The sequence below is a fragment of the Necator americanus genome, chromosome I, assembly GCF_031761385.1.
Source record: "Necator americanus strain Aroian chromosome I, whole genome shotgun sequence".
Taxonomy (NCBI): domain Eukaryota; kingdom Metazoa; phylum Nematoda; class Chromadorea; order Rhabditida; family Ancylostomatidae; genus Necator; species Necator americanus.
The window spans coordinates 31,333,210-31,404,382 of record NC_087371.1 but is presented as its reverse complement, the minus strand read 5'-3'; the positions used below and the strand labels follow the sequence as shown (position 1 = coordinate 31,404,382).

The 71,173-nt window shown below is 39.2% G+C and overlaps 7 protein-coding genes across 12 annotated transcripts; 4 read left to right on the top strand and 3 right to left on the bottom strand.

The window, feature by feature from the left end:
- Positions 1–8,804: 8,804 nt before the first annotated feature.
- Positions 8,805–30,161, top strand: RB195_007415 (uncharacterized protein; the record flags this gene model as incomplete). 2 transcript variants are annotated; one of them, XM_064181021.1, is made up of 21 exons in its annotated part: positions 8,805–8,854; positions 8,911–9,077; positions 14,086–14,197; positions 15,291–15,407; positions 20,253–20,349; positions 20,692–20,770; positions 21,905–21,999; positions 22,070–22,223; positions 23,206–23,350; positions 23,648–23,792; positions 23,851–24,000; positions 24,077–24,160; positions 25,536–25,656; positions 26,183–26,247; positions 27,320–27,390; positions 27,450–27,563; positions 27,617–27,758; positions 28,718–28,786; positions 29,055–29,192; positions 29,467–29,608; positions 30,073–30,161. In XM_064181021.1, 21 exons carry the CDS (start codon positions 8,805–8,807, stop codon positions 30,159–30,161), a joined length of 2,346 nt encoding a protein of 781 aa, XP_064037845.1. The 2 variants fall into 2 exon arrangements, with proteins under 2 accessions (XP_064037845.1, XP_064037846.1); XM_064181022.1 differs by lacking the exons at positions 8,805–8,854; positions 8,911–9,077 and having other exon boundaries at positions 14,076–14,197.
- Positions 30,162–36,313: 6,152 nt separating this feature from the next.
- On the bottom strand, positions 36,314–43,077 carry RB195_007414 (uncharacterized protein; the record flags this gene model as incomplete). Of its 2 annotated transcripts, XM_064181020.1 has the most annotated exons (24): positions 36,314–36,504; positions 36,559–36,612; positions 36,662–36,718; positions 37,134–37,245; positions 37,305–37,430; positions 37,616–37,749; positions 37,819–37,942; positions 38,028–38,199; positions 38,344–38,498; positions 38,577–38,676; positions 38,732–38,814; positions 38,870–38,992; positions 39,082–39,261; positions 39,405–39,501; positions 39,650–39,771; positions 39,839–40,001; positions 40,502–40,579; positions 40,656–40,834; positions 40,913–40,982; positions 41,761–41,867; positions 41,967–42,038; positions 42,103–42,198; positions 42,320–42,415; positions 42,940–43,077. In XM_064181020.1, 24 exons carry the CDS (start codon positions 43,075–43,077, stop codon positions 36,314–36,316), a joined length of 2,829 nt encoding a protein of 942 aa, XP_064037844.1. The 2 variants fall into 2 exon arrangements, with proteins under 2 accessions (XP_064037844.1, XP_013291648.2); XM_013436194.2 differs by having other exon boundaries at positions 36,314–36,612.
- Positions 43,078–46,464: 3,387 nt separating this feature from the next.
- RB195_007413 (uncharacterized protein) lies at positions 46,465–54,402 on the bottom strand (the record flags this gene model as incomplete). Its single annotated transcript, XM_064181019.1, has 26 exons — positions 46,465–46,546; positions 46,905–47,040; positions 47,098–47,230; positions 47,286–47,399; positions 47,460–47,570; positions 47,807–47,923; positions 48,000–48,064; positions 48,148–48,286; positions 48,348–48,435; positions 49,020–49,123; positions 49,173–49,319; positions 49,871–49,921; positions 49,997–50,110; positions 50,169–50,258; positions 50,315–50,429; positions 50,481–50,643; positions 50,792–50,904; positions 50,983–51,061; positions 51,186–51,243; positions 51,347–51,433; positions 51,491–51,588; positions 51,642–51,741; positions 51,805–51,998; positions 52,054–52,154; positions 53,430–53,541; positions 54,276–54,402. The coding sequence occupies 26 exons, from the start codon at positions 54,400–54,402 to the stop codon at positions 46,465–46,467; spliced, it is 2,838 nt and encodes a 945-aa protein (XP_064037843.1).
- Positions 54,403–56,886: 2,484 nt separating this feature from the next.
- Positions 56,887–61,614, top strand: RB195_007412 (uncharacterized protein; the record flags this gene model as incomplete). Of its 3 annotated transcripts, XM_064181017.1 has the most annotated exons (13): positions 56,887–57,047; positions 57,228–57,257; positions 57,324–57,335; positions 57,393–57,432; positions 57,550–57,663; positions 57,725–57,878; positions 59,292–59,407; positions 59,509–59,667; positions 59,788–59,941; positions 60,005–60,093; positions 60,167–60,319; positions 61,293–61,418; positions 61,483–61,614. In XM_064181017.1, the coding sequence occupies 13 exons, from the start codon at positions 56,887–56,889 to the stop codon at positions 61,612–61,614; spliced, it is 1,440 nt and encodes a 479-aa protein (XP_064037841.1). The 3 variants fall into 3 exon arrangements, with proteins under 3 accessions (XP_064037841.1, XP_064037842.1, XP_013291646.2); XM_013436192.2 differs by lacking the exons at positions 56,887–57,047; positions 57,228–57,257 and having other exon boundaries at positions 57,313–57,335; XM_064181018.1 differs by lacking the exons at positions 59,788–59,941; positions 60,005–60,093; positions 60,167–60,319; positions 61,293–61,418; positions 61,483–61,614 and having other exon boundaries at positions 59,292–59,378; positions 59,509–59,516.
- A 2,892-nt stretch (positions 61,615–64,506) lies between these two features.
- On the top strand, positions 64,507–69,056 carry RB195_007410 (uncharacterized protein; the record flags this gene model as incomplete). Of its 2 annotated transcripts, XM_064181013.1 has the most annotated exons (3): positions 64,750–64,900; positions 67,669–67,689; positions 68,578–69,056. In XM_064181013.1, the coding sequence occupies 3 exons, from the start codon at positions 64,750–64,752 to the stop codon at positions 69,054–69,056; spliced, it is 651 nt and encodes a 216-aa protein (XP_064037837.1). The 2 variants fall into 2 exon arrangements, with proteins under 2 accessions (XP_064037840.1, XP_064037837.1); XM_064181012.1 differs by lacking the exons at positions 67,669–67,689; positions 68,578–69,056 and having other exon boundaries at positions 64,507–65,025.
- RB195_007411 (uncharacterized protein) lies at positions 65,840–66,294 on the bottom strand (the record flags this gene model as incomplete). The annotated part of the gene is made up of 2 exons (XM_064181016.1): positions 65,840–65,940; positions 66,159–66,294. The coding sequence occupies 2 exons, from the start codon at positions 66,292–66,294 to the stop codon at positions 65,840–65,842; spliced, it is 237 nt and encodes a 78-aa protein (XP_064037839.1).
- RB195_007409 (uncharacterized protein) lies at positions 68,583–69,056 on the top strand (the record flags this gene model as incomplete). The annotated part of the gene is made up of 1 exon (XM_064181011.1): positions 68,583–69,056. One exon carries the CDS (start codon positions 68,583–68,585, stop codon positions 69,054–69,056), a length of 474 nt encoding a protein of 157 aa, XP_064037838.1.
- Positions 69,057–71,173: the final 2,117 nt, after the last annotated feature.

Here is a 71,173-nt window from a genome sequence, read left to right as displayed (position 1 = left end):
TAGCGACAAGTTGCCTATTTTACTGGTTTTTTTTTCTCTGAAAAAATCAGCACTGTTTCATCTACACGATTTGAAAATTCACAATAATTCATAGGAGAAAAGTTGTTTGTAGAAACTGAAAGAATCAAGAAGCTGATGATCGAGAACCTCCTATAATAGTGGGCTACGGTAGCCTCTGTTTTGTGTACTTGCACAAAATGCCTGCCAAAAAATGGATGTGAGGAAACTGTGGAAATTTCTGCAATCACCTCGAAATGACTATAAGGTTATATCAATCAGAAACCCATCTCTATATTTATTTATCTAAAAATTAACAGATTTTAAATAATCATGAAAAATCAAAAAAGAAAAACTATATTGTAGAGTAAAAATAACTTTCTTTCTTTTCCAACTCTCTTTCAAATAAATAAATATTAATAATCGAATATTCAAAATAATTGAATATTCAAATTCAAACTTTCTAACTCTCTTTCAAATAACGTGTCACAGCTAGCGCTAAGCGCTCCTTTTTTTGTTGTGCGCTAATTTTAAATTGAAAACAATTTCATTACTCATACCCAAACATAATATATAGAATTTTTTCCTACTTTTTTCTTTTTTCTAATTTTCCATTTTTCCTAGACTGAAATGAAATGACTGAAATTCCTAGACTGAACTTATGCATGTGAAAATAGTTGCAGGTCTTGGGCGGAAAAACTTTTGATAAATACACCGATCGGAAAAAGCGACAAGAACAATTCCCAAGTCTTTTTTTTTTCCTTGAAATTTCAGCATTGTGAAGTACCGTACTTACTTTTTTGTTCTGTCAATGAGTGAACTTTTGGTGAAATTTAATATTAGTGGCATGACGTTTCCACAAGAAATAAAAAAACCCAAACAAAAACCTCAAAACATTTTCAGGGTTTTAATAAAAGTCGTCAGAAACGTCAGGCTTTCAACCCTTTGATACTGACTACCGTACCCGCTACTAAACGTCAAGCCACACTAATAAAGTTCTTCATCAAAACTTCATTGCCACAACAGCGGCAGAAAAAAAAAACACAAATTCATTTATCAAAATCAAATTAAAAATTCAAATTGATGGATTATCAAGAGCCAACAAAATCCCCATATTCATTTTGAAGGCCATAAAAACCGCTCCAAAAACATTTCCATCGGATCAAAAGGACTTAAAACGGCCATATCGAAATTAGCGTGGATTCGCTTTTCGACACGCGCATATCTCTTCCTGGCTCGGCCACGTCCCTGAAACCAACCAACCCCCAAGCTGTTGCCGTGTGCGCTTCGTTCGTTCTTCGTTATCAAGTACTGCTCTTAGAGATTGCGCTAAAATGTTTCCCGGAAAAACGTCTCGTTCGAACAGAACGTTCCAGAACAAGTCTAAGTTAGCGGCGTTATGCCGGCGCCAATTCTGCACTCAACTTCTTCTAAAATTCCTATCCTTCCACATGGTTAATTCAACCTTTTAGCGCTGTGTGTTGAATTGGAATCGAAAAAAAAAACAGCTCGAGATACCAGTTTTAAACCGGCGAATTCTTCACATTCTTTCCGCACTTGTCAGACGAATAAAAATCACTTACAGGTCCACTTTCAAGGCAATATTTGCTGAAATTTCAGATGTTTATAAGAATTCTTTGTTTTTATCTGTTTATTTTATTTTTTAATGTTTGGTTCTACAGGTCCGCTTTCGAGGCAATCTTTGCTGAAATTTTAGATGTTTATAAATTTTTTGTTTTTATCAGTTTATTTTATTTTATTTTTTTAAATGTTTAGCTCCATCCAGATACTAGACGTAAGTTTCAGAATGAAATTTGCACATATAATGACTAAAGCGTAAGATTCTCTCTAGGGAAATATAGAAAACAGATGGAGCAGCACCGCATGAGAAGTTAGTTCACCTGACGGTGCTACTCTTTACACCTTTTTGAGTGATTGGAAACTATAAAACGCAAGTCAAGGATGAAATACCCCAACAAAGGGACTCTTCAACCTCCTTTCGTCACATTTACACCTCTTTGTGAGTAAAGAAATCGACTTTACAATTTTTGGGTCCCATCGATTCCCTGGAAGTGAAGAATTGCCTTCATTAACTGCTCACTATTATGATAATATTAATATTTATAATGATATGATAATATGGTAACTAAATATGATAGAACACATAAAATAAACAGGAAGATAAAATTAAATAATAATAAATAAACAACAATAAATGAAATAATTAATATAAGATTATATGATTCAAATATTATATATATATATATATATATATATATATATATATATATATATATTACAAACTGACTGTTTCCTCATCTGTTTTCGGTATTTGCAGAAATATGAAAAAAAATCCTCGTTATATTTGTAAACCACATCACGAAAAGTACCTAATAGAAGAAAAAAACCTAGTATGATAGGATATGGATTTAAGTTTTAGGAGAATTATTAAATTAAAAGTTTAAAAAAATAGATTTAGAATTATTATTTTATTATTTTATGACAAACTTTGCGTGGAAAAAAACTTAGTTTGATAAATTTAAACTATATTATTATTAAATTATTATAAATTTTAGCGGTCACTTCATATATGGCTGGATTATGATTGGATAGAAATTTATTTTTATTCGTTCTCCCTCCAAAAGAATAAAACTGGAAACATCACGAGGACGTGGACGAGCCTAAATGAACTCGATTACCTCAGAAATGGTCCCCTATTCCAGTTGGAACTGCTCAGATGCAGCAACCGCTTCATTTTCGCCCATCAAATCACTGTGCTCCTGATTTTGGTCTCTTTTAAAACATTTTTTCTCATCAAGTTTCTACTTTATTCTATTTTACCAGATTCCGGAAAAGAAAAAATTTTATTTGCAAGTAAAACTATTTCATTTAGAATTCTATGCGAAGGTTTGTAAAATTCATAAAGTACCGTTACTGTATTTACTTTGAACTTCTAACTTTTGACTTTTGAAGCCACAAGAGAAATTTTTGAAGTTTGTGAGGTTGCTCCTCGTTGAATAATGCACGATTTTCTTGGGGTTTAAGCAAAATTTCTCTTCTATTGGTGAATATTTCAAAGATCCTTCATTTTCTTATATTTGTGTAAGTATTCATCCCGAAATTTTGAGCCGCGACAATTTTCTGATGTCTTGAGTTTCCATTGTAGACAGGATAAACACCTGTTGAATGTTTTTATTCTGATAATTCTGGATTATTATTTTATGACAAACTTTCGCGAAAAAAAAGAACTTATTTTGATGAATTTCGGCAAATGGTGACTTTAATTTTGACTACACAATATTTGATGACGTATGCCCACTGATGTGAGCAAATAGATATTTTTCAGGATCCAATTAGATCTAGGAGGTTTTTGAACCAACGATGGTGGAGTCGTAGGCGATCCTCCCACTCGAACTGCGCTATATTTCGTATATATCTGTATTATTATTACTTTTATTATTATTATTATTATTATTATTTAGCATATTATTAGCATTTAGATTATTGCGTTTCTGTTACGTGCCCCTTCTTGATATCCATCCTTGGACACTCCTTGTACTAAAATAACGATATTCTCGCCCACAATTTTCGTTGTAGGAGTCCAAGTGTTTCAGTTTTTCCCCTAACATTCTTTTCCATCAAGCTCAAGTATAAGTTGTACCTGTTATCACCACAAAAAAAGCCTAAATGAAACCGAAACGAAAAAAGAGAAGCAAATGTAGGAGTGAAGAAGAGGAACATGGCAGAAAGTTAATAATATTATTTTACAAGTAGTACGATGTAATACAGAACCGTACTAGGTGTAGCGCAGTTGGTAAGAGGATCAGCTATGACTAGTCACGATCGATCAGGTTCAAAACTCGCCTAGGTCAACAAAACATTTCATCTCTCATCGGGGTCCATAAATTCTCGCCAGACTTGTCTGGGAGGATAAAAACATTGACGTGATAGATCAAGGGTTGTCATCGCAAATTATTTAATCGGCTAGATTTCTTTTCTTTATTCCCAAATATTAGAGGAGTTAAGATTAAAATTTAAAATTGAATTCATTTAAATTAAAATTTAAATTGAATTTTGAACGCATTAGTGCATTTTCAGCAATTTCTTTAAACACCAATCTCTTATCTCTTTGTCCTCTATTATCCAAAGTGGTTATGCAACCACAAAATTAGCGATCTCGATCATTTTTGTTTATTTTTATTTTTGTTTAGTTAATCTAATATAATTAATTCGAATAACTTTTTTTTCGGGGTCGAACAACTTTGGAACTGGAGAACATTCTGCAAAAAAAGAAATTATTGATTAGGAGCGATTCGCCTAATTTGCTCATTTCATCGCCAAATGCTCTCTTCCATAAGTTCTTTTTCTTCGTTCGCTCAACCCGATGCGAATCCAGTTGATTTTCTCCAGAAATTTATTTGTTATTCCTTTAATGGTGATAGGGGCAAGACATGTATTAGGTTGATGCATTAATAAATGTGTTTTTTTTTCTTTAAAATCAGATTCGAACATAGAAAAAAAAAGAATTTAGCGTTGTGTAGCGCCTTATTTAAGGTATACTTCTTTCTATACACGATTCTGTCCCTTGTTATTTATGCTGATGTAATTTCTAGCAATTTTTAGATCAATAAATGTTATAGTCGGTTCGATAAGGAACCACTATCCAGATTTTAGTCGCTGTCAATCATTATATTTTTTAACTTAGTGTTATTATTAATTAATATTCCACACAATTCGTTCTTAAATCATTTTAATTTTTTCCCCGAATTGTGCATCGATGTAGAAGTCGAAATAAAAAATAAATAAATAAAATCTAAATCTAAAATAAGATCTAAAATTCCAATGAAATCTCTACATAATCTGACGTTTTGCTGTGAATAAGTAACCTTAGGCGGTGTTTACTTGTTTCGCCGCCTATGTTCGCCTCTATTCAAGAGATCCTCAAGATAACGGAGCAATAGATCAAAGTTGCTTCGGTTACTTCCTCCATTTTTTGGATGTTATGGAGTAGAGTTATCTTTTATTGCGAACAAACGTTTGTAACTAATAGCTTCATTTTTTCTTTAAAGCTCTAAATCGCTAGCTCTACGACTCTACTGTCTTTTTATTATTTTCCTGAAATTTGGATTTTTTGGTGTTTTTTTTGAAAATTAAAACTATAACTCAAGTAAAACTAAATAGCTAGAGCTATCGCGATTGAGGATGGGTTCGCCGCTCTTGTGTAGAATCTTTAACACGTTGAACCCAATAATTCTGAGATTTTGCCCTAAACATCTCTATTTATTTATTTATTACTTATTTTTGAGTTCAGTTTTTTTTATTATTTTATTATTCGTTTTTAATTATTTTTATTTTTATTTATTTATATTTTCATAAAAGAACTTTTAATTACGGTCCTAGTCCTATTTATTCCCTATTAAAGCAAAAAAGCAAGAAATACTACCGAAAACAAAAAAAAACTAGCACAGAATCAATCCTAATGCAACCTACAAAAAAAGCAAAATTGTTGTCTTGAAGGAAATTTAAAAAATAAAAAAATACCAACATAAAAACTTAAAAAATAACACCTACGAACAGGTCGTATTTGAGCGTTCACAACTAACCCTCTGGCCATATATCCCATGAAAAATTTGAACGCGAATGTTTGATTAGGAATTAGAAATATATAAAAAAATATAATATATATAAAATAAAAAATACATATAAATATAATTAGAAATTACAAATTTTTCGGGATTCTTTTCGCTTTTCTACCGTTTTTCCCATTAGGTGCGGGTAGTTGCTTTATCAAATGGATCAGCGGTACTAGAAGAGCACAGCTCATCTGATTAGTCTGATCCAACTTGTTTCTGGATCTTTAGGGGTGTCTTGTGTGTTCTTGTTTTCAAACTACATATGACAGTAACAAAAACAGTAACTAACAGTAACAGTAACAAAAACTAATATAACACAGCTCGAAATAATAATTATTATAGCATTAATAATAGCAATTATAACAAACAGCTAATTTCTCTCATTAGTAAGTGGGCCGAATCGAAAATATCTTGAGTCACTGTTTTTAGTTCCAGATTTCTGATGGTATCAGAACCTTTCTTCTTTTTTTTTTCTTGATCATGGTCATCCTTCTTTGGTTCTTTCATCCACAACCGCTACTGGATAAACAGCATCGGTTGAGATAATCGAATGTGTGTGGTTTCCGCTCGTTCCGTCATCATCCAGTCCACTGTTCATTTTGTCTAAGAAACTGGTTCTCTCTGCGTAAGCGCTCACAGAGTTATTGCTTGATCAACTTGTGTAAATAAATCGTGGATAATAGTGCCAGAAATAGTGCTTTATATTTCCCGCCCCTCCCGCCTATAGTTAGGATAATATTTCGATACCGTAGCTGCTCATTTTCTAAAAGTCTAAAAGTCTAAAAGTCTGTAGGGAACTGGAAAGGGTTCTTTTTTAAATGGAACGGTCACACACACATAAACCATTGCAAACAATTGGAAAGATTAATTTGGTGATGATTTTGAGAAAATTTTGTTAGTTCCGAAGCCGCTCCTGGAAACAACCGGTAACAAACCGTTAAAATTGTTGTTTTTTAAAGTGTTCAAGCTTTGAACACACACACACACCACCCGCTAAGAAATCCACTTTCCCTTTCACAGATAAAAATTTAAGGACCAGATGTTGAACGTTTCTCACAGTTTAATAAAAAGATGTCACCTATAATGAGACTGGTTCTGCTGCTGCTGGTGGTGCTGGGAAGGTTTTTCATGGTTGTTTTCTTGATGCTCTCCTGAAACTCTTCAACTCGATTCAATTCGGGACCGCTTATTTCTTTCCGACACATAGAACCAGTGTTGCAAGAAAAAGTAACCGTTGAGCTCTTCACGTCAAATAAATGTGGACAGTTGTGTGTGTGTCGCGGCGACACTTCCACATTCTACTCGTTTACGCCGCGAACTCTAAACGTTACTGCTTTAGTTTGGAGTTTTGGAGTTTTCTGGAGTTTTGAAGACAGTATTTTTTTCGTAAATAGAAGATCTTTAACTCCTGTTAGCCTTGATAAACACCCCTAGTACATAATCTGTTCTATTTTCAAATTTTCACCATTCGTTTTTTTTCAATTTTCAAACATCAATTTTCATTCTTTTTTTTCTAATTTTCCCGACCTCACAACAATATCACCTTGATCACCTTGACTCCCGTTGATCTTCTTCGAACTGGTTGAGTGGGCGCCAGTAATTCTTCCTTTTGTCCCGATCGCGTGCCAGAGTCGTCCAGTGGTTCCTCCTTTCACGTGGGACACGAAGAGCATCATATTTTTCTTTGAAGGACTTCGTGAAGAAATCTGATCATCAGGTCGGCGGTCTTCCTGTAGTGCGCTTAATATCGCGGGGAACCCAGTCGCTCCCGGCTCTGGTCCAACGGTTGTCGTTAAAGCGCATCATTTCGTTTCAATTTGAAATTTTTTTGATCTACTTCCCAAACTTTGAACGCAGAAAAAAATCCGAAAATTCTTTCTTGAACATTTCCGTGCACAAACTCTGCTTTATTCTACGCCATTATTCAAAACTTAAGAAGAACGATATAGGTAAAGTAACACATAACATCGCATTAAAATTTAATTGAGATATTAAAGGCATCACCCCACGAATCTGAGGTGGTGCAGATTTCAGGTGGAGTATTCGTATACAGGATGGGAAACTACGGAGAGGGGGTTGATTCCGTCCATTTCTTCCTAATTGCCGTAAAAAACGGCCCGGAAGATACGGCTTCATTCGTTTTGGCGCACCATTTTGTACAAGAGGTTCGATTGGAGCGCGCCAGTCATGTGCGGCGCCGCATCTTCCGGGTCGTTTTTTACGGCAATTAGCAAGAAATGGACGGAATCACCTCCCTCTCCGTAGTCTCCCATCCCGTATACGAATACTCCACCTAAAATCTGCACCACCTCAGATTCGTGGGGTGATGCCTTTAATGAAGAAATGAGTGAAAGTACGTGAGTATGTTACCAGAGATCTTCCAGTCGTGCACAGAAACGTGCGACGTCACAGGCGTGAAGTCAGCGTGACTGTAGCGCAACTGTAGACTATAACGTAACTGTAGATTATAGAGCCTTACCCCGAGACCTCATTACCAACCCCGTGACCAGCACGGGACCACGGGGAAATTGCAGAGCACGTTCTGCGGCACGTGATGACCGTGACACCCTATTAAGAACCGTGTCCCGCCTTTTGTATAATCTCCATGGGACCGTCGTAAATCGTAGTGACTTTACTGTAATTATTTTCCGTGGATAAAAGTGTCATTCCTGTTCGTATCATTGCGTATCCCTCTCAGTTACCTTCTGTACTATACTGTAACAGTGCTTTCTATGTATGGTACAAGTTCCAGTTCGAGTTACGTCACTTGGTAGCGACATATCGGGCGAAAGCTACTTTTGCCCTCAAATTTTGCATATCAGTGTACAACTCGGCCAGAAAACTATAAATTTGTGGGGTATCCTCGCTAGTTTCCTTGTCTTCGTAGCGCATTCCTATATTTCTCCAAATTTCTCATCCCATCATTATGGAGGGCATTTTCTGAGAAAGGTCAGAGCTGAGAATGTACTGTCCCGGAGTGTTGTAAACTTTTTAGCGTTTATACTCGCCCTTACAGTGGTAACACTAGCCAGGCGGTTCCAAATTCGCAAGTTATATTGCACACGATTATTCCCAGACAAAAATTGAATACTGTAAAGAGGTTCGAATGTTCTATTGTCTTGAAACCTCGGCATATTCTGTCCATGTTTTGTGATAGTGTGATTTTCAATGTAGATGGTTTCTGTTTCCACTATCCTGAACGGTTATCGAAACACTGACCCACGGTAGTGTGGCACTTGACGGGATAAACGTAGCATTGCTCCAGTCATCCTCTATTTAGGCCTCCGAAGACGGCGAAAAAGCCGAAACGTCAGGCAAATAAAAAGGTTCCATCTAAAAACCTCGCAGGCACAGTATCACAAAACATAGACTGTATAGAGAATAACAGTATTATCGTTCAATACCGAAGAATTTGTACGACGAAGATTCTTGAAGCTAGCGAGAGTGGTGAGGGTTTCCTCCTCCTACAGTCCTCGCGAGGTATGTATAGTCTTGTATACAACACAAGAAGGCATTGAGAAATGTCCGCAGCGCGGAATGTTATCATTTTCCTGGAATCCCTGCAGGTCGGATCCCTGGTGAAATGTCAACAAAAACTACTGGCGGGAAAGAAGTCTTATTTTGAAGGCATCACCCCACCAATCTGAGATGGTACGGATTTCAGGTGGAGAATTCGTATACGGGATCGTAGATTATGAAGAGGTGAGTGATTCCGTCCATTTCTTCCCAATTGCCGTAGAAAACGGCCAGGAAGATACGGCTTCGAGCGTTCCGGCGCGCTACTCTCTACAACGAGTTCGATTGGAGCGCGCCAGCCTTGCGCGGCGCCGAATCTTTCGAGCCGTTTTCTACGGCAATTAGGAAGAAATGGACGGAATCATCCCCTCTCCATAATCTACTATTCCGTATAGGAACTCTCCACCTGAAATCCGTACCACCTGCGATTCCTGGGGTGATGCCTTTAACCATTTTAGATTGGAGTTATTGTCTTTTCGCTGCGATGAAACGTCGATATTTTTAGAGTGAGCGTTGCCCGTTAGTAAAACTTCACGAAAATAATAAATATGTTATTTTCGTATAAAATTCGTTCGTTAAAAATAATGTAAATATATATAACGTGAAAATTCTGAGTTTTTGAGCGTGATGTGACATCAGTTGATTTTTCAGATACAGATGCACTGCGATCTACCTAAATACAACATTTCCAAAAATCCTTAGTCTTTAAAACGGATCAAACCAATAAGAATCCATTAATCCGCTTCGATTTCACTTCTATGCGCATTCACAAACGAATTTAACGTTTTGTGTGCAAATTTCAAATACATCGATAGAAACACGACGTTTGCGCATTCCTCTTCGTACAAAAAGATCATCTCCAACGAAAACAGCGAGATTTTATTGTGATGTCAATAGTGTTTCGTGAAAGTACCCAGCTAAGTACAATACGGCCGGTTATTCTTCTCAGCTGGATCACTTCCGACCTCGCATCGATGCATTCTTTGCCTAGCAGCATTTTTCTTGCAAGTCTCAAATTCTTCAGCAGATTTCTATCTTGGAACTGGAAGGAATTTTCTTTCAAACTGAGTTCTCTTCATGTACGGCTCACCTCGGCATGATGATCATTCACTACTGGTGTTCTTAAGTTGATTCGGACACGAAGTTGTTATAATCCTTTATTCCTTGCTAACGTTTCGTCGAGTTCGTCCTCTTCAGAACCTCAAAAGGATGAAATCGAACATGACTCAGCTAATCCAGCGCCTCCATATTCACCCAGCAGCAAAGAAAATCCTTAGTCTACTTTTGGATCTCATAGCTGGAACAAGTGGAAGTGTAGATCGTACTTCAGGATTGAAGGACTTCCATACTGCTGCTACTGCTGGATACCCGTAGTGAGGTAGTGGCAAGCACAATAAAATAGCAACCTCAATATAGGGGCGAGTTAATACAGAGGCATTCCTCTTTGCAATTAGTTCGAGAGCTCTTGTAGGGAACTCGTCCGGCCTTGACTATGCATAATTTTCGAAACGAACGACATGGCTTTTGGCTTCATATTGTACTGTAGCGATGCTTCTCAAACTACCATCCAAATCCAAACCCGCTTCCAGAACGTTGCGCGCCGCAATACGTGGTTCTCGCGCCAATATCGTGATCTTAACTTTAAAATCTTCTCCATTTATTGTTATTATTTATATTTATTATTCATTTACCATTCATATCCATGACACTGTACCCTATGACCACTCCAAATCACCCTGAGAACGAATGCTAAGCTGTGTACGTTCCTTAAAGACAGAGTTTGCAAAAATTAGTGAATTTGGTTTCTTCCCACTGATAAATGAAGTTCGGAAAGTACTAGTTTCCAAATAAAAGCGGAAACAGCGGAAGTGGAAAACTTGACAAATTCTGGATTCGGAGGCGTCTGCAACATCGGTGGGATTGATTTTATCTAAAGTGGCAACTCTTTGCACCCAAGTAAAACCAGAATTAAACTCATAAAATAAATTCCTAGCGGAATTTCATGACTGGCTAACCCCGTGCATCCGTAAGACTAGCAAAATCCACTTGAGTGAGGTTCGCTTTGCCAAACCTATGGATGTAAAGAGTTGCGTCGTTGGTTAGACTGAAATCTTTGAATTCTGGATTTATAGGCTTTTTTTGTGTTTTTGCTGTGACAATTGCAAATTACTCTACAGCCCTATCTACCATCCAAGAAAACTTATGTAAAGATAAAACAACATCGAACATTTTCCCCAAAGCTGCCTCTAAGGATCAAATCAATCCTCTTTTTATGTAATGCACAGGATTGGGACAGCAAATTAGAACACAGTTTAGATTTTATTAAGGTCAGCAACTTCTGAGAAAACTCCAAATAGTAAGGTTACTGTATATGCTGCCCTTTGGTTGATCATTGACTCGTGTTAGGAACCATTCGATTCCTCTAACTAAGATCCATACCTCGGCATATGAGGCAAGGTATCACGAAACTGACGATGTTGCAGTTCCTCTGTGCGAATATAGAGTTCAGAGTGTAGATTACGGGTATGCGCCTGGTCCCGCTCATCCCCCCCCCCTCTTTCGCTCTGTAACTTCCTGAATTACGGGTATGCGCTTGTTCCTACGAAGTATGTGTCGAAACGCGCCAACCTTGTGCACGCGCCGCTCCCACAAGCGAACGGTGGAAAATCAATGAGGTCTCAGTAACGGCCCATTCTGTGTAAAATTTCAACGCATAGGCTGCTGAGAGAAACAGGGAAAAATGTAAAAAATGTAAAAAATGTGTAGAATGTCGGCGTGTTCTAGCGTATCTCGTCGGAACTAATCCGGTTCCCACACCGTTTTTCAGAACGAGACAACGGGGAATTTGGGCGTGAACGCGCTCATACTCGTAATCCACACCCCGACGTTTATTAGTTCTCCCCAGGTTTCCCAACGACGTCAGTTTCGTCTTACGCTGATTTTATCGTCATTTCCGCAATTTCGCGGAAACTCTGTAGTATTCCGTGCCGATGCGTTGATGCGAAAATTGTTTCGTACTTGTTTGTAACAGAAATAACTTCGATAATACCTGCATCGCAAATTCGAGCACTTCTCACATCCATCATATTTTGACAAATAACAAAATGACAACGACATGTAACCGTTGAAAAATCGCAAAAATCTCCGTGCTTTCCAAGATATCCTTCGAGAAATTGTATCCAGAAAAATTCGTTATACAAATGCAAGAAAAAAAAATGCAAAAATGAGGCAAAGAACAGAATTTCGAGCACCCGATGAGTGTGTTAACGTTACGCATTTCTGAGATTTTCTCCGAGAAAAATTCTTTGGATAAATGCAAAAAAAAAGTTCAAAAATGAGGCGTAGAACAGCATTTCGAGCACTCTACGAGTGCTAATGCTAACCCACTCCTGAAACCGTGGATTAAGGCTAGGTGAGGCGAAAGATCAGATTTTTTCTGACGTTTGCTCTACTTATTTTTAATCACTGTTGTGATGTTCAGCTCACGCGCAACTAGTTGTTATCGGAAGAGATCTGCACTGATGTTTTGTCGTGTCTAACCCTGAGTGTGCGGGAATGAATGACAAATACCGTAGAAGTGGAACGAAAATCGACAAATCTCTTCCTCCTCGCATCATTTTAACGATAAAGATTGTTTTTAAATTGTTGAGAATAGGGAAATCCTGAACGGGAATTGTATTCAGAAGAAAAAAAACTCTCTGGATAAATGCAAAAAAAAGTGAAAAAATGAGGCGCAGAACAGAATTTCGACCTCCTTCATAGAAATTGTACTCAGAAAAAAAAACTTTGAATAAATGCAAAAAAAAGTGCAAAAATGAGACGCAAAACCATTCGATGACTGATTCGATTTCGACCATTCGATGAGTGCTAGCGTCAACGTTGTGCTCTCCAAAAATCGTGGATTTAAGCTAGCTGAAGTGGTAGATTAGATTTTTTTGACGTTCGGTCTACTTATTTTTATATTTTATTACTACCACATACTCTAGTATGTACTATATTTTATCTACTTACTTTTTTTTTATTTTTTGACTGACAGAAACCTTCTCACAAAGCCATATGAATTTATGACTTCAAAAAAGGGGGAAGTGGAACCATTTGAGAAAACTCGCTCTGAAAAAAACGTCTACGCTTATTTTGAAAGCTGAAAAATGAAAGCTCAATTTTTTTAGTAGTAAAAATAAATAGATAGAAATAGAAATAAAAATAAATAAATAATGAAATCACGAAAAAGAAACGAAAAGAAAATATTTTAACAAATATTTAACAACAATATTTTAACATTAATATTATTATAACATAATATATAACATTATATATTATAACGAAAATATTTTAACAAATAAAACAAATATTTTAAAAATTTTATTCAACAAATCCATATCTACGGATATGCGGTGGCATGGATATGCGGTAGTAGTGGCAATACACGTCACACAATACCATATCCTCAAAGAAGTGAACACAATTTCTCTATTTTTTAATGTTTTTCTTTTAATTCAATTTTTTCTATTTTTACATTTATCTTTTGATTATTAAAATTATTATTATCACTACTTATTGCAACTTACTCATTGTACCTTCTATTCTGGATTTTTATCCCTCATTTTCTCTTCCTCCGTCGTCGTGTCCCTCGTGTTTTTCATGAGTTCCGGTGAGCGATCGCCGTCTCTCTCTGGCGAGGGACTGTATCCTGTAAGATCAACGTCTTCTCAATGGATCATAAAGTGTTCTTTTAATTCGAACGAATCATAAGCAGAAATCTTTTGTGAACCTGTTCACGTGATCAAAAAAAAAAAAAGAAAGAAGAAGAACTGATTGCGCCCAAATGAGTTTATCGAATAAATTCCCCCCCTAGTCGCAATGATGCCATCATTTCGATACAAATCCCAATGTTTGTCAAATTTCCTCGTCCTCTCCCTCTCATTCGCAATGATTTTAGAGAACTCAGAACAACGTGAACCAATTCTCCCACAACGTAGCACCTCAGCCACTAAACGATATCGAAAATCAAAAATGGCGAAGGAGGATGGCCTCATCTCAAACCTTAAATCGTTGGTTTATTTTCGTTTCTGCTCTTTTTTTTATTTTCTTTGACTCAATTAGCAAAAAAGAGTGTTTTGCTTTGTTATGCAGTGATGTCACTTTTTTTCAAAATTTGTTGGAGGTGAAGAAAGCTGCCTCCCTCGATAATCGACTAATTTATTCAAAAAGTAAAGCGAGCGCTGAAATGACGATACGAACTTAGAACATTAAGGAGCTATTCCTACCAAATTAAGGGGAAATGACTCGCATAAAGGAGAACTAGGAGTTAGGGAATTTCTCGAAAATTTTCACATTTTTAAAACCTTCTAGTTTAAAATTAAAATCGAAAATTTTGAAAAATATCAAATTTCTCTTGCGCTTGATTCAATTTCGGTTCTCTGCATCAGTTAGACTAGCATTCCTGGGTTTTTCCTAGATTTAAGCAAAAAAAATTCTTAGTCGCTATAGTGTTTAAATTTGTCGATTCATCACGATCATCGTCATCAAAAAATACTAGAATTCTGAATCCGAACAAAAAAAAATCCAAGATCGGGACTACTGAACTCTGATCGCATGGTTTTTTTAAGTTAACTTCTTCATCGAATCGTTTGGATTTGTGCAGACGCTAGCACAGCGAAGTTGGAGTTATCCTTGTAATCAATTGATTGTCCTTCTGTGGAAATCCTAAAGGAAAAATGATTTTCCCTGGAAATCAAAAACCATTAGTGATAAAAAGAAAGGAAAAAGACGTCTGGAAACAACACTTCAGTGAATCCTTTTTTTTTTCTTCTTTTTTTACGAAAATTTCCTGCCATTTTTGTTGGGGCTACCAGAAAATAACGTGTCGATTCCACATCTACTTCCAATTTAATTTTTTTTTATCACACCAAAAATCACTTTCCTACAGATCTAAAAATGGAAATTTGCACAGCAGATAGTTTAAAAAAAGCAAATTGTATCGGTGACCGAGTGGAAATGTATTCTCGACAGATTTTTCCAATTTTACGAAAAAAAAAGACATTATTTTCCAGTATCAGTGCTGACAACATCGTTAATCTTCACAAAAAAATTATTGCCTGGACCAGTATCTTTCATATTTTCGAGATAATTCCTATGTTCTAGCTACCCTCCAGCCGTATTTCTTATGCTCGGGAATGAGTTCTGCGAGCGTTTCTCGTTCTATGGGATGAAGGCGATTCTCACGCTCTATTTCATCTACGAACACGGTTACACCGACAGGTATGTAGGATCAGTTGAATTTCGACTATATACGGAGATTGATTCAATCGATAATGGAAGAAGTAGTGAGAAAATAAAGAGTTATCCGGGAAAAAAATAAGAACACTAACATATTTAGTACGTTCCCTGAGGAAATGAGGAGAATAATGAACAAGTAAGTAAATAAATAAATAATAAAAACAATAAATAAAAAATAAAATAAGTATAAAAAAATAAATAAATATAAACGATATAGGTAATAAGAATGATATGACAGTTTTGGAATTGATAAAGAGTTATCCGGAAAAATAGGAACACTAACATAGTACATTCCCCGGCCTCCTACAGGCTACATACATGTTCATAGACGAATTGAACAATTCTGAATTGAAATCGAAGGCGTTGTCAATAAATTTCATGCGGACTGATCAATTTCAAACATTTTATCTATATCACCCCTTCCCCCCTCCCCCCCCCAAAAAAAAAACACTTTTCTGGAACGCCAGCGCGATGCACCACTGGAAATGATTACAGTGAAGATAAGAAAGAATATAGTCGTTTTGTAGCAGATTCAGGAGGAATTTCCTTCGTAAAGCAATAGGGATAGAAATGAGTTTAAAATCGGATTTGCAGCCCAACCACTTTTTCCATCAAATTTCGGAAGGATTACCCGAATTTCTTCATCACTACGGAGTAAATTTTCGCAATAATTTCCCATAATTTTAATTCATTTCATAGTCATTTTATTATCTTATAATTTCGCTCAATTTGTTGAGATTAACTGTTTTTTTTTTGTTTATGTTTTATTAGAACCTTTTATTAGAAGTTTTCTTAAAAAAAAAACATAGTTTTTAAATTGTCTAAATTCTAAGAAAAAAAACGAAAAAAAAAAGAAAAGGATGGTGAAATATGGAGGTTACAAAGATTCTTGCCAGAGATTTGGTAAGTGCACAAAACGAGCAACTACTCATTTTATTCTTATTACTATAGGTGTTTTTGGGCTATTTTTCTTTTAAAAAAACAAAAAAGAGTAATTCACAAAATTTCCCAAGCAGTAATTCAGAAAAAAAAAGCTCTACGTTTGGGCAACTAGTTAGTTTTGAAGCCATTCGTTTTTCTAGGGGCAAAAAATTCAGAATTGTAGTTAGGAGAATCCTCAAATCATGAAGATTTTCAGTCATGTGTCCAAATATTTTTAGATTACTTTCTGAATGCTACTAAATTTTCTTGATTGGTATTTTCTTCAGCAAACACTTAAGGTAATTCATTCTTAAGTCGTCAAACTTTTTCAGTTATTCAGTTTTTTTTTCTCAGTTTTTCTTTGCAATTTTTTTTTCCAAATTGAACATTGATTAATCGCATCAGGCAGCGATAGCGCTAGCTTCGGGACGATTTGGTAACCGGCCGGTCAGCAATGTGTGCGTGTGTGTGTGACTTGCCTTGTTTTAGAACATAACGCAAAAACACACACGAAATGCGACAAATGTTTTACGATTCGATCACGACTTCGATCATTCACTCACTCCTAAGTGCAAATATTTAGCGTGAATGAGATTCCAGTCAAACGAATGAGAAAAAGAATGTCTGGTCATTGAACGAAATAAGAGTTCCTTTTAAAGGCATCACTCCACGAATCTTCAGGTGGTACGGATTTCAGATGGAGTATTCGTATACGGGATCGTAGATTATGGACAGGAGGGTGATTCCGTCCATTTCTTCCTAATTGCCGTAAAAACGCCCCGGAAGATACGGCTTCGGGCGTTTTGGTGCACTATTTTCTACGAGTTCGATTGGAGCGCGCCACTCTTGCGCACACGACGCATCTTCCGGGCCGTTTTTTACGGCATTTAGAAAGTAATGGATGGAATCATCCCCCTCTCTATAGTCTCCCATCCCGTATACGAATATTCCACCTGAAATCCGTACCACCTCAGATTCGTGGGGTGATGCCTTTAACCTAAAATGTTTAGTTTATTTCAAATTCAGCTACGGAAAATCCTTAAAAATAGAGAATATGTAAAATCTTCTACAAGAAGAAGAAATCTATTAGGTTCTCTGAAAAAGCATTACGTGTTTTTTCTATGTTTTTCATTTATTCATATGATAAACTAAGGATCAATGAATTTTCCGTTTTGTTCCATAATCTTTTGCTTATCTCTGAGTGAGCTTCAGGATTCCTTATTCAGAAGATATTTATTATTTAGAAGAATTGTTTTTTATTTAGAGGGATCTGTTCTTATCGCCTAAAAACTGAATTAGATACTGAATTACATATAGCCATACATTTAAATTAAATGTTGCACCACGTAAAGAGTTTTGAAGAGAAAATCTGATGGCACAATCAATCAATCAGATCACCTCCCGCTTATTACAGGAACACTTCCAGTCCAATGCTAAAATGAGAGTGGAAATGTATTTTCCTTTGTGTGATGTGTTTGTCCGCGCACAACTTTTTACTGGATACAGCAATGTATCCCACACTAAGGCACGTACGAACGCATCACGCAGCGCAGAAATACGTTTCCACTCATATCAGCATTTAGGAAATGTCACTTCGCAACAAACGGCTATGTCCTGTAGCGAAATGCTGTTGAACAGCCTTAATTAAAACTGGATAGCACCATTAAAGGATAAGAAAGGACAAAGTGTCTGGCGGTAATCAATCCGCTTAGGATCCGCCACCACGTTCACTTCAATTCAGGATCGCCTGAGGTTTACGAACGTGTAACTGGCCTATACAGTAACTTGCGGGGGGTAGCCGGCGGGTCAAGTCAGTATTTTTATCCTCCCCGACGAATCTGTTTTATCGAAGGGATGGAAGGCTTGGTGAGCAATAGGGCGGATTCGAACCTCTGATCGATCTTGCAAGCAGCGGAGCTCCTAACCGACCACGCTACAGCAGCCGCAAAACTCTACAGATAGCGGATAATATGACTGAAGAAGAAATCACTAATGGTTTCATTTCCATCATATTTATCCTCCTAAGGACACATATTCGGATAAGTGCAGACTAAACTTACAACAGGTGTATATTTTTGCTGTCAGATCTGGTTATACGAAAGCTTCCCGAACCCACCCAAAAAGAAAGTCACTAAAATACAATTTTATGGAACAGGTAGGGCGAGTGTAGTGTAGCGGTTAGAGGTTCCGCTTCCAGCACGATCGATCGGAGGTTCGAATCTGCCCTAGTGCTCACCAAGCCTTTCATCGATATCCTGGGTCTGTAAATTGGTACCAGACTTGTCTCGGAGGAAAAACACTGACTTGACGCATCGGCAACGTTGTTGCGCATCCCAAGCGGATTGATCAACGCCGGACACTTTTTCCTTTAACTTATGGAACAGGTGGTGAAATGTGACTTAGAACAATCTACGCCATATCTTACACAGATAAGAATATTTCTTGTTGGCACAACCACCCCTTTTTTAGCTGCATAGTAAATTATTCCCAATTAGCCGCGCAGAATGCGACCTACATATTTTCCCAGACCACACCAAGGCTCCCACAGAATTGTTTTTGCGCAACAAGTGACACGTTTACAAGTGTTTCTGTTCGATGTCCTTGACGTCGAATCATCCAGGAAGCGAAAATAACGGCGAACATATGTTAACAACAGATTATGTGTGCTTAGAAAATCTTTAGAACCGGAAATCTGAGTGTTCACTGTTCGCTCTGCTGTGTAACGATGTACAACAACGTAAACACATTGTTTACGTCCGAAATTTGTTCACAACATGTAAACCATGAATCCTAGAACTTACAAGGATACATAAGAATAAAATTCGTTCTTTACCCGAATTATCTAGAAATGAGAATGGAACACACGCAATACCGCTACTAACCTGTGTACCAAAATCCGTCAACGGCGGATTATTCCGACGCAACCCGTCCTTATCCTTAGATCCTTAAAAATCTCTTAGGGGAATCCATAGAAATGGGCAAAATTAACGTATGAAAATATCAATCAAAAATAAATGAATCGCTGATTTCAAATATACTTCCGGAATTTCGTTTCGACAAAGCTACAACTTGAGAACAGGCAAAGCTTCCCCAACCTAAGCCAATTACTTTCACACCTCCGCGATTCTGCCATTGCCCCATATCTCGGCGGACACACGTCCAGGGAAGAAAATGGTGTTCTCAAGATTCCCGCTGATTTCTCAAAGTTAGAGAAAATGTTTAAAACATTCGCAACCAGGAGGTTATTCAGAATATTTTGGTACCGCAAATTATATGTGAGTTCAAAAATTTTAATTGCCTTCCAAAATTGACGAAAGGGCTCAACTGGATGTTAACAAGAAGGTAAAGTAGTAAAAGTATAGTTGTAAGTGCAACAAAGCTCTGACAAAATAAATAAATTGAAAAAATGCTAAAAAAAAAAAGAAATAAAACAAAAGTTAGGTCAATCGTAAGAACAAAAGGTAAAGGTTGTAATAACCACTCACCGATCTCTCCAATGACATTCGGTCCCCGTAAAATTTAATGCTAGAGATTCGACCAAACTGTCTAGTTCTTATTTTTTCAAAAAAAAAACAACAACAACATGCAATGCTTATCTCTCAGTCAGTGATGATTTAATAAAAAATCGTTTCCATAGGGTAATTGAAAATATTGAAGGGTAGAATGCAAATTTCAGCAGCATTTGATTGTTGAAAGAGTGAAAAAAGAGAGCACGTTTGTTTATCTTTTTTTTTTATTTTTCTTCTTTATTTATTTATTTTTTTACTTTTTAACTTTTACTTTTTTACTTTTTACTTTTACTATTTTTACTTTTTTATTTTTTCTTTATTTTTTTAACTTACTTGTATGTCTATTTGAGTGCATTCGAAGATTGTACTAGATTAACACAACCTTTGTACATTTCAGTTTCGCCACTTTGATTTACCATGCGTTCACCTGCCTCGCCTATTTGTCACCGTTAGCCGGATCTGTACTCGCCGACTCGTACCTAGGAAGATTTAAGGTTACGAATTCTTAGCAGCGTATGACATTTATTTGATTTTGAAAATTAGTCCTACTCATTTTAAATCAATATTGATGTTTTGAGAATTGATCGAAAGACTTGACAGACTAAAATTAAAATTAGTAGTCATATTGTACTAGTTGAGCCACAGAAATACTAGGAAACGTGAAGAAATTTGTCTTTTAGTGAGTTCCGTTTAGCATCTTTCGTATTCCACGTCAATTGTTCCAATATAACAGATGTTGTATATCGTATATTTACTTATATTTATTTATACCTGTACTTGTTTTGTATATTTACTATCTAACTAACCTGTGTGTCTATTAAATAATTTCTATTCAGGTTATTCTGTACGGTTCATCCATCTACGTGCTTGGCCATGTGTTGCTATCATTTGGTGCGGTGCCCAGTCTCGGTTTAGGTAAGAACGGTACAAAAGATCTACAGTAGCCATAGAAACACTTCAAAGGCGGCACATCCCGAAACTGACGATGTTGTGGCCTCTGTGGTTTCTGTGGGCAAATATAGAGTTCGGAGCGTAGATTACAAGTATGAGTGTGGCCACGCTCAATTCCCCCTAATCGTCCCGAAAAACTGCGTGTGAAACGGCTTTAGTTCCGACGAGGTACGTTAGAACGCGCCACCATTGCGTGCACGAGCTGACGGTCAAAAATCAGTGGGGTCTCTCCACAAGCCTATTCAATTAAATCCAATGAAAAGGCTGCTGAGGGAACCCGGACGTGCGCAAGAGTGGCGCGTTCGAAGGTTCCTCGTAGGAACAAACGTCTTTCATGTCGCTTTTCGAGGCGATTAGGAGGAATCGAGTGGGACCACGCTCATACTCTCAATTTACACTTCGAACTCTATATTTGCCCACAGAAACCCGTTAAACATCGTTAGTTTTGTGATAAGACGCCTTTAAATAATTTTTTATTTTAAAATTGATCTGTGGCAATTCTACAGATAACCAAAACATCCCGCTCTCCTGCACATGCTCTAGAGTCCAGAATCTTTGTATTTTAGAGTGATCGGTAGGGAAAGGGGTAGGGGTTTCGATGTTGAACTCTCTTCAGTAGTCGATAGAGGTGGAAACGTAGTTTGCAACAATCACAACTAAAATACCAAACAAACTCTTTCAAGCCCATGAATCAGAGACATTGGTAGCACCCGAGACGTGCGTAATTTTACACAACGAAGCAACTCTTTGCACCCATACAATCAACGAAATAACGCTAAGTGAAGTGAATTCCACTTTATTGTACGAGTATAAACAGTTGGTTTACAAGGCAATTTTATCACCAATACATTTTAAGAGGTTTAAGTCATTTAGTTCTAATAAAGGGTTCCTCAATCTTATGGGTTCCGAAAGTTCTTGTCTCGGATGCCGTGGATAACACTGATTTCTTGACTTACAAGTGTTTTTTTTTCGCATTTTCGCTGTCATTTTCGGAAAATCCGTCCAGAATTCTATCGGGAAATATTTTATTCAATTTAAAATTTAATTTATCGGGGAAATAGTGAGAATTTCTGAGGAAAATCCAATCTCCTATTGTAGCGTTGAGATCGGTGTTCGATTTCGGTGGACTGTTTGTGATCGCTCTCGCCACTGGCGCAATTAAACCGTGTGTTTCTGCTTTTGCTGCTGATCAGGTCGGTGGTTCTCTTCCAGAAGTCCCAAATCTTGAATATACGTATGAAAGTACCCTTCATTCCATTTCAGTTCTCTGAAGAACAACAAGATCTTCGCGCTCAGTTCTTCTCGTTTTTTTACTTCGCGATTAATGGCGGTTCTCTGTTCGCCATCATTCTTACGCCTATACTAAGAGGACGAGTGAGCTGCTTTGACTCACAGTACTGCTTTCCGCTAGCATTTGGTGAGTTCATGCCGACTTAGTTCAAAAAGATTGAAGTAGCTAGATAGACCTGGTTTTTTTCTTCTAATTCCACCGATGTTTTCACATTCCGAATTCTCGCTCCGAATCCAATGCTTGTGGCAAGTAATTAATAACAAGCTATTAATTGTAGTTGACATTTTTAAAGTTACAATGTCAACGATATCGTTCTCTCCTGCAATTTACAACGCCAAAGTTGGCAAAAAAGTTCAAAATCCTCCTAGAACAAAATACTTTTCTAAACAGGAAAATTACAATACAATTACAATACAATTTTAGATTTTGTCGAGGATAGTTCACCAAAATAAATTCTGGACAAATTTTCTATCTTTATACCAACTTTCAATGTGCCAATTCTATCAGTTTGTAAACTTAGAAGTCTCAAAACTCTAAATGAGTGAGGTAAATAAATAGTCGTGTTGACCTCCTGGTTAGGTAAAAGATTGCGCTCAGTTTCGAGAAAAAAATATGAATAGTTTTACTGCTTTCACGCTCCACGAAAACCATGTATCCATGCGATACAAGGAAACAATTTGCGAAAGTAATTCTCGTAGATTGCCGAAACATCCCTGCTCGTCTATAGGCAATTTCAAACTTTAAATGCATATTTTGAAATCAGCAAATAATCTCTTCATGCTAAAGACGGGGGTGCAGCGCAGTCGGTAAGAGGTTCCGCCGTGGATGCACAATCGATCGGAAGTTCGAATCCGCCTCAGTGCTCACCAAGACCTCCATCCCTCCGGGGTCAATAAATTGGTGCCGGACTTGTCTGAAAGGATAAAAACACTTACTTTTCACAAATCTATTTACTTACACTTACTTTCGGCTAGACCCAGGAAGTCACTGTGTAGGCCAGTTACACGTTCGTAAACCTCAAACGATTCTGAACTGAAGTGAACGTTGTGGCGCATCCCAGGTGGATTAACCAACACCAGACACTTTATCCTTATTCTTTATGCTGCAGGTGTTCCTGGTGTGTTGATGGTGGTGGCGTTGCTGTTCTTCTTGGCTGGCTGGAAATGGTACAAAAAGTGTCCACCAAGCCGTGAAAATGTGGCAGGAGCGGTGATTAGTTGTATGTGGACAGCAGGGAAACGAACACTATTCGGGTAAGCAAACATGGTCAGCATTTGATGTGCAGACTCATCTAACTATCTCCTCTACTAGTTTTTTTTTGGGAAAATAATTGAAAATGAATAGAAAATGAATAAAAATAAAAAACAGAAACAAAAATTAACACTTTGCCTTTGATTCAAGTCCTTTTGCTTCACTGATACACACTCTTAATTAGTTCTAATTGAAGTTTAATATCAATTAATATGTTAGTAATAATTAATTTTAATGTTAGTTTAGTTGAATTATTTTTTCTTTCATCCATTTTTTTTTTTTTACTTTACATATCACAGGCGCTCCACTAAACCAGTAGCGCATTGGTTGGATCGTGCTGCACCGGAACACAGCCCAGAGATGATCCAAGCCGTAAAATCCTTCGTTAACGTGGCCGTCATCTTTGGACCATTGGTGTTCTTTTGGGCGCTTTTCGATCAACAAGTAAGTTTTCATGAAGCTTCGTTAGAAAAAAAAAATCCACCAATTTGTTCTTGTGTAGGGTTCCACATGGGTACTTCAAGCACGTCGATTGAATGGACGAGTTGGTTGGATCACTTTCCTCCCGGAACAGATCAATATCCTCAATCCGCTTATCGTAATCATAATGGTGCCGGTTTTTGAAGGAATCATATATCCAACGGCTAGAAAGGTTCGTTCATAGAGACCCAGGCGTTCATCAGACCCAGAAATTCTGTACTGTGATGCTCGTGATCCGGATTTTTTAGTTCTTCCACGTGACTCCACTTCGTAAAATGGCGTTAGGTGGTCTGCTCACCGCTACCGCCTTCATTATGGCTGGTCTCCTCCAGGTTAGCTCAGTTTGTCACTATTTTCCTTAAAGACATCACTCTATCCGGAATCTGGAGTGATGCAGGTTTCAGGTGGGTTATGGCTATACAGGGTCTGGAGTGATGTAGATTGTGGGGAAAAGAGTGATTCCGTCCATTTCTTCCTATTTACCGTAAAAAACGGCCCGGAAGATGCAGTGTGTGACAAGACTGGCGCGCTCCAATCAAACTCGTTGTGGAAAATAGCGCCCCGAAACGCTCGAAGCCGTATCTTCCGGTCCGTTCTTTACGGCGATTAGGAAGAAATGAGCGGGATCCCACCTGTTTCTGCAGCCTACGATCCCGTATAGTCTTTGACCGTCAAAAATCCATATCATGTCAGATTCGCAGGGTGATCCCCTTAAATACTAATAATCAATAGAGCAAAAGAATCGACTAATCCCTTCTCATTCTTCTTCCATTCTTTTTTCCGTATTATCCGCATTAATTTCTATTCATCCCCGTCACATCCTCTTGGCACGCCATTGAGCGTAATAAATAAGTAAATAAATAAATAAATAAATACGTACAACACTTAGTATTTCCGTAGGAAAAGTAAATTATTCGTCAACTCTCAAGTATTTCTCCTTTAAGAAATAGTGGAATTAGGACAGGCAATAGTTACATTAAAATCTAATACAGCAATCTAGAATCTTTTATAACTGAGAGTAGATATAATTTGAGTATTGGAATGCAAAACTAAGATTTTTTCGAATACACTCAACCTATTAAAGTAACCAAAAGTATATAATATTATAAATATCAAATAATAATATAGAGTAATAAATTAATAATATAGATGAGATTAAAATTAAAATTTCTTGAGAATTCATTAGGATACAGTTTGAAAAACTTTTTTATTTTTTGTAGTTAACTACACACACTTTAAAGAGAAGTAAAAAAATCAATTTAAAAAAAAGAAAACGAGCTGGCATCCGCATTGGAGAACACTTTCCAGTAGGAGATTTACAGTGAACAATCTATTCCATCTATAGAAATCTATAGAAAATATTGTGCAAGCAAGTATCAAACTTCTATTATTAATAATAATTATTACTATACTACTACAATATAATACAATACTATAATTTAATTACTACTTAAATATGAAGCAAATTCAAGTACAAAATTCTCTGGTTTTTTAAATCACCTGCTTGGTACTAGGCTCTAATCCATCTTTGACACTATCTGCACTGTCCCCAACTCTTGCCCTTTAAAAAAAAACAACTGTGAAAATCTCTTAGATATCCTCTCCTTCAGTAGAAAGCTGTTCCAGAAAGAAATTCCAGAATTAACTTTTCAAATAACCTTCACTGTGCACTTCGAAACTTCAATTGTAGCTTTGAAAAAAGTTTAGTTGGAAGTAAACAATACGATCGAGACGCCACCAGCGGCTGGACGGGTCTACCTACAACGAATTGGTAACGCCAGTCACGTGCACTCATTCCAGCGCATAGATGATGTTGCTACTATCATAGGTAAGCTGATTCTCCCTTTAAAGGCAACACGTCACAAAACCGAAGATGTCGCGACTTCTCCAGGAAAAGATATTGATACAGGTGTACATCATAAATGTGAGCGCAATCGCACTCAATTCCCTCTAATTGTCCTGAAAAATTGCATGAGAAACGAACATCTTGATCGAATTTTCCTACGAGGCACCTAGCTACGAGCCACATTTCCGAGCACAGACGTATAGGTATAGGTTCCGTATGTAAGCGAGCAGATAGTCGGTGAGCTCCTAACGCTGTCTCTCCAGCCAACTCCGGCAGACGCGTATGCCAGCGAGTGCATGCTTGACAGTGTTGTGAGGTGCCTCGTAGGAACATCCTATCAATATGGCCGTTTCCCACGCCGTTTTTCAGGGTCTTTAGGAGGAAATATGCGTAGTCGCGCTCATACATGTAATCCACATCCCTATTCCTATCTTTTCGTGGAGAGATCCCCACATTCTGACATGTTGGCCTTATTAATAATTCCCTTCGAAATCTTTTTCATTTGAAGGAGATCTACCCACTGGGCGAACGGAACTCGATGCTGGTATGTACAGTATAAAGGTTGGAGACGAGGTGAGTGTGGAATTTCTAAAGAATGGAATTTGGAAATTGACGAGAAGCAAAATTCGAGGGGAATTTTCGATGTGAGACTCTACGTCATAGCATTGGCAATGTGTCAGCACATAATTTGCATGTAACACAACAAAATAATGAAACTCCCTTCACAAGTCCGAATCAGAGGGCTCAGTTCACCCGACGAGGCATCTTCTTACACCTGTGCAAGCGGTGAGAAAAAAGTGCGCAAGATGTCAATTTCCTACTCGTTTGAGTGTAAGCAGTTACTTTATTGAGTAATTTCACTACTAGCACACTTTATACAACTTCATTTCTTCAGTGTTCAAAAAGCGTTAGAAAAAAGTGTAAAGAGTTGCCTCGTTAGATAGACTAGGAAATATATAGAATTGAATTAGCTAAAAAAGATAGATTTGATGTTCCTGAAACATGTGTTTCTTGGGCGCGTTTGGAATTTTTGTGTTACCGCTCTTAAAAATACGCCTCAACTACTAGCGCAAAAAAACAACGTCGAAAATTTTTACGAATATTGGCTTTGAGGAAGGATTCTATTCTTCTCTTTCATATTTAAAGCTAGAGGAGAAATTAAAGTTCGGGTTCGAGATTACAGGGTCGAGCGTGGCCCCACTCATTTTCCGGTAATCGTCGTGAAAGCCGGCGTGGAAGAAAGTGTTCTTTCCTACGAAAACAGTTGCAACGGCCCAGCTTTCTGCACGCGACGCGTCAACAAGCGAGCGGTCGAAGAATGAAAAAGAAGAGCTCCCCTCATAAACCTATTCAAGTAAAATCAGTGAATAGACAGCTGTGGAAGCCGTGAAGCGTGTACAAGGGGACGCGTTATAACATAACTCGCAGGAACAAAAGCGTTTCCCACACCGTTTTTAACGCGACCAAGGGGAATTGAGCGTGGCAGTTCTCGTTTCCGTAATCTACACCAGGAAGTCTACGTTTTTCCTTGTCCTACTGTTTCCTTACCACGTCAATTTTATGATACGCTGCCTTTAATGAGGATACGGTGCATTTCAAAAGAATGTAATGTCTAAAACTTTGATGAAAATTCGCCTTGTTCTAGACGCACACGCTGAATCTCACTATTCCCAGGAAAGGATATGTGTTCGGTTTATACTCTGAAAACGATACCGCGTATGTTCTTGGTGTTCTGAGAAGATTCTTTTCGAAAAATAATTGAGTAGTGTGTTCAGGTCACATATCTTCACGTTCATGTACGCGACAGAAAAAACGGACAATGGTGCTTCAAGGATTTATTTCATGGTACCAGAAGGAGATGCTGGTCAAGTATTCGTAGTGAATCACAAGTGAGCTTTTCATCGAGAACTTGCAATCGTATAATCCATCTATCATGCTACAGAAACCAAGTGGTCTCGTCACAAAACTTGACTTCTGGGAATTTTGTCGACATTCGACCGAGATTCATCGATAATGGAGAGTACACACTTTATTATGGCAAGAATTGTGAGGACACGTCTTGTCCAAGAAAGATTCCGTTCACGGTACGTATGTCGTCTATGTATTAGATAATAGACCTAAGGTTACGTTGTTTTCTGGCATTTCTAGCATTCTTTCAACAAACATAGCCTTGTCTGTCTATCCAAAAAAAACATAAACAATAAGTCAATAGTGCGCGAATTTCCGTAGTCATGGCGTATTTGCTAAATTCTAACAAAGTGCACGTTGTTTTGCATGATCAACCTATTCCCAATAGCTTGATTGCAAAAAGAAAACTTCAGAGGCTCTCCTTTATTTACATGAACCGACTGTATCGATTTTAAAATATTCACTTAAACATAATTGGAGGAAAATGTGGTTGGGGAAGAGGGAAGAACTCAGTGGCGCCCTTATTTCTGAATACTCTATCTTACTTTCTTCTCTTAGTAACTTTAGCTTACATGTCATAGATCCTCTAAGAGTAATGCTTAGGTCGTAGGGTTCCGATTGATTTAATTACTTAACTCGAGAAATAAAGACGCTACTGTGTGCCCCGTATTTCGAGTTAATTTATTTGTACGTGCCGAGACAAGGCAGTGGCGCTACACTTCTATAAAACATTTACCGTTGTCAACGCACAATATGTTCGGGTCAAAACGACATGACGGACGGTGCAGTTGCGTAAGCGGTTGCGTTCGAAGCGGTGCGTTGGAGCGCAGCGGTTGGAATCAAGGTTGGACCTTCGCGAGCCGTAGCAATGAACGGTGGTAGCAGGGGTCTTACCTCGATTCCAAACGCTGCGCTCCACCGCATCGTTTCGAGCGCAACCGCTTACGCAACTACACCGTGCTTCATGTCGTTTTGACTTTACTATTCATTTTGGTGCATCAGCTCCAGACAAAGCCACATCTGCCGTGTCAAAGAGTGAGATTTTCTTTCATCGAAAAAAAGACCCTCATATTGCCAAATTAAATCCCTCACATCTCACATATTGTTCTTTCTGCTTTACGACAACTGATTTTAGGCAGCTATGGGATCCGCACATGTTCTGCATGTACACGATAACTCGATGGAAGGGGACTACCATGAGTTGGTAAGCTTCAATCCAACTATATGTAATTTTGGCTTCTCTTATCATTCACCTTCTTTGATGACTACGGCAAAAAATGACTAGCCCACTCTAGAATCCGTTTGCTGACCACCTTCCTGAAATCGGCAATTTTCAGCCTTTTCGCCAGCGACGGCGAGTGACGTACTCGTCATTACAAAATCATACCCCCATTCATATGTAGAGAAACAAGCAACCCATACCTGGATCAAATTATAATTCGTTTCATGTTCTTTCCACTAATGGCGTCTAGGTTCGTCCAAACACGGTGTCGATCTTGTGGGTACTACCGCAATATTTCGTCATTACTCTTGGCGAAGTTCTGCTGTCCGTCACCGGTTTGGAGTTCGCATACTCTCAATCCGCACCCAATATGAAAAGTGTTCTCCAGGTTTGTCAGCGTTTTTCTTCTTCGAAAAAGTTCATTCATAGTAGGGCACGGTGCAGTTGCGTAAGCGTCCGCGGTCAGGACGGGGTAGTGGAGGCGGTTGTGATCGAGCTGAACTCTTGCTTGCTCCATACATAGCTACAGTTCGCAATGGTCACAACTCGATTCTAACCGCTATTAATACCGTACCGCTTCCAGTGCCGCCGCTTACGCAGCTGCACCCTGAACCAGTTCCATGTCGTTTCGATCCGTCTGTACCATCGGTTCTTATTTCCAGGCTCTCTGGCTATTAACCGTTTTCATGGGGAACGTGATAGATATGGCGATCAGCGGAACGCACATCATCCCTGAACCAGCAACAGAGTTCTTCTTCTATGCGTTGCTGATGATCCTCACAATGGGAATATTTATAATCTTAGGTGCGTTGAGGACTCTATGAAAGAAACCTTAAAGATACATAGAGGTAGGAAGTAGTTTACGAGCATGAGCGTTCTTATGCCCAATTCCTCCAAGTGATCTAGTGAAAGGTGTGTGCAACAGCCTTCAGTGAACAAGTCTTCCGAACGATGCAACTTTTTACGCAATAGAACGGTGGCGACCTCGTCGTCGTCCAATTAACATAACTCAAATGAGGAGCAGAGACTGCCCCATTTGCAAAATCGCAGACGAGTCGTGGATAGTCCTCGTTTTATTGCCCGTAATAAGTTGTATCGCTGCGTAAAAAGATCACTCAAAGTGGTCTCACACGCCTTTTTCTAGATTACTAACATAGATTGGTCTTAAACACAACTCGTGAATAATATCGATGCCACTATCTCGTTGTGGAGAGATTACAACATCATCATCGTAACATGCTATATTTAATCAAATGTAAATTTTTTAGCTATGCGATACACATACGTCGAGAATGTAGAGGAAGCTCAGCCAATGCAAAAGAAGGAAAATATCGATTCTGAAGACACAAAATGCTAGTCTCCTTTTCGTCAAAACTCTCACATCCAATGCTTTAATCTCAGTTGAACTTCGCTCCAAGCAACCATTCCTAGGCAAGGTTCAGCCCCATACCCCGTTAAAAGCGAAAAAAGACACTCACAATTCTCACACAAAGATTTCGCGCATATTTGTGCTACACTTTCTGGAATAGGACTGCATTGGAGCACATACCAGCTACATTTGATACTTCATAACTTTATTTTCAAGTTGTTACACTTAGATCCCTTAGCACTTGTGCAGGCACCTAATGCACGGTTAAGTAGACTTAAAGATCTCAATCGAGAAGCACTTATAGATGAGGCGAAAATTTAATATGTATGGTGTAGTTGCAGAATTCGGCTAACGCGTGCAATTGCTCTCGTTAGAATGCTTTCGTACCACTCGAAACTTTAGCATAAATTCAATTAATAGTTCCTCTGCCAAACATCAAGATTTTTTCCGACTTGGATGTACAATCGCCATTCTTCTATGTTGTTGCAAGTTGTAATTAGTTGTTGTTGATATACAGAAGTGTACATAAATATATCACATTGCGGACAGATATCATTTGGAAGAGATTTGAATCCTCGGAACCTTGAGTACAGAAGTAACTAAACGTACAGTTTTGGTAATTTGTAACTTTCAGCGTTGTGATCTCGTTTACACATTACATGACAATAAAAATGCGGCGAACTGCAACTCCCATCGGCGGAATTAGTTACTTTTTTCTTTCTTGGTCTCTCACTCGGGTTTCACACTCATCTATTTCCCGTCCGGGTAAACTATACCGTATCCTTCCTCACTTCCAAGCTCTCATCAAGTTCAGTTCGTTCATCGGATAACAAGATATAGAACTTGTCAGCTATTATATTTCCAATTACTTACAACCTACTCCCTCTGTCCCCAGCCACCCCTCTGAGGTTTGAAGACAGCGTATCATGAAATTGACGTGTGGAAATCTGATGGAAAACATAGAGTTCAGCTGTAGACTACGAATATGAGCGTGGTTCCACTCAGTTATTCCCAATAGTCCTAAAAAATGGCATGAGAAACTGCTCCTACGTTTACGTTAGGTTACGAGGTACGTTAGGACGCGCCACCCTTGTACACACCGGTTCCCTAAGCAGCTTTTTCACCGGTTTTACTTGAATAGCCTGGTGAGGAGACGTCAGTTGGTCACTGACGTCTCCTCACCAGGCTATTCAAGTAAAACCACACTCCACACTTGTGGACACACTGCGTGCTCTCGTGGGAACAAGCGCTGTTTCCCATGCCTTTTTAGGAGGATTAGTGGGGATTGGGCGCGCCACGTGCATATTCGTACAGGATCAGGTTTCAAGCCATTTTGATCCGACTATACCAGCGCATTGATACTCGTATCTAAAGTTACACTCGGCTGCAGGAGGCTGCACAGCTTGGACCAATGCTAACGCGCCGCGAAATTCAAAATACTACAAGCGAGTAACCACTTCCTCCGTTGTTTCAGAGGAATAAGGTTAGAGAAGAGTAGAAGTTGACTGCTTTACCATAAAACGAACGGCGAGAGTACCACAATAAACCATAATCGAAGGAAAAAAGGAAGTAGGATCTCTGAATTTCAAACTGAGTAAGGGATGGAACTAGAATTTGGGTTTTTCCACCCTTACCTTGCAGCTGAGAAAGATCACTTCAGGTAACTACGTAGCCTATATCTTTTTTTCTTTCTCTGTCCAATTTTCTTCTCGTTGTTCCACTTGTTTATGCATTGTTCTCCTTATTTATTATTATCGCTTACTTATTTTTGATTTTCATTACCTTTCTCGTCCTTTACATCCCTGTTTTACTTGATTTGTCTTTTCATTCTATTTGTTTTTTTACAGGCGGACTTCTTTCAACATAATTAGGTTCACTACTGTTTTCACTGTTTGTTTCCCACAGTATCAAGTATTGACACAGTAGTGAACACCCGCCTTTAACCTCGCTGCTGTTTTAGCTTAAGTAACGTAAAATAAAGTAAAGTAACGTAAAGTAAAGTAACGTAACGTAAAGTAAAGTAGTAAAGTAAAGTAAGTAAAGTAGGAGAAGAAACGACGTTAGATCCTTCATTTTTCTGCCTTCCATATATACTATGTAATAGCAGGAGGGCCGAAGTTCCTCAATAGCGGTGATTGATTCTAAGTTTTTTTGTTGAGCAGAGATTTGAGGTTGGAAAGTGGTAAAATTCTGTAACACTAATGGTCACTACTTTTGCACAGACAAAAAACGGAAATTAAATGCGATTTCAAGTTTAATTGTTCAGAAAAGTATTCATTGTCGGCAAATTTCGCACGTTTACCTCCTATAAAAAGCGTTAGGCCTAACTTTAAATGCGAAGAAAGTTTGATTTCCCTGTCTGCCTCCAAAATCGGCTGAATACAAGCAGAAAATTGCTCTTCCAAGGAAAAATTTTGAAAGCGAATCTAAAGACACTAAAACGAAGTCGATTAAAAATATTTACGAGTTGAAACTGCAAATAAAGTCTGAAAACCCTGTCTAGTTTTGTCATGGAACGCACTGGCTTTCTTTCGTATTTTTCTTCACAATTTTTTTACCAATGCTGGCGAAGTATAATTCAGGATGTTTTATAGAAAAAGTATCTTCCCAACTAGAAAGAGATACTAAAGAAGTCTTTACTTTCGTTTGAGAAACCTCCACTATTTTTTTCTATGCGAATGGTGTTTCTTTAGCTTCAATGTTCTTTTCATATATTAACGTGATATAAGTCCCGATTATCATGCAGTACGGGTTCTCTAATTAGGAGCAAAGTAAACAACACAAGTACATGCTGAGAAGTAAAGACAGAGTAAAAAAAAGGAAAGTAAGGGTAAAAAGAAAGAGTGAAAAAGCAGAAACAAAAAAGAATGGATTCAGGAACACTGAGACACACGAAAGTGAAACAAACATGAATGAAGTAAACGAGTTGTACAGGGGATAAAACATGCTGCATAAATGAAAAAAAAAACACAGAAGTTGGAACCGAAAGTCTTTCTGAGGAGGCAAAAAGAATAAAACCTAGAAAAAGCAGAAAAGTACAACTTTAAAAGACAGAGAAACAAGACAGAATAATCATAACAAGCAAAACAATGGACTAACACAGAACAATAAGATAGAGAAACAATAAAAGTAGGACGGAGAAACAAGAAAAGTAAGAATAGGTGATTCAAGAGATGAAAGGAAATGAAAATGCAAATTAAATAAGGAATGCAGTGCAGGAGCAAATGGAAAAAACTTGAAGAAAACTGGACAGAGGAAGAGTAAAAGATGTTAGCTATGGAGTTCACTGAAGTAATCGTCTCTAGCTGCAAGATAAGGATCAAAAACCCCAAATTCTATCTTCATTCTTTGGATCAAAGTTTATTGTGATATTCTTTTCTTCTCTTTTATGGTAAGAAATGGTAAAGTACCGTAAAGCACTCGTCTTCTAGGCTTTTCCAAGGTTAATCTTCTGAAGCAGCAGAGGAATCAATTACTCACTGCACCGTTTTGAATTACGCGGCGCATTAGCATTGGCCCAAGGGGCGCAGCCTCCCGCAGCCGGGTGTAAGTTTACATACGAGTCGCACTGATGACCAAATTAACCAATTACATCCCGAACTATGTATTACCCAGCCAGTTTCCAAACTACGTCAGTTTCGTGATACGTTACCTTTAAAGCTTAACTTTAACTGGTTTTGCTTGACTTGGTTACTCTTAGCTGTTGTTTTCTCTCTTTAGGTCGTGGTAGTTCCTAAAACTGGTGAATCCTGCTGTTTAAGAGTAACCTGTAGGTTCTTAGGTCGGCGAGAGACAATTAGGCATTAGCATCCCTAATTGCCTCGCTTACCCTTGAGTTAATTTGGTCATCAAGGCACTTATATAGTCAGGTAACCGGGTCAAAATGACTTAGGACCTGATCCTGTTGCATAAGCAGTTACGTTAGAAGACGTGCGGTGAAGCTAGTAGTGCGATCGAATTGGGGTCGAGGTGAGAAGAATTAAAAGGTTGCAACTCGATTTTATCTGCTACTCCAGCGCACAATTTTGATCGCAGCCGCCTACGCACTCGCATCGAGATTCAAGTCGTTTTGTCCAGACTATGAAAACTGACTTAGACAAAGCGTTCTGGAAATGAGGAACAGATTTTGTTAGAAAACAATGCACATCTGTTGGAGAAGAATGGTCTGATACACCCATCATTTTTTTAATTCATGATTCATGGGGATTTCAATTCTTTATGCTGAAAACTTAATTGCGAAAATCTTGTTTCACTCAGACGCAACGCCTTCTCTTTCGTAATCCATCGCTGCTGTATAACAATAAAAAAAGGGGATAAGTACCATATAACTCTGGCTTAAAAATCGCATGGAAAAGAATTTCCTGACATTGCTCGTAAACTTAGAAGTTCTATCCAGAATTGTATTGTCATAGACGGTTAAAAGGTTGTCCGATGACAACATCCCCTTTACCTGCGAACTTTTTGCTGTTTTTCGTAAGCGTTTTAGGTTAGCTATCGGATAGCCAAGTGTTAGCAGGGACGATGATCGTGGTGCGGTCACCAGCGAGAAGGGACATGGCACAACTCTCATGCATGAGCAAATAGCTTTAGAATTATACTCTCAAAAATCCGTAATACTCACCACATTGCGATTTTCGTTCAAGCTTCCCAGCAAATATTTTACACATAGCAAAGACGTGATTGAGTTCCACCTAACATATATGGAGATGATGGAAGGTCTTTTAAAACAAACCTTACTAGACCGAATTACAGTTAAAAATACTATTGAATTCGACGACATAGGTTCTTTTGTCAGCTGTCGGCTAATCACTGAAACAAACTCCGAGGTTTGCCCTGCAAGTAAAACATGACGCTGAACCAATGCAGCTATTTTTGAAATTTGGAAAGTCGATACCTTAGTAAGAGACTCAGGTTTAATTGTAAATGCGATATTATCACAAATCCAACTGAAAGGAGTTATAATGCGAGCAAAAGAAAAATATTCCACTCAGCAACTGTTCGAGTACGTTGAACCTTTAGTGTAGTTAAAGTTAGTGAATCAAAATGCTCCTAGTAATAAACACTAAATCACACATTTAATGGCTTATTTTATGAAAGACTGAGAATTGATTCCAAAAATAGTGAAACAATATGTCTGAAAGTTGATGACAGAGTAGCACGTATTGGGATAGCTCGCTTTAAATTTCACCTCATTTCAATGCGTTAACACACAATGAGCGATTCAACAACGAAAATATCAACAACAAACGTAGGAGTTGCTATTACAACATTGCCAACCATCATTTCTCAAGCAATAGAAGCGGAAGAGCTAATCACAGATCCAAGAAGCGTCTCTTCCTACGGTTGACCGACCCCGACTCAATCTCAGGATGTTCAGTCTCGAGTTAAATCTGATCGAAACCACATTTTAAGGGATTTTAAGCGGCGCAGTAGCACAACCGCATTGGAAATCTCAGATATATGGCAGTATATCTACGCAGTCAGATTAATTTGAGCGATTCCTTATACCGGAAAGCTTTAGTGGTGGTTTGAATTGAAAACGAACGCACCTCAAATATTATTCAACCAAAGACATTCCCATTAAGCATAACAATATGGTCGCGAATCGCCGTTATCACCACTATTACCACGTTCGAGATAGAGGGTTCCCCCGCACTTTTTTATGTCTGCCGTGAACATTTTGCCGTCTGATCACACCAAGCTCGAAAAGTTTTCAATTCCTCAATCAAACATCTAGTTCTGATAGTTTTTATAGATGTTATACGCAAAATCATGCAAAATAACTACCAAGGGGAACTAATAAGCAAACTCGAAATTAACTATTTTACAACTTAAAAAGTTGCGTACAAGTCATTCTTGGCATTCTGCGAATTACTTGTTCGAAAAGAAACTCTCCTTACAGTATATTAACTGCGAATACGGAAATATAAAGTAGCACTCCTTCTTTTTTGGCTCGGGACCTCAAAATAAAGGTCAGAGTCATCGCGCAAACTAACAGACAGCTCTTCCGCTCTTATTGTTTGATCAGGTACACTTAAAAACAAACAACTCTTACTGGAAGAAATCCACATTAACAAACAACATAATATATACACCAAATGCTTCTATCCAATGCAATCTAACATCAAGTGCAGCAAGAATCACTGACGCCATTCACGGTAACCCCCAGGTCCACTATAGCCTCCTCGACCTCTAGGAGCATATGATCCTCTCATTCCCTGTTTACCATGTCCGGGATTGCCGTATCCTCCTCGGTTTCCGTTGTAACCTCTATCATTGTTTCCATGTGATGAGCTGGTGTTATAACCACCTCCAAAGTTTCGTTGGTAGCCTGAAGCGTTGCGATCATACCCGCCGCCACCATAGTTCGAACGTTGGTTATAGCCTTGCCCCCCGTCGCGGCCACCATAGCCGTCATAGCCATTGCTGTTATAGCCTCCTGCAATTGCCTCATGATGTTAAAGAAGTGCAGCTTCAAATGAACAAACCTCGATATCCTCCACCAACAGTGTATCCTCCACCTCGGTTTCTGCTGTCACGTTCATCTGAAAAAGAAAAAAAAAATTCAGCATGCACGGTACTTTATATACTATGAAACATTTCCAAAGACGTCTACTTAAAAGCGCAATGACACTACTGGTGGTGAATTAGTGGCCAAAAGAGTTAGTAGATTTCTTGACTGCAAAAGGGTCCGTGGGCTCCATGGGATTCAACGAGAGTCGTGATTTTGATTTGTGACAATTAGGATGAATCTTGCTAGTAACAAGCCTTGTTTCATCATGCATCACTATGTGAGGCGCAAGTCACTCGAGGAAAAGTTTACAAGGGAAAAAAAAATGGAGAACTTTCTGTAAAAGAACGAGCGAATTAAAATTATTTGAGTATCTAATATATTAGATAGTTATGAAACGAAGTTTTGATCACATATAGAGTCGAGGAAAAACCAAAACTTATACATACCGGGGCTGTGGTTGATCTCATGACGAAGAAATCTATGAGCAGAACTATCTAAACTTGCTCGTCCTGGGACATCTCGAGTGAACCCAATCTGGGGTCGGTAGTCAGAACCGCTCTGAAATTTGAAGCTAATAAAATAGCGTAAACAATCACCTTTCACCTTTCTTAACTTACACGACGATCACTATAGTCACGAAGAGCACGGGGTATTTCTTTGGCATTCTCTAACCGTTTTGCAGGGAAGATAAAACCTTCAGGATACTGAGGATCTTCGTAAACTACCATAATCGCACCGTTCACCTAGAGGAAATAAAAATAGTATTCATATAAAAACAAAAAAAAAATCCTGAAATGATATTCGTTCGCAAAACAACTACGGAGAGCATGAATATAGAAAGAGGACAAAAATTTTCTCTTGGTCGCTTTCACTATCTGCCGTAATAGTTATCACCTTACAGAAATATAATGAAGTCTTAGATTCTCACGGGTAGATCAGGACATGATTTGTCATCCACTGGAGACGGGAATGCCTGACCTGGAGCTATGGCCGTATCGTCGGCGCAAATTCTACCAGTCACTCCATATGTGAACGCAGGATCGATATCAACAGAATTCGTAGCTGTAAAATAAAAATTTTCATCCTAGAATGTCGATACGTTTAAGAAAAAGAAGGAGAATAATAACTTACTTCCGCTGGTGTTTGCATACAGTTCCTGGAAAAAGTCAAATGCGGGGTGATTCCGACCTATGAATATCCGATTTGGTCCTGTGGTGTTGCGAGCTCTTTCCTCATCAGTTAGTGTATCCTCAACCTGAAATCATGGACATGAAAAATTATAAGCAGACAGAAGAGATTAGAGCGTGGAGAGAAAAAGAAACAAAAATAAAAAAACAAACAGTTTCAAGTGCTCTGAGGAGACGATCCTCATCCACGAAAGGCAAAAGGGCGACCCCTTGCCAGGCATACTTTTTCCCATTTAGATCAATGCGAAAATCAATAGGATACAAATCAATGATAGGCGAATCTTCATCTGTCATCAGCTTCTGCCAATGGATCGGCAGATGTTGTCTGAAAGGAGTAAAGTGGAAATGCTGAATGACTAGTAAATATACTAATATAATCATAACAATAATTAATACAGAGTTGCGGGTCCCAATAATTATATTTTCTATAATTTTTCACGTAATCTTCTAAGGTAAAAAACGAACGAACTTGCTTGCTGCTGGAAATACGCTCATCAGCTGTTGCAAAGGTTTGAACGGCTTAGTAGGACGAGAAAAATCAGGCTTAAACTTCGAAACAGTGTCGAAGTCGCTGGCGAAAGGAGCGTAGTGATAGGGGAAATACCAGTCCCAGCTAACGCAACCCTGAAACACAAAAGTCGAAGACAATTAGGAAATGAAGCATGTGAAACCTCAAAACAGTAACTGTTTAGAGACTCTAACCTGGTAGTAGTATTTAAGCACCCAACAAAGACCTTCAACGTAAGCCCATGCTACTTTTCTTCTAAAGCTGACATCATCTGCTCCCACATCGAACTTTGCTCTAAAATTGCAAAAGATCATTCCATACAAGTCAAGATCATCAAAGTGTGTCTTACCTATAGTACCGATCTTTCCAACCGGTTTCAAACAAACGTATGTCATCTGGCGGATCTTCATCGGAATCAGCATCCAAGGGGGCCTTAAAACAAAGGACTGCAATTCATGTGACTGAAATTCCGCTACAAACCACCCACCGCCGCTTTCCTTTTTCTACTTCCAGGACTCTCCTCCGTCTTTGTGTTAGTGGGTGAATCCTCTTGCTTTAGCATCATTTTCAACCTCCTAGCTGCTTCCTCGTTTTCAGAATAGTGCATAGCCTTGTAATAATTAATTTGTAATGATTATAAAAAGCAAAAATAACTCCTCGCTCCAACAAAATAATGTTTCCCTGTAGAAAAAAAAGTACCTCGACTCTCGCTGTAGCAGCAAGAGCACGGGTTGTCTCACCGCTCATTGGAGTGGCCCTTGCCAGAGGAGCAATGAGAGACCCAGAGCGTGGGACATAAGATGGACCTTGGGGACGACGTCCACCGCTCAGACGAGCTTTCTTTGCCTTTCGTATCGTTTTGAAGCGTTCCTCGTCTTGCTAAAACATATAAATGTGCATTGGGTCAGGCTTCAACAAGCCTGCATATTCTACATTCATAGAAATCTAAGAAGTGCCCAGCTCGCGGAAAAACATTCGGGTACAAGGTTTAAACTGAAAGAAGCAGACCTAAATACCCTCACCTGGCGACGTTTGAAAATTTCGTCTTCTACTTCTCCAAGACCAAGCATGATTCGTTCAACTCGATCCATGTAGACATCCCCGTCCTTTGTTAAGTATCTGAAAAACATAAGTAATGCGCACGCTTTCATAAAATATTAGAATAATCGTGAATAACAACTACTTTAATCACATACAAAAGTCATATTCTTCAAAGCTAAGAATAACACCTTGCTTTTCTTTTATTACGTGTTGTGTCATAACTAACCCTTTCATACTGTACACCATGTCCTTGTACAGTTTGATCAGACGATCGATAGCTCCCTCACGAATTTCCAGAGAAGGTAAATGAGGGAGGAAATCGTTGCCAACAAAAAAGCAAAGGAAAACCTAAGTAGCAAATTTCGACCCTAGTTTTCGTTTTCGAAGAAAAAAAGGAACAGAAAAGATAAATTACCCAGTCATCGATAACCCTTTCAAAGTCATACTTGAAAGGAAGATTCTCCATGACCAAATCTCTTTCAAGATACTCTCTCAAAACAGGAATACGCAAGAATATAAAGTTCTTTTCTTTTGCGATAGGATCAGCATGTTCCGGCCCTTTTTCCTCGTTATCCAGACTGAAAAGATATATCAAACTTATGCGTTACTCAAACAATAGAAAAGAATCTCTACAGCGCTCAAAGAAAAAGAGAAGAGAGAGGACAAGCCTACATGAATATAAAAGTTCAAAGCTGTCAGTTAAGAGTACATATGCATTTAAAAATCTTGGCTGCAAGAAAAGCTTCGTTTAAGAGTATTAAAAAACGTTTCTGTAGAGTTTATCAATACTATATCCTTTCTCACAGAACTTGAAAAAAGAAATATTCATGTCCGAGAAGCTTGCTGCGCTCTGTGAAGAGAGGGCAATATACCGAAGATGCGATGCCTTAACCCTATACAACAAATTTTTCACCGTATAATATACTGTATACCTTCATCTTTTTTCGCCGAAATTAGTTCTCGAGTTGAATTCCTTCGAGGGTTAGATACTTTTCGTAATTACACCCGTGGCGGGACCCAGTTGTGAAAAGATCAGTACGAGAGCGCATGAGGAAAAAAAGACTGACGTTAAACACACCCTCTGCAATCCTTCAGTTCATGTCCATATTGTCCACAGAGTTCACATGGACGCTGTTGATTGGGGATAAATTCCTCCCTAATAAACAATAACATTACTCGTAGAAAAATACGTCGTAACGTTTATGTTCATATATTTGCAGAATACCTCTAACCGTATAATGTTGAAATTAGCCTCATGAGTGGCCAACCCTAGCATAATGAGATCAGCATCAGCACCACAAAGACAATGGACAGTGTCAGGATTATGGGCAGGATTGGAACGCTGTCTACGGATAAAATCCATGATCTTGTGCTCTCCTTCACCAGGTGCATTGGCATCAGAAAGTATAACCTAAACATAATCGGATTGGAGATGTAAGATGTTCTCATTTGCAATTAACCTATCAATATGAAGTAACTAAAATAGAACCTCAATTTTTGCCCATGCTGGATCAGTAGTAATTCTTTCGTGGATGTAATATCGCAATGCTTCGGCTAACCTATAAAAGTTTTTGAAGTAAATGCGGTAATTAGCAGGCATTCTGAAGAAGCAGCATATGGAATATTTCCATTACGTCATTCAATTAATGAGATATCATACAACGTCAAGGTAATCCGGAAACAGCAGTTTCCCTATCCTTTTTTAGATAAACATATTTGCAGTGCAAAAACTTGTACATGCAATTTTGAGAGTGTTAAGTGTCTGGAAGATAAATGTGGGAGAATTCAAACGAGACAGACACTGCATGACCAGCATGCATGACCTTGTCCATGTCATTTACTGCTTATTACAATGTTTATGTTACGATGTTCCAGACACTTGACATTTTGTGGAATTTCGACATTTGTGTGAAATTTACAAAATATGATACAGCAAAAACCAAACCTCAAACTTATCTGACTGGATCGAAGTATCTGCTAACCTATGAAATAGGATTGTTAGGAAAAATCATCTGCTGCAGCAACCTTTTAAATTCTAAGAACTAAAGCACCAACACCTCATTGATAGCAATAAAAAAAACAGAGAGATGGTTATCGCAGCACATTACTTAGTACTTAAACCTTTTTCCTATTTCTGGTTGTTTTTTTTTTTCTGTGATCACTCCTACACAAACCCACTCGAGAATCTGGTGTTGCTGCTGCGCAGTGCCACACAAAATGCTTCTAACAGTTCAACATTACATAATACCATAGTTCTAAAACTTCTAACAAACCACTGAGCTACGCTTCAACAAATCTATAATATATTAATATGAATATATCAGCTAAAAGACAAACCGTGCCATAAATGGGGTGCCAGGAGTAATACAGTTACTGTCGAAATGGCTCTCTTCTTCTTTCTTAGGTGGTAATGCGATACCTTCCTCTTCTAAACGTCGACGCTGCTTAAAAAAAAAGAATTCATTCCAAAAATCTTTTTCCAATATACTTATGTTACAACTACTAGTACTTGATATTATTTTGATTAAGAATGCATAGAATACCTCTTCAATCGAGGCCTTCTTTTCCCAAGCCTCTTTCGACGCTCTAAAACGTCTACTGCGTTGTTGATTCATCTAAATCATTCTAATAGGTATCAAAAACTGTAGCACAAAAAAAGCCAGAACTTTCTAAGCTTACCTTTGCTCTGGGAGCCACTCCATCGATCGCCATGTACAATAATTTACGGGGACGCACAATTGAAAATATACGATCAATATACTCAAAAATGAGGGCCTAAAAATGAATTCATCTTGCAACTAATATGAAAAAGTTCAATTATGGAAACTGAAGAAGGATGAAAGCGGCTTAATGAAATCTTCATATGATGATATCGACAAGTTTAGAATATACTTACAAACATCTCATCCTCATTGGCCGGTGCTGGTCGATCTTCTGGATGTGTACAAGGATGGATGATGCCATTCATGTCCAAATACAAGTTATCGAATTCCTGAAAACCATATATTTAAGGGCATACCATACCGCAGATAGTTGAAAAACTCCAGGAATCTCTTAGGTATAGGAAAATTCGATAGCCGGATAAAGGTCTCGAATGAGACGATTCCAGAGGTTACAGCCCAATTCAAAATGTTTAGTCAACACAGAAAAAAGCAAGGAAAAGTGTCTTTCGATTTTGGGGGCGTAGTCCGCAAAAAAATTAACTAAGCACAAAATCTACAATACTATATTGAAAAAATTAACTGAGCACAGAATCTACAATACTATATTGAATAATCTCATCCAATTTTCAGAGCAAATATATATGTCTGCGCCTACATTCTAAGAAATGTTGTAACCCATTGTAAAAGAAAAATCACGATGGGGACATGAAGAACTGTTTCCTCTTAAAGCAACAAGGAGTAACATGATTCATATAAAAAACATACAGAAAATATTTTGAGCTAGCTATCTACCACATATACTCGAATCACAAAACAACAAGAAAATAATCAAGAAAGAGGTTCCTAAAATTACCTGGAAATTTGGATTTGGTTTAGTAGAATCGATAGGAATTCGCGTCCCGTCAGCATTCCTCTGTCGATCTTCGTTGGCGTTTACAATAATTAGAGGATATTTTTTCGTAAGCCAACGGAAGAATGCTGGTACACCCATAGCCTAAAGATCAACGTTTTCTTATTCAATATATCATAGTAAATTGTGACGCATGTCGCATTTGCCGGAAATTGTTCGGTTGCTGGATCGTGGAGTAGTAACACGAAAAAGTGAAAGAGTAACACGCTAGCAAACGATAACAAAAAAATTAAAGCTCGTTCAAATTCAAGGTGCGCAGACGCAGTGAAGAAAACTGACAATGTTATCCATCTCCTCAGATTTAATACTACTCCACACAAGTGGTAAAAGAACACCTTTTATTGCAATGAAGTTAGAACGAGAAATTTGGGTTCCTTCACAAAACCCCATATGACATAGAAATGTAAAAAAAATGTAGTTTGGAGGATCACAGTCAAATGCGCTCTTATTTCTGAAGATGAATAAATAATTAAGTCATTCGAGGCCTAAAAACTAAGCATTAGCCTCAGAGAATCTATGGTACGTAGGCTAAAGGTACTAAGAGAAAACAGAAAAAGGTAGAGCTTCCAAAAATAAAAACTCGGTTGAGTGCCCCTCTCCCAAATATACTTTAGCCGACAAAGAATATATCAGAGGTAAATGGAAACATTACCACAAATAAGAAGAGTTAAAATGAGCCATGAACAAATTATTTGTCCCTAACCAATTGAGTCAATCGCACCGTATCAGTAAACAACAGCGTCACCACGAAACGGTCCATCCTGTCGACCCGCGGCCGCTTTTAGCGGTGGGTCGAGGGCCGGACGGCCTGGGACCCATAGTTCTACCACAAACTTTCGTTACTCCAAATTGTTCAATCTGCCGAATCAAGTAATGTACATTGGTTAGAAAGAGAGTAATTCTGGATTGAAACTGAGTGTATTGGCGCATCCCAGAGATGTTGGTAGGCGTCAATCACATTATTTTCTATCCTTTCCACCTCCTGGAAGAAGCATTTCTTTCCCTTTTTTTTGTTTTTTTAGAAGAGAAAAAAAAACAATTATTGCATCAAATGCTGCCGCATAGTCAACGATGCGAGTGTCTTGAATAATTTCTAGTTGTTCTAGCATGCAGTGCATCTCAGCAATGTATGGCTCCACTCGATATCTCTCGTCCCTTTCTCTCTGTGCTACCTAGGAATTAAAGTTCTAATTTACCTACCGTTACAACTATTTTACTACTAAAATGACCTTTATTTTACAATTATTTACTGTTCTTTTGTCTGTCAATTGGACTACGTTGCACAAAACAAAAAAAAAAGTTATTTTTAATCTTACTATGTCTGAATTTAATAAGAACAGTTAATTCATCATAGTTAGAGCGAAATCCACCGAAATACGCGGAATTAGACGGATTATAACTGAGATCCGGCGGATGTCCTGAAAGTACACAGTTCACGCTACAATCAGGGAAAGTTTATCAGGAAGTAGACGGGAGTTCGTGTCGATAAAAGTGTCTGGCGTTAATCAGTTCGCTTGGCATGCGCCTAGGCGTTCACTTCTATCCAGGATCGTTTGAGGTTTATGGAAACAGTCCATAAAATGACTTGTGGGCGCCGGTCGATGGATCAGGTCAGTGTTTTTGTCCTTCCAGACAAGTCTGATACAAATTTATCAACCCTGCGAGGAGCATAACGGCGATTTCGAACAATTGATGGATCGTGCGGTCACGGTGGGACCTCGAACCGTTGGCACTGCATCCGTAATTATGACATACATGAGATAGATAATGTGGTTGGTTCCAGATATACATCCGGAACATGAGTTTCCAGTAAATCCAGTGAAATTATCACGTGCGTTCCTTACGTCAATCAGCTCAGCACGTGCTCAACGGGACCAACCGCACCTCATTACAGCACGAATCGAAGGTCCACACGAGTCAGCCGCCCTCCGCAGGCCGTCCGCAGTTTGTTTGCGGCTCTACCGCTTCTGAGTGTCTGTGATGTTGCGTCGTATGTGACAGTAACCAAGCCCGCCTCATCCTTTAGAAGGATGTGTCAGTAGAGCTCGTTTTTTCTTTCAGTTTATAACTCCTCTAAAATAGGTAGGAGGTGAAATAAATCCAGGAAAAATGCGGTCCTATATTGTAAGTTGGTTAATTTACATTGATCAGTTTTGAAATGCACGTATACTTGGGAGTTTTTATGAGATTAACGCCCTTTCCGGATATTCGCTTCTTCGTGGTGGGAAGTGCCGTTGCCCTACGTGATTACTTCAAAGTGTAAAGGCTTATTTGACAATAGGACGTTTGTACGGCTATCCTCATAATGATAAGGTCCACTAAGGAGCTGTTCTCGATATTTTTTTTTCAAAAATATTCCTTTTGCATGAGATCGTAGAACCTACATCAACTGTAACTTTTCGTCGTCAATTTCGGCCAAACCCCTCTGTCTGCATAGGGACCTAAGCAGAAATGTAGTTGGGAAGGGGAATATGCACTCAACCGCACGCTTATTTCTGGAAGTTCTATCTCCTTTTTTTAACTTTAGCTTAGTTGTCATAGATCCTCTAAGACTAATGCTTAGTTTTTATGCCCCGACTGAATTAGTTATTCATCTCCAGAAATAATAGCGCGGTTGAGTGCCCCTCCACCCGCCCAAGCTACACTTTTTGTATTCTAATCATGAAAAGAAAAACTCATCGGTGCTAGTTGCAATGCTCTCATCGAACTGTACTCAAGCTGCTCATAGAGCACAAAGAATCGTTTCTAGAGCATAGAAAATCATTCTTAACTGTCGATTAAGTGCAGGATGCAGAGAAATCATCTTTCCAATGATGAAATTAATGAACTACCGATTTCTCGAATAAGGAAGGCATTTGACACTAAAGAACGATTTTTCTCTTCTATGAACGATTTTCGCGCTAAATGCAGGATGATTGGAGCAGTGTTGAGTGTCTCACTCTCCCAAACTACCATTCCACCAAATTCATCCACATTCAACATCGAATCATAGTCGCATACGTTGACGTGCTACGTGAGAACGAAAAAAGGGCCGGCCTGAACGATTGATCGACATGAGAATTGCGCTGCCCCTATTATAGCGTGTATTTTGTTGTTGTTATCAAACGCGTAATACACAATAAGAGGACAGTTCTTGTCATAGTCTTAAACACTACTAGCATCACTCATGCGTATTAACCAGCACATTTGCTCAAAAAATTCACCACATCATTAATCTTGTGGCACCATCTTCAAGACACGTTCAGTTTGATAGAGTGATATGGGGGAGTTTCTCCCTAGCCCGGAACCTTCCTTATTACTTCGCTTCAATTGTTTTATGCTTTTAATCAAATGTTATTAATTTTTGAAGCCTTATAATTTTGATTTCTTTCTTTCAGTGTATTAATAAATATGCTGTGAGAATATTCTTCAACTGTATGCATAAAATTTTATTAATTTCTCTTCAAAAACGATTTGTAACAATGATAACTACGAGGAGATCGCAGCTTCTGAAGAAGAGGGAGACATCTCATTGCGTTCATAGTTCACCAGTCTCGTTCCAACAAGGTACCTAAACGGTACAAGTGACATTAATTAGCGATCACTAGCATTTCAAGTTGCTTCTCTGCACTGTCCAGCTTCCTTCATTGTGCTGCACATCGATAGATTCGTTTATCTTTCGATATTATTCACAAATGCACCGATTTTTCCTTGCATATACACATCTATTTGATCATTTTCGAGTTATAAGTGTCATACATTGTGCTTCTTCTTTATTTACGTACTCTATGGAAACGAATCTCTCTTTGTGTAAGTTCCGCACACTAATCTTTAAGGCTGAAACAATTTGGAACAAACAATCAACAAGTAAATCTGATGTTTTGCTATCTACCGATAATCTACGAAAGCGCATACATAACATCACTAACTTTTCATTTCTAATGTTTTCTGCTAATCCTTGAATCTTGTTCAATTGCCATCGTAGAAAGCACACAACCAGAAGTATGATCAAACTGCTCGGAAAGCAGTATCGCAGCACAATGACACTATCTTCGAGTGGAGCACCTTAACGCTTGTACATCAGTTCATTTCACAATAAGATAATTATAGGGACAAACTAACTGGTTATAAAAATATATGCTCGTGCTATCAAATAGGGAAAAGCCAGCAACGAACTAAGGAAAAGAATCACTGGAATGACTAGTTGCGATAATATAAAGCGGGTCCGAAGGTTGCGGATCCCATCCTGGTAGATCTGAAGATAAGAATTGCTCAAGAATAAGAAACGACAACGACAACTATGCAAAAACCTGGTCAAATGCTTGTCGCATCCACCATTCTGGTCCCATCATAACAGCTCCACAAGCGATTTTCATATGTAGAACGCCCATCGCCCAATCTTGCCAAAGAAATACAAGTGCAGTCTGAGAAATACATGGAAAGTTGAGAAACGATTGGAAGGGAGGAACTAGGTTCAAACATACCTGATGATAAGACAATCGTAGCGGTGTGATAACTACAAGTTGAAAATATGTACCCATAAGCATAGGAATTACAAAAACGATAGGGATGCAAATAACCAGTAGTCGCAGAGTCTATAAAGGGTTAAATCCTCCAAATTCCTACTATTACCGCATACTGCGACACCATTCATGTAATGCATTATTAGTAAAATGAGACTTAATTATAAGTGCGAGAAGAAAAATTTTTTTTCCTAAGACCTTCACTTTCGTCCACCTCTTATAAGAAAGCAGCAACCTAACCGCGCTCAGCCACAAGTAAACGAATTGTGAAATAAAAAAAAGAATAAATACTAAAACGAACAACCCACCAGATATAAAGAATTGACAAAAGCTTCCTTCAAATGATTCAGTCCAAGATGGAACCAATGTAAGGAGAGCAAACCCATTTTGACAGACATCCAGCATACATACAGGCCTGCTCCCACCTTTAAAAAAAGTCTTGCATTTCCACGATTTTGAGATTAGAGTGAAGCGGAAAAGATACTAGGAAGGAAACCGTACAGTGTAGAGTTCGTGGACGTTGGAATATCCTGTGAGATTGTGTATGATGGTTCGTCCTACTATCACTGGAAAAAAATGAATTCAAACTGCGAACAGAAATACCAAATACAATCTTTACTCTTTTTTCCCTACACCAGTAGAATATTACCTGGTACGAGAAATAGTAAACAACTGGTGAAACAACATGTGATCGCCATGACTCCCAAGAGGAGCAGCACACGTAGTGGAAAGAATCGAGGCCGGATGTACGGCTGAAAAGCTTGCGGTTCACGAAGGAGCAGCAAAGCCTGAACGTTAACGAATCAAAGGATGCAAAAATTCTTCATAACTTTTAGTGAAAAGAAAAACCTGATGTTCTGCAGCTAAGCCTCCTACACCTTGGGCACCAGCACCATCATGTTGGTGTTCTGGATTTGGCAAATCGGGCAAAAGATACCTAAAATAGAGTCCAAATAACATCTTTAATTTCGAGAACTTTGCTAAGAGCACATGCATCTAAGCTTCGCGTGAATTCTAGTTGCTTGTCCCAGCTACCAAGCACTGGGTACAAACATCCCAATCAAGCCTTATACAGCCTCTACAACTGCAGACACACCCCAATCCACCATGTACAGGATCTCTGTGTATATCAGTTGTTTTATTCGTTTAATTTCCCCTTCTTGTCAACTTAATAGGTCTTTTTTGGTCGTAGCAGAATGGTACCCTGTCAGCACAAATTTAATTAGCAGTTTCGGCAGCTTTCACAGCTCGATTAAATGCGAAAAAAAAAGTTCGGAAGTGCTCCGTTTTGTTCACCTGACACTCCATACTAATGATCAGAAAAAAGTTTCGTATTTCATAAGTGATGCAAATAAAATTGCAGAGAGAATGTTTCTTCGATAACTGTTTAGTGCTGTGATAAGATCCATTTTTTATATCATTGGAAATGCGTTGGTAGTTTGGAATGATGCCAGCGTTCCAACGTTTTCGTAGCTGTTAAACACACATGATTTAGAAGATTAAGCACTATGTGATGTATACCTGTCTAAGCTCAATGCACCACCGACATTTACACACCACCACGTCACCATCGTCTTTAGCAAAAAACGCGCCTGTGTTTGTTCGAGTAAAGCAGGAAGAACCACCTAAAATTCAAAATTAAATTGAGGATCACGGATAACATGCAAGAAATACCTGGAGAATCAGAAGTTCGAGTGAAAGTTCACTAAGTGGCGTATCAGCAGAAAGACTCATGTTGTAGGGTAATAATGACGGATAAAGCTTCTGTACAATCACGAGAGGAAGGTAGACGATGAGAAAAATTGTAGTAAAGCACAACGACTGAAAAAAATATTAACAATACCAAGCCTTAAAGGCAGCCTTTGGGGAACCTTCCGAACTGAGGATCTCTTTACCAGTAGGTGTGGAGGCATAGCGTACACGTATCAAGACAGAAATTTGGAACTCCCCTTCCAGATTTCATTTGAAAAAAGTCAATTCAAAATTTTTTCATCAGAATCTGGAGCTAGTAGTCTGTACCAGGTCCGCGGAAACAAGTTCGATTGAATGACTTATGCTCTCTCACAAGATGAGGATGTATTGTGTTAGAGCAGTAAAAGTCGCTTAAATTCAGTGTTCGCGAAGATTTTTCTTGTTTTGCGAGGGCAGATAATTAACATGGTCATTGTTTTCGCAGATTTATGACACCCAATGTCCCAGATTCCAAATTTCTGAGAGTTTTCAGCGTTTTCACCACGATATTTTCTACGTTATGGTTTCCACCTAATGTTGTGAAGATCCCGACCTCGAAAACTTCCCTAAAAGTAGCTATTAATAATAAACGAAAGGCGCCTATAGGTGATCGAAAAGAGACAAAAATAATTAACTCTTACCGTAGAAGCAACAAGACGACGCAAATGACGAGTAACGGGTAGTTCTATCATCTAAAAGGTCAAATTTATGAAAACAATAGAGGAAAAATGTAAAGGGTGCGCACACACGAATTAAAAGATTTTCACCTCTTGAATTGGATTGAATTCAGGATCGTTAAGATTTCGCATAAACCAAAGAACTCCGGGACGTAAAACTTCGCGAAGTAATAAAACGAACGATGCAAAATAAAACACATACACCTAAAATATGTAAAGTATGTTTACTGTTCGATCCTGCTAAAAACCATGTCTAGCTAACCATGCCGATCATCCAATGAATAAATACGGAAGATGTGGGTGAAGCTGCGAATGACGACGCGCGTGAAGACAACGAAGCAGAGAAAAGTTTCTGAAATGCCGAGTTAAGTTAAGTATTGGAATTGTATAAAGCTTAATTAGGCCTACTAGAGAGCATAAGTCCATCCAGCAACCGCAGATAATAGGAAAGAATCCTATTTCGATTAGTACAAGCAGAAACACCTTCAGAACAAGAAAACAAATCCCCAGTATGCGATAAAGACTGAAACGAGAGGTCAAAATTTCGTTAAGAGATGTTTAAATTAGATCTGACCTTTCCAAGCGCAACAAGCCAACAAAGTAGTGTAGCACATAAATAATTGCCGTGACTGCAACGTATCCCGTCAGGATGGCCGCGATTGATGGAAAGTAATAGATAGACTGTTGCACTCCGCATTTATTGAGTATGTAGAAGCCCAGTTTGTAAGGAGCATAAGCTGCAAAAAACAAAATGATTGGACGAATGAAATTAAGCACAGCTGCATGAAAATCTAAAAATTAGAAGGCTGAACAAGTCAGGCCGTCTAGCAAAGAATGAATGAAATCAGACATCGTCCTACACTGATCATATCTACTAATACTCACCAAACATTATCGTAAACAGGGTGTCCAGTGAGATCACCCAAACTACACGTTCCAAAAAAACGAGAGAGCCATCTAATCCCAGTAGTCTCTGCCATGTGAGCTCGTCACCGAGTCTTTAAAGACACGCAGTTAACTTCGTAGGTTCTATAGAGTCACGGGAAATGCAAGAGCGCTGTGTCTAATCATCACACCTGTCCAAATCTCGCCAGTTGTCCTCAACAGGTGGGACATCCACACCTGGCTGCTCCCCATCCCTTGGTTGTTGAAAGTCTGAAAAAAAAAACAAAATTTATATAATTGCTAGGGAGGAACTAGTATGTTCGTACCTGTATTAGCAAAAGAACTGGTAGATAAACTAAAAATAACATTGATTGATTGAAACATGTCGACCTACCTAGTAATTCTGCGCGACCAACTCTGTGATGTTCCTCTGCACCAAGATTTTGCAGCTCCTATGAGAGTGATTGTGATTGAACGAAATTTTGAGTATATTAGTATTTTAAAAACTAATATCATAATTAAAAGATCGTGTAGCAAGTAAAGGTAGCAGAATACCTCATTATTCTCTACATGTATTCCGGCTTCGATTTGTTCCAATTCTTCTTCGTCTCCGACATCGTTTTCTTCTAAATCCCCGTCGTCCTGAGAACGTAGTAATAAAAAAAGTCCGAAAATTAAGATCTTATGTACCGAACGTACTTGTTCATGTCCACTATCGTCTGTTCCTTCTTCGCCGTTTTCAGCATCAGGAAGACGTTCACCATCCGCCGCGCCATTCTGAGCAGCTTCCCCTCGTTCTTGAAGAAAAAGTATAGAAGAAGTTAAAGAAGCTTAACTAATAATCACTCACCGATGTTAAGAAAATCGTGGGGGCCTCCATGGATGATCTGTTCCCGTAGCCAAACTAACGAGATGAACGTACAGATAAAAATTATAAGCAGAAAGCAACCCTAGAATAACGTTTTGACATGAACCATGGATACCAAAGGCAGACATGACAGAAAGTAAACGACCTTGAAGACATCAGGAAAGATGTGCTCCGTGCGAAATATACTGATAGGCAAAATTAATATTTCTTGCATAGATAAATAAAATACGGCATGGTAGATTCTTGCCGCCGTTAGCGGAACAACACCTAACCACGATACCAAAACCATGGTATAAACGAGCCATGTTCGTAGCATCCTTGCGGCATTTATGGCAACACCTAGGAAGAAGTAATGATTGATGAAATAAAAATAACAAGATGAAGGAGCACAAACCTTTCAGGATCTCAGCAACTGGAAGAGCCTTTGGCATGTCCTGTCGATAGATAGGTTGAAAAGAGTATTTGTAGTTGCAAAGTTCACATACTTCCTTTTTACTAAAACAAGTACTTAGAGATAGAAAATGGGGAAGTAAAATTCTTTTATCGCAAATCCATGGCAAATTGGATTTATGGTGGACACGACGAACTACTAGTAGACCTGGGTCTCTATGTACATTGGCAATGTCAGAGCGACAGTGACGTTCTCACGAAATGTTTTGGAGGTGTAATCAACACGTTCACATTACGACTGTGGAAAACTGTACAATTCCCCAAACGTGCTTTTTTTTAGATTTCACTCTGTTCCCCCACGTGTCGCTAGGCAATATTGGATCAGTTGTCCATTCTTGCCTACCGACACGTGCACTTCTTCGCTGAAAATGTATCACGTTATTCTAATGTACTACCGACTGTACGCTAATTCCAAAGATTCTTCGAGGACTATTGGTGGTCAAATAAAAGGCAGCATATTACGAAACTAAATAATAAAACTAAATAAGTTGGGATCGCTGTGTGGGCAAATGTAATGCTCGAGGAGTAGGTTATGACTGTAAGTATACCCCGCTCAATTCCTCCTAATCTTTCTTGTCCACGCACCTCATCCAAGAGCGAGCGGTCGAGAATTAATGAGGTCTTCTCAGCAGCCTATTCAAGTTAAACCAATGAATAGGCTGCTGACCAATGTTGATGGAATTGGGACATGTACGAAGGTGGGGTGTCCTAACATAACCTCGTAAGAAATGACACAGTTCCCACATCGTTTTTCAGGACGACAATGGGGAATTGGGCGTGAACGCGCTCATACTCATAATCTACACCCGAATCTCTATATTTGCCCACAGAAAGCCCAACAATTTTGTGATACAGTGCCTTTAAGCAACGCAACAACATATTATCGGCATTTTTTTCATTGAAACGGTCTTTCTCATCGCCGCCGTCATAATACCTATCATCGAATTTAGAAATTATTACACATTGTACAATATGCGTGACTGTAGTAGACCATCAGGACCCATAAATGTTTTCAACTAATTACTCACTACTTTGGCTGCGATCAACTTTCTCAGCGTAGCATCCGCTGATAACCGGCTGTGTTCGAAGCGGTAGAGCTAGCGGTTACAACCGAGGCGAGATTCGCTAGCTCCGCTCTTGTCTGCACATCGAGAGGAGTTAGTAGTTGGTTAGTTCCTCACATCGATCGCAACCGCTGACTCTACCGCATCGTTTCTAGCGCAGCCGCTTATGAATTTCCACCACGGTTCAAGTCGCTTTTACGTCAATATATAATTTTCTTAGAGTACAACAGCAGCATAATGAAAGAATATGCAATACCTGTATTTCAGCCACTCTGTAAGGCATTCCTGATGAACGTACTTTATACTTCCAGTACAAAGACATGGGTAGTATAGATGACCATCATCACCACGACAGACACGACACATATCTAAACTTTTCGCATCTTGAAGACCCCGTATACGTACAATTTTACTGATGGAAACTTCGATAATAGACAAAATAGCTTATGCATTATATGAATTTCGCAAACATGTCTAAAAAGTACTTTTCGAATTGTAATTTATACAAAGAACTCTTATCGATACAGTTTCACTCGAAACCGCTCCAAACAATAGGTGTTACAAGACTTTGGAGGTAAGCGCTTTCGAAATTCTTTTCCTCTTTCCCTTTTTGTTCTTTGTTAGCGCCTACACTATAAAATCTTAAAGGCTTGTATAATATTTCAAAACTATAATATTAATATCTTGCTGGAAGCTTGACGGCTCGAGCAGTAAATACAGCTGGCTTAAGCGTATTGTAAAATGACAAAGCGACGCGCCCTCGGTGAAGGCGTGCAGAGAGCTCCTTCCACAGGGTGGAGGAGATTCATCGGACCACTTTTCTTTTCCACTATTTCGTATAAAAGTGCATAAATGGGCTTACACAGCCTTAAAGAAGTCCTTTTCCACTAGATTTATCGTTTTCGTTGCTCCCAGGATGCCTTTAAGTCCTCTGATTCTAAGGGTACAATTTCTGTCTTCTGTATTTTGTGCAATTAAACATACTTAGTGTTTGTTATGACAAAAAACCCCAAAGTCCGAATGATAAATCGATGATAAAGTTGGAACAACGATAACAATCCTGCATCAAAAATTAAAAGGAAACTTTGGCAATGCAACTTACGGTGATCATCATTGTCATCTACAGACTGCGGAGGCTGAGAAGACGTGGTTGGACCAACAGTTGGTGGAACATTCTCCGGTTTTCCAGAACCTGTAGCTTCAGAGTGACCATAGTCAATGTGTTCCATCGCAATAATTCAGCACATCTACTTCCAGTACTAGCACAGGGAAAAATTGCAATATGTAGCTGAAAATGTGAAGTTTTATTAACAAGTCAGACTACTTCTTCTGTGGACGTGACGGCTTCTGAACAAAACATATCTCGATTTGATTGATATTAAACAAGACGAAGAACGTGTCGATACTAGCAGCACCTCTTTCCAAATACTGTTATTCTAACTTTGTTGTCAAACACTCGTTAAGATAATGGGTAAACGGTAGCAAAACAAAGAAAATAACAAGTAAGCAAAGAAAATAGTAAGCTTTGAACGGAGATTACAAATAGTGCATTTCCAACACATAAAATCAGTCAACATTTACATCTAGTAGATATATCTTTATACTGCTCACTGTGTTCGTTCTCACTCTTAGTATGACTTTCTGGAAGCACAAACACGGCTAATTGGTAACCATTGATTTTATCTCCCTGGCAAAATACGAAAGTGCTCGACACTCCACTGCAGAACCTATCCAGTTCTACTCATTTCATAGGTTCAAGGAAGGCACACCTTCTGACTGTTCTGCGCTGTTTCAGAGTGTCCCAAACGGTTTGGTGAGCAACAGTCGGGTCAAAACGACATCAAAAGCAGCAAATCACAGATTCGACGTGGTGAGAGAAGCCGCATTAAAAACTAAAGATGGGGTTGTAGATTGCGGAGTCTACAACACTAACTCTAGCTTTTCCTTCATCACGGAAGATTCGCGACATCCTGCCTCTAAGCTCGGTGCAGTTGCGTAAGCGGCTGCGCACGAACCAGTGCGGTGGAGCGTAGCCATTATGATGAAGAGAAAGGGACTTCTATAGTCGGTTCAAAACGACATAAAACACGGACATTTGCGCAAGCGGCTGCGCTCGAAGCGGAGCGGTTGGGATTGTGTAAGGATCCATGCTACCGCCAGACACCTCTGCAGTTCGCCATGGTCCCACCCCGATTCCAACCGCTGTCTCCACTGCACCGCTTCCGAGCGCGGCCGCTTGCGCAATGCAACGCAAGTCGTTTCAACCCAACCATAGCACCACACACCTCTGCAGTTCGCCATGGTCCCACATCGATCTTAACCACTACAATCACCGCAGCGCTTCGATCGCAGCCGCTTACGCAACCGCACCGCGCTCCATGTCGTTTTCACCTGAGTATACATCTGGAACTTAAAAGGACCTGAGATGATAATACCAGTAAAGTTCAAATTGCTAGGACGCATACTAGAATCCAAACATCGAGTTGCTGCCAGATACAGAGACTTAGTTGGTCGCAGCAAATAAATGTGAATAGAGTTAGATGTTGTGGCCCCTCTGGTCTAGTCAACTTTATCGATCACTCCAGCAGACTCATGATACCAAAAATCGATTAACTCTTTTTTTTGGCTCAATCCGGGAATTCGAAACGGAGCACGGAACGGCTAAGAGCGTTTGATAGGTCGCACGACGAAGTACCGAGCACGTGTCATGCTAACAAAGAAACAGAATGGGTCGGTTTAAAGGCAAAGAAGATAGGTGGGATTCGTATACAGGATGGGAGACACGGAAGGTGGGACCGTCCATTTCCCAATGCCGAAAAAACGGCCCGGAGATACTTCATTCGTTTGGCGCACCACTGACAAGAGGTCGATGGAGCGCGCCAGTCTGGGGCCCATCTTCCGGGCCATTTTTTACGCTAAATAACAAGAAATGGACGGAATCACCTCCCTTTCCGTAGTCTCCCATCCCGTATACGAATACTCCACCTGAAATCTGCACAACCTCAGATTCGTGGGGAGATGCCTTTAAATAAGCAATGGATGGGAAAAACATGCAAGAGATTCACTGTTGTTGTTAAAATGCAGATCTCGGTCGCAATTTACTTCGATTCGAAAAACTCCAAAAAACGAAACAGTTGCAATGAGCAAAGTTCGGAACATTCGGATTTCAAGCTGATTCCTAAATACCTCGTAAATGGATCGATACAGAAAGGAAAGTCAAAACAGTAGTGAACGTTCACCATATACAAACTGCATAGTTTAAAGAAAAAGATATAATTGTCATAATAAGGAGATATTCACAGTGTTTTCGGAGGGTTTCTGCAAAAATTATAACACTTTCCTACGGACACCTCGTTTTTTTCAGAAATTCACGACTGAACTCCAACTCCGAAGGGGTACTTTTGACTAAAAATGACATCCGCGTACAACAAAATTAACAATGCTTAAGACAACAACAAAAGAAGAAAAAGAATTACTAATCCAGCTGTGGAACGATAATAGCTAGATTAATGGAGGGGGCGGATAATACTAGATAAGGACAGCACGCACGGATCCATAACTCCATAAAATCCTTCCCATTCTGCGGTAGGACCCGGAAAATCCCCTACTCACGTAGCTCCATCGAGAATGATAAAGTTACCGTGACGACAGGCCTTCAATCACATGAGAGAGAAGCTACGAACTCCTGGTGGTTAGCGCTTTCAGTTTACACCATGGGTGTAGCATCGTTGGGTGAAAATAGGAAGTACGAGGATAGTTGTGATAGATTGGCGGGTCTCTTGTCAAGTATCATCACACAAAAATCCAGAGAGCAGTGCCTCCACCGTGCCGATGGCAAAGTGCTGATAAGATACGGAACGATACGTGAACTCGGGTGAATTCCCGCGTAGTTGTTGAACACAAAGAACTAAGAAAATCAATCAATCAAATGCTAAGGAAAAAACCGTGGATTTCCTCTCATATCATGTTGAACTATTGGAGAAGTGCACGTAATCGTTGAGAGGAAGTGCTTCGACCACAAATAATATTGTCAGAAGGCGTGTCGTGCCTGAAGTCGGTGGCTTATTGTGGCCGCGTACATTCGGTGAACAGCTGGTTTTTCATCCGATGATCCGTCGGTAACATCACGCCCTGAAAACATGCTATCCAGGCTTCAATGGAGGTCTTTCTTTTTAATTGACTACAAATTCTCCTCTACAATGTCTCACGTGTATTCTAGAATGGTTCGACAGAACGCTTTACAAGATGATGATCATCAGGTCAGATTTCAAATCACTTTTTTGTTTATTTAAAGGGTTACAGTATTCACATATAATTTGAAGAAATGATAGTTCTGAAAAGAAAATATAGTATTGTATTTATGTGTGAAATTACAGCGCTCAATAATCACTCACTTTGATGCTCTATTGGACTCATTATCAACGTATGAAGTTTCACGGAAACGTAAAGGGAAACTCACTAAATTCTTTCACTTATGGGATCAATTCAAGGTAGGTGTACTTTCCTTTCCTGTCTATCCGATAACTTGTTATGGAGTTCCTCTTATTTTAGACAGAACAGACACACCGTGCACCGCGAGGCATTTATCTCTGGGGCACCGTCGGTTGTGGTAAAACAACATTGATGGATATGTTTTTCGACTGTTGTCCTTTCACTGAGAAGGAAAGAGTTCACTTCCATTCATTTATGCAAGAAATGCATAAGAGTAAGCTTAATTGTTCCCGTCATTGGTTTTATTTTTGATCAGTCCTCTTGAGCAAGTATTAAGCACAATATCCAACGGGGAATGAGATGATTCGCATAAAGTTCTTGATCTTGCGTTCATAGTTTTCTTTCCTCAGTAACTACTTCAGGATTCGGTTGAAAACCTCTTATTTGTTAGCTCACAAAACATTACTCTACAATAGTTGAGGGGGAAAATGTACTTGGGAGGGGGAGGACCTCAACTGCGCTCAGCTTATTCCTGGAAGCTCTATCTTTCTTTTTTCGCTTAGTAGCTTTAGCCCACATGTCATAGTTGCTCTAAGACTAATGCTTAGGTTTCAGGGAGCCGACTTAGTTATTCACTTTCCATGGAAATAGGAGTTCCATTGAGTCCCACTTCCCAACTTTATAGCAATTACGATCGCAATAGTAACCTCGTGAAGAACCTATCAGAATAAATGTTAGGAATCATTTTCCAAGTAATGGCTGCGGTTGGAATTATATCTGTTACCGAATAATAATAATAAGTCAAATTAAAATAGGAAGGGGGAAAGCATAGGAGACCGTAGGAAACGCGCGATAACTTACTTAGCCACAAAAAATGGGAGTTCTCGGGTCCTGCAACATACGATTCCATTGTCGCCTACACATTTATATTATTGAAAGTTTTGAACTTAACATTCTCCTTATTATCTCTCAAAAGTGCGTCACTGAAGTTTTTGACGCTCAGCTCTTTTCTCAAGGAAAAAATTTTCCATCGATACGTTAATTTCTGTTTTCTAGCATTATAAGCGCGGTTTAATGTGTTGTTTCTGTATCATTGAGATTTCGTGTGAGTTTCATTAGGGAGATTTTCGTATTTCGCTAAAAGTTGCACTTCGCCAACGATTTCTTGTCGTTTCTGTGATGTGAAAGGGTAGCTGTGACACTACAGTGTTCTTATCTCATAAGGCTCCGTTCGGAAAGCCATCTCCAAAAAAATAAGAACGAAGAGAGAGAAGGTTCTCTCTCTTCGTTCTTATTTTTTTTGTCATTTGGTGAGGTGTTTGAAAGCAGTTAACAAAGCCTGCTCTGCTCGTTCTACGCACAATAAAAACATCTAGAACTACCGAGCATACATACAAACATGCGGACATGTTTATTTATGACTTATTACTTATTGTTATTTCCCTACTTATTTAATTACGTCTCGTTTCCGTGTTGGGTGACAATGTTTTATTATATTAATTACAAAACGCGTTTTCGTTGCTACTGAAACAGCAGATAGCTGAGACAACGTGCATTTCTTCGCCCAAGCAATTTTCTCAGTTAGACTTTATCTTGTTCCATTATACTTTTATCAGTCAGACCACCTTAGAGAGCCAAAATTGGTTTTTATGATAAATCTGCTTCCGATGGAGTTTCTCATTGTCAGGAATGCATGCGCTAAAACTTGCGGATGCTGGAGAGCGAGGCTCGTTCGATCCGGTGCCACACATCGTTGACGAAATTATGAGCAGATGTAAGCTTCTCTGCTTCGATGAGTTTCAGGTACTCTAAAAGCTAATGTTCTAAGGTGATCTTTGTAATCACTGATGAGAAGAACGAGAACATCGAAGTTTGTTGTTCTCTTTCGTATCATTTCTATTCAGGTGACTGATATCGCTGATGCAATGATTCTGAAAAGATTCTTCTCGCTACTATTCGAAGAAGGTCTCGTAGTTGTTGCCACTTCCAATCGTCCTCCCAAAGATTTGTACAAGAATGGGCTACAACGGCATCAGTTTGTGCCATTCATTGGCGTTTTGCAGGTACTCTCCTCTTCGCCTTTGATTTCTTGTTGTCGCTGTTTTTTTTTTGTTGTGGAAGTCATACCCCTTTTCTGTAACATCCTTTTTTGTTCTGTTTTTGTAATCCACTTCTTATGACAGGAAAGGTGCCAAACTCTTTCGCTCGACTCTGGTATAGATTACCGTAGAATAGGTAGTGGCGATTCTGAATCGTTTTTCGTTCGATCAGAGCATTGTGATGTTAACCAACAATGTGATCGTGTCTTCAAACAGTTGGTTGCTCAAGAAACGGATAGTAAGTGGTGACATCGTTTGTATTGAAACAATTTGTCTTACTCTCATGTGTACGTCTATTTAGCCATCCGTAGTAAAGTCCTCAACATTCTCGGACGTAATGTAGAGGTAAAAAAATGCTGTGGTGGAGTTGCAGACATCGAGTTCGCAGACGTGCGTTTTTCTTATTTTCGATCTAAATTGCTCCTCTTTCTCAGTTTTGCATGTTCCTTATTTAGTATTTTAGTGGTGCGAACGACCATGTGGTGCAGCTGATTATCTAGTCCTAAGTCGGGTTTTTCACACTATAATCCTTCGGAATGTGCCTGTCCTGACAAGGTCTAAACTAAGCGAAGCTAGACGGTTTATAACAATGATAGATACGTTTTACGACCAGAAGGTAGTGTTCCCTTTATACAACTTTCGCTTGTTTTTTTTCGTGTCTATTATTTACTAGGAAATTTCTTAGGAGTGAATCCATAGTACCGATTCGGTTATAGTTAGTAACTAGATCATTTAAAGTTTATCGAAGAGAATCCATGCTTAGCATACTTGGGCATCATGAGACCGTTGAGTTTCTATTGGGTCGTAGATCCTAATGTGCGTGTTAGACTCAGTTTTGGAACAACATTATACATACGACCAACAAAACTTATTCGTACTAATACGCCTATGAGTTTCCTAAACAGCTCAGTTCCTCAGCCACTCCAGTTATGTTCCGAACTTTTTTTTGCAGATAACTTTTTCTTTTACTACTGCCCTAACATGAAGATAAACTACAAATTTTGCTATTCACATTAGAAAACAATTCCTATACAGTAAAGTGTTCACTGAAACTGCTTCTGAAAACTGCCTACTCGAATAAAAAGAACACATGGTTTTTCACAGCAAACTTGATTGAATCCACCTGTTTTTGAGAGGAAGCCAGTTGTCTTACTTCTATAAAACTATGATGGTTTCTAAGGTGTATTTTTGTTTTGCTCCGCTTCCATTTGGGAACTACTTATAATTCCGTTATAACAGTTCAAAGACAGCATTTGTGGAAATTTTCGCGGTTTAGATCTCTCTATCATTAGGTGGGGCGGTTTGAGCTTATTTCACAAAGTTATCAATAGCTTGTCCCGTTCCTATTTGGTGATGGAGAGACCCCAGCCTCGAAAGTTTCCGGGAGCGGTGCTATTAATTGCGAAGCGTTCAAGTAGTAGTATTCGAACATCGTACAAAAAGCCGGTATTCAGCCTGCTCGAAGTCAATAATCTGTGATTAATCTATTATTTCATTCATGCATTCCTTCAAGCCTTCCTTTCGCTTGATTTTTCCATCAATGTTATACTATATGACTAGCATTTGCCCGAAATTTTCCTCATCGACAGGTGAGACTCGTTGTCAGTGCTGACGCTCCTATCGACAAAGTTTTCCAACTAGCTGTAGAGGAAGTGCTTGACTTGAGTGATTCTCAACGAACACTCATGGATGATTTGGATGTGGAAGAGGATGGTGTATGTTTGACCTTTACGTTCTGGTAGCATTACATTTATGTTTAAGTAATTTTAAATGTTTCAGGATAGCGCCCGTGCCAATGTCTTCTCGGGCGAAGAAGAAACTTTTGCCTATGACCGTACGGTTTCGCGATTGTTCGAGATGCAGAACTCTCAGTATTGGTGTGCAAGAAAACCCACTTCGCACTCATTTTGAAATATGTTGAAAAACCTGAAATAGTCCATGCAGAGATATATGATCGATAGTTCAGTGTACATGCTATTAAATAGCACTATTCTTTCCCGTATCAACTGATTGAGGGATGAGTGGTGAAACCTATTCTCATTCGTTTTTCTCATTCGAACTAGTGGACTCAGTTGCGAATTTAATTTGGAATTCTCCTCAGTTTGTACTCGTTACGTTTTAACTTTACAACTGATCATTCGGTGCTTTTGATGGATTCGATTTTTTAGGTAGTCTTTAACATCAGATCATCATCACTGGATTCTCTTTGAAACCTAGTTTTCACTATGCTCAACTAATAGGGGAACCATCAGAAGTGAAATCAAGGTGGTGTCTATGAAATCATTCGAAGGTACAGAGAAAATGTTATGAATATGTATCACTTCACACTTAATTTTCCTTAATATTACTGTTAGCTACTGCCATGTTTATTGTCGGTCTGACAAATCTTCAATTTTCGAAGTTTAAAGGCAGCATACCACGAATCTGAGGTGGCGTGGATTTCAGATAGAGTATTCGTATACGGGATAGTAGATTATGGAGAGGGGTGTGGGTCCGTCCATTTATTCCTCATTGCCGTAAAAAACGGCCCGAAAGGTGCGGCGCCGCACAGGGCTGGCGCGCTCCAACCGAACTCCTTGTAGAAAAAAAGCGGAGCGCTCGAAGCCGTATCTTCTGGCCCGTTTTCTACGGCAATTAGGAAGAAATGAACGGAATCACCCTCCTCCCCATAATCTACGACCCCGTATACGAATACTCCACCAGAAATCCGTACCACTCCAGATTCGTGGGGTGATGCCTCTAAACAGGGTCGAGAGTAGGATTTGTGCTAGCTTTGTATTATACTGCTATTTTTCATATAAGTTGTGAGGTATAATCAAAAATTATGAATTTCTTTATCAATTTTACTCCATACTATACTGCTCGGATAAGGATTAATGGTAAGATATTGTCGCCGGTATATGTTCGCCCGGATAAGCGTGATGCCATTTCAATCAAGGAAGGGCTGAGGGAATGTGTTTATCGGATGGGGAGCTGGGGGAGGTGCCTAATCGGGCATATCGCGAAAACGAAGGAGAAAAACGATGCAATCCAGGAAAATAGCCACAACTGAGGAAAAAAGAAATTAGTAAACAAACAATGCACGCAAAGTTGAACAAAGTTTATAAACTTGGTGAGGACTAAAAAAAAATTCTCCTCCAAATTCTTGACTACTAAAGACTAAAGAAGAACTAAGAGCAAGGAAGAAATGAAAAAAATAAATTGGAAATATTGCAACCTATGGAAATTAGCCGATCAATGGTGACATAGTTACACCATCTAACCACATTTTGTTGCAATCATATATGCGATAGTCCGAGCCGGTGCTCCGACCCCTTTCACTTTTGGACGTTTGGCGAAGGAACTCCCTTCACTTTTGAATGGTTGGCAAAGCGCCCCATTCACTTTTGGGCAGTTTGCGAAAAGGATCGTCATCACTTGCGCTGCATCCCATGAGCTAAACCCCCTTCACCTGAGAAAGTCCCGGCTCCTCCCTATCGCACCTATGGTTGCAATTGTGCATATACGAGGCGCCTCCGAGCGACTTAATGACAGCTATTATATCGAAAACTCTTGCGATCGGAAATTGAAGAAAAATATTAACAAAACATTTGTCGTAAAAGTGGGACAAAATATATCTGAACTTGAGATAGGGCCGCGGACGACTATAACAACCTCATTGAGGAATTTGGCTCAGCGTCGTCTAGATGTGCTTTTGTGTGACTGCGAGATGGCAGAGGACGTAAACTGTGGGTCATAAGCATAAATTAAAAGCATAAATTACACTCAAGGAAATCAGTTAAAACTACGTTTCAACATGCCGAGATTCAAAGACAGTCGAACATGGGCAATAAATTACACCGTATAAATTCCTAAAGACAACAATGAGGACGCCTTTCATGATGAACTCAATGCGTAAAACATCCAGCTAACAGGTGGTCGTTGTTGTAAGCGACGCGAATGCGAAGATGGGACTTTAACAACGATCCGATGTGCTAGTGAAATGGTATTATTTAGTTTAGCACACGTCGGATAACGGTAAACGTCAACTTAGGTGAACAGGCGGGCCTTGCCATCGCTTCAACGATCAAGATGAATCACCGACCATCAAATTACGTAGCACAATCAACCTTTTTAAACCCTGAAAAGCAGCGTAAACAAAAGATAAGAGTTCTCGAACTTCAGTTCGACTACGTTGTGACAAGAAATATTCCTCAATCGGGAGTTCAATAATCTAGAGCGGTTTGAGACGCCGCATTCGACTCTGGCCGCCGTCCAGTTCTTCACACACTCAAGATACGGTTCCACAAGAGAAACTGAGGAATTCCTAATTAACTGAAAATTGACATGGTAGGTCTGGAAGTCGAAGATGCAGAACTAAATTTCGCCAACGTGTGCCTATTCATGTTGAAGTACGGACCAGGAAGATGCACAGATTCCTTCACGTGGTGCGACGACGCTCCAAGGGTGATTTCAACCAAAAAAAAGCCTCTGAAATGGAGTTTGTGTCATCATCTGCCATAAGACACCAAATGGACGCCGAGTGCAAAGGAATTTGAAAAGGCATGGAGGAGAAGAACTCTCGGAAAGCTTGTGGTTTACTTAAACAGTATACCGGCGAGATGAAAAGATATTCGCCAATACTACCAATATAGTGAGGTCGGTGAAGCAACTCTATCAATTCGGTGAGATCACTCCAACAGCCTGCTGAAGCCGTAATTGCCACAGCTCCTGGACTACAGCACGTTCATAATTTCTTATCCGACCGACTATGTATGTACGAAGTCGGATGGTCGGCTCCGGTCTGTATCCAAAAGATGAAGAATGGAAAGTGTGGTAGAAGTGGCGGAATTAGCACAATGTCTCACGAAACTCCACGAAGGAAGAGGTTTCAGCACACAAATGCTGAAATCTCTTCCTTCGTGGAGTTTCGTGAGACTACAATCATGCGTTCAAAGTGGCCAAAGAATATCTGACTCGGGGAGAAACGCTATCATAATTCTCATCGAAATTAAATTGCTCGTCACAGATCCTAGGAACTGTCGAGGAATCTCATTGCTGCGTGTTATGTACAAGACTTTGGTACGGAATATCGTGGATGGGCTTATCAAATACTGCGAAGGAAGCACCCGTGATGAGCACGCCGGCCTTCGCCCTGGTCGATCGTGTCAGGAGAGCGATCAAAATGTAATAGCAGTACTCGAAGCGAATGCAGTTGGTTATTTATTACCTATTTTCTGGGATTCAAAACCGATTTCGACACTTCTTATGAAGTTCGTTTCCCCAAAGTGCTACGTTCTGATTGAGTACCAGAAAAGTTCGAACTCCTACTTGATGACATGAAACAGCGACCCGCTGGTGGTATTCGACCACCAGCCGGATTTAGTCTACTGTTCCAAGGGTATACTAGAATAAGATAAGGAAAGTGGCAGGACCGCTCATTTTCAACGATGACATCGTGCGAAGAGCAGTCGATCAGTGTACTGCTGAGATCGTCTTAGCCACCATCAAGGTGCCTATTAATCCGGTGCGCCGGCAGTGTTATTTTATTGCAGTTAGGCGACATCTCTTATTCTACTTTGCAGTTGATGATATCATGCGAAGAACGGTTGAGCAATGTCCCGCTGATGTGATTCTTGCACCATTTTGACGTCCTTTGGTCTGCGAGAGTACCGCTGGAGCTCCGACGATGTAGTAGTTTTCACTTCTGGCAGCGCGAAGTTGAAACATGTCATCGATGCCCCGATGAATGCAAGTAAAAGTGGGTCTCCGCGGAATCCTCAGCAAGAATATAAGTGACCGTACACCCAATTGAACTCGTGGACCAGTTCTTTTATGAACTGAAAAACGACAGTAACTACGAGAGGGATATACATCACAACGCTAAGGTCAATTTACCTATCCCCAGTTCGCCTCATTATGGAGTATGGAGAGAAACTTGGGCTGCACTGACAACTGTGACGGAGAAGATCCACTCCATGGAAAGGAGGCTGTTTAGAGCCTGCTTGGCTACTTTTAGTCTCTAGGGTGTGCTACAGTGAAAGTTTTTGTGCCGGATTCGAGATGGTTTACTTACGGATTGCACATGGAAAAGATCAACATCTTGCATCATATTCTAAAGTAGTTTCAAAAAAAAAAACGGTCTTCGCCTTCCTGGTCACATTATGAGGATGTCATCGGATCGTCTTATCCAAGTTGCCTTTGCGGCTGAACTGGAGAAGATCAAACTCCCGAAATACGGAATAGATGACGAGAGATCTGAAAAAATTTGGCATTGACAGGCAGTTCAAAAGGTAAGTAATATAGGTAGTTTCGTAGGATGTAGAACAGTGATGGTTAGATTCAGTGCTGGCAGAAGTTTGACTCGATGGTAGCTGAATCGTAGGAAAACTCAATCGACAACGGCGTTTTCCATACTGTGAGATTTCCATGCCGTGCCTTAGAACTTTAGAATTGTTAATTTCTTGGTATACTACCTTTAAATAACTTTAAGACTGTTGTTCGGGCTGAGCGTTTTCGCGCTCTTGCTGACTTTTGACCTGCAGAGTTGGCGCCAACGGTGGTCAGTGGCTCTACTCGTATACTTGCAGTTTGTCTTCTAACGCTAACCATCTACAATATATTGAAGGATTTCTATGAGGTTTTGAATACATTTACCCTACAGAACGGAAGCAGCAACGGATGGTAGCTGAAAGCGGTTGCTACTCGTCGAAATACGGACAGAATTACGACTGCACTCCTCGGTGTCTTCTGTTTTTCATGCGTGAACGTGCACCATGGCTGATGAAAACAATTGTTTACATCAGGCCATGGTACGTTTTGGTATCAGTTATTGTCACTGGGAGAGCTTACTTGGAGTTACGTTTTTTTAAAAAAAAAAAACTTTTATTCTAGGTTTATACGACTTAGGCAACACTAGTAAAAGAAAAAACACGAATCAGTTTTATTTCAGTTTTGATGTCCGCCTATATCTCAATTGGGCATTATTGATTTCTTGGTGTTCTGATTTTTTATTTTCACTGAATCACTTTGTCCGGTCATGATGTGTGTGTGTGTTGGCGCTTCTTTGAGCGCAATGAATAAATAAAACAAATCAATATGCTTTTTGGTATATATGAGCTAGTCTTCGATCGTTGGCATATTTTTCGCCTGTTTTGGGGCGTTTCCCTGATAAAACACAACTGTGTCCGGGTGCGGCGTGCGGACGGAAGTCACCGGATCCGGCTGATAACATATCAACCACCTCACATGCTATCGATTCCGGTTTCTCGTGATATAGGTTGAGTTCCCTGTCCCATTTTGCTTAGGTGCCTGCTAATTTGTCGATGGTTCCAAAATTAACTAATATGTACTACTGGGAAGCGTTCATAGTCCGTATCATGCAATACTTTCGGTGAAGAACTGGTTAAGTCGTTACGGAGGCGGGAGTTTAAAAACTCTGACGCGTTCAAATACTAGGTTAAAGCGTGAACTGAAATTCTTCGATATAGTCTTCAAACGAACGCACCTTTAACGTTACCCAAGCGAAGATCCTCATAGTAGACTGAAAATTTTACATATAAATCCTGTTTATTTATATAGTACAGTGCGTCTTTTGGAAGGGGTAAGAAATTATGCTTTTTGCCGACCTGACAAAGCGATGGATTACGATTAGGGAAAGAACGCTTTATGTGCGGATTTCTCGCCTTCCTTACCGGTGGAATGACCAGGAAGTCTACTTTAAAAATATACTTGAAACGACAGAAAAAGTTTCCAGAAATCTTGAGCGCAATAATAACTGGTCCTTCTTTTCCTTCTTCTTTCTTTCTTTTTCTTTTTTCTTTGTACGGACATTCTCTTGCTAACATGTTCTTTCTTATTGAAGAGGAATAATCACAGCGTCATTTCGTGATTCCACAACGGAACGGCGCCGAATTTTCGTGATAAAATGGCGTCGCAGCGACTGATGTGATTTATTACTTTTTGATTCGTCAACAGTTTATTAAGGGACGCATCTTCATTTGAGACGTGAGTTTACTGAAGGTTCTCTGAACTTTCACTCACTTTGGCCGAAAAACTATTGTCTAATGAATTTGTGTCTCCTTGCTGTGCTAACTTGCTTCGGTGAAATTTCTTTATTGGACTGACGTTTCGATAAATTCGTCCTTGACAAGGGAGGCGAATTTATTGTTCTATCACGCGAAGTAGACAATAATGAGACATTAATGATATCATTAATGGTATCGATGGCCCCACAGATAGAATTTCCTGGCTGCTCAACATAATCCTAAATCAGCTGCTCAAATATGTCTACGCCCACCTCAGTAGTTCTAACAACTTCCTAAAACATCTTCGTAGTACCTCGTTTGAGCGTAAATGTGTAGTAGAGACCTTTGAGGTCACTCTATACGAACGTTTCAAACGATGTAACGATGCAGGCTGTTCACGAACTGCTCAGGCAGCGCCAGGCTTCATTGAACATGTATGGATTGAGCATTAGGCAGACCATGACACTGCTAAATGAATGCCTGAATCGCTCTATTTTCCGATAGGGACAGTACAACTTGGAGACCTAGTTATGGGACAAAGCTGGCATCCACTCTCGCCATTGTTTTCATGGCCAAGATCGAAATAGACCTAAAACCACTGCTGCATTATCGTTACATGGATGACTGCTGCGTCGTCTGCTCAACACAAGCAGAATTAGACACGTGCTTCAATCTTCTCAATCAGCAGTGTCCGCACATTTTGTTCACAAGGGAAAGACCGATAGACAACTGGTTGGCTCTCTTGAATGTGCATATTTACTTGCGGAGTGGGATATGTAAGACTAAGTGGTACCGGAAACCCAGTAGCAAAAGCATCTCAATCCACTATCTTTCAGCGCAACCAAGCAAAATGAAAAATCTGTTACAGGTAACATGTACAGGACGGCAGCAAGAGTCTCATCGAGTAGCCAGGAAAAAGCATGGTCTGTAAGTCTGGCCCATAAAGTGGTAATATCTAATGGGTACCCAAATAGAGATGGTGCTACCCGACAAGCACGACATCCCTCTCGAAGATCCAACGTAGTGGATAGCCCAGAAAAGATCCCTTTCTGTTTACCTCATATATCTGATGATATGAGCAGAGCGGTACGGAGCTGTCTACGAAAAGCGGGTATAGAGAATGACGTGAGAGTTGAGGAAATACCTCCAGCGAACCTCAAGGGTCAGCTGGTACGTAACCATGATTGGGGTGATTGCATGGTATCAGGAGTAGTGTATCGTATCACGTGCAGGTGGTGCGGTGACGATTATATAGAAGAAACGGGACGTCCACTGTGTATTGGGGTTAAGGAGCAGCTAGGTGGACTCGCAAAATCTGAAATCTTCACCCCACTCGCAGAACACTAGAAGCATTTTGGATAACCGCCAAAAGTCCAAAAATGAACAATAAGGATGAGTGCATCGCTTTCACAAACGAGCTATCCCCATATCAAGACCTATGCGGGTTTTGATCTACGGGGCGGGCCGTGAGGTCCCTATATAAAACCCTTGTGACTCATAGTTTTGGTACGTAGTGGTCTGTTGCGGTACCGAGTCTAGCTTATGAGGTAAGCCTCAGCCAATGTGTTGCTGTTTGCGTTTGCCTACCGTTTGGAAGGTTTCCGGTAGGATGATGAGGCGCTTGAGAGGATAAATCACTAATGGCTTTGATTTTTCCAGGCTCTAACGAAGGCGATAACGCCGAAACGTTAGCTGTTGTTTAATAAAGGCGAGCAATACCAATCTTGGCTACAGCTCAAAAAAAAATCAATTAAAATTCGTCCTTGTCAAAGGCCTGAGAATGTTTTGAGGTTTTCTGATGCAATGCATATCCCATTAAACTCCTTCGCTCTACTTGCCAAGCCTCGGCATCGTTTCAAGTACACCACGCAAGAACTCAAAAAGGAAAAGAAATTGACCAGTCTTACTGAACAACGGGACTGGTGTACCCCCGCTGGTTCTTGCAGATTGTCACGCCGGGGCGAACGAGATCTACGCACTGTGCAGCACCCTTAAGTATTGTTGCCTTGACAGTGTTAGGGAACTGCATGTGGGACAATCTTATAGCTCACAGAGTGTTACGAACGGCATAAAGTCATTAGGAATTGATAAGAACTCACTTTTATTATTCATGGATGGCTTCCTGACGGAAATCCAGAGTGCTTCTAATGCCTTCCTGGCAGACATTTCTTTTTCACATGCTAATATCGTGCACTTTCTTTCAGACTCATTTTTTATCAAGTTTCCCAGTCGTGTGCCGCTCTAATAGTTATTTTCAAATGTATTTTATCCCCGCTTTCACTTCTTCTCGTAATTGCATTTGCAACTTGAGAGTGATGTCGCCATGGTTCTTTGAATTTCTCTGTTTGTTTTCTTATCCATGCACAAAAAAGTGCTGACAGTTAACAACAAGAAATATTTTGTATTCTTTTATTCTGTACGACAACAAAATAATGCTTTTGTTGGATTTTTTCAAGTCGTGAGCGTCTTTTTGTAAATCGAAAATGCAAGTAGAAATAAAGAGTTTTGGTAGAATGTTACATAACTATTGACAGAGAATTTCTCACTCTATGCAGTGTGAGTTTTTCAACTTTTAAGCTCGATTGATTAATATTTTTTAGGATCATGTCGATCGCAAAAAACATGTTGAGAAGTAATTTAAGGTATGAAAAAACCTATTCGATGTTAAGTTGAACACAAGGAAGGAGAAACAACGAAGGAGGCTGTGCAGCTGATTGATTAGCAGTAATTTTTCAAAAAAAAAAGATAGGTGTAGTGGATTTTTATTCAACCATTGAGAGTATTTTGAAGCTATCTAGCTATTTTTTTGTTTTTATTTTAGATATTTTTTGTTCATTGTCCATGCTGCACATCAACTGTCTCCTCCTCCGCGGTTTTATCTCGAAACAAAAAACAACAACAACAAAAACAAAAACAAGTGGTGTTGAAAATGCCACGTCCTGTCCACGTTCCACTTCAAAAAGTTTATCTAGAGAGCAGAAATCAATAAAGGTAAAAAAAAAATCAAAACTTTACATTCTTAACGGGAAGGAAACTCTCTATCAAACAATGAATAACAGCTTTGGGAGTATGTTTTATTTCTATTTCATGCGATTATAACTTTAAAAAAGATCTCCTGATTTATTCCACAACCCATCATGTGCCATTGAGCGCTTGGTTGTGTAGATTAGAAAAAAAAAACTATCCGATTATAATTAATGCGCGGATAGTCAATGTTTCACCTCTTTATCCAACACTTTCTTTGTTTCTCTGCAGTATTTCTATTTTTTTTTCGTAAAATATTATTCTAGGCGAATATTTTCGCATTTACCCGTACTTGTTTCCTTACTATAAAGTTTTTTTTAGTTTCCTGAATATCCTGAATCACTAATTCTTTTCTGAAGCTTTGTACAGGCAGACTTTGGGAGTATAATTTGTTTCTACGAGCTAACTTTAATATATTATTTAATACATTAGTACATTAT